Consider the following 72,089-nt stretch of genomic DNA (forward strand, 5'->3'; position numbering starts at 1 on the left):
AAGTGATGAGTGACATTAACCCATCCTAACGCATGTGACTGTCCCTTGGAGGGCATCTCAATACATCCTGAATCCCAGCAGGCGTTGGCCTTATCAGAAATGTCTAACCCTGCAAAGACATAATTGGCAAATTATACCCTCCCTTGAGCCAGAACTAAGTATGGCATGAATTTCAACGGCTACCAGCTGAACTTATAGGCAGAAACTACAATTAGCCTCATTGTCCCTGGGGCAAAAAAGAGAAACATAGGGCAGGCTCTTAATTCCTGATTTCTGCAACCTATGCTGAAAGGTCCATGCATGCGAGTGGGGACAGCCATAATATCAGCTTCAGATGTGATTCCCTGTTTGTAATCTTCCTGCAGACACAGGAAGAACAATCATTTTGGTGAGATAAGGCTATCAGAACCGTACCGAGCAGAAGTTAACAATTTCAGAAAGAAAAAGAAAAAATTGAAGGGGAATAGCAATGAACCCATGTTTTCAGTTATGTCAGCTATAATTACTTTGAGAAAATCTATCCAGTGTGATTTCTCTGCTGACAGAGCAAACTGGATGGAAAAAAAATCTCAACCATTTTCAATGGTTTTAAATTTACAAACAAGACTTCAGAAGCTGTCAGTGGTGTCACAAATTCCCCAAAAATGTATATAAAATAATCCGTGGTAATGAAATACTTTGCTTATGGCATGCTATTAATTCTGGATGGTTTTACTGACAATTTCACCAATAAAATGAATTGCAATTCTAAGGTCACAAAAACAAGGCTTGGAGCATTTTTTTCCAGAAAATGCTGTTGTCATGATTCATATTAAAGGATGTACGTCTACTTTATCTTGATTTAAATTCACACCTTTGCTAATTGCTGTTGTTCACTCTGTTAAGTTTTGTTGAATGCCTGTCCTCAAAAACAGAGACAGAACTAATCTAGTTTTATGGGGCTGGGGTCGTGTTGGCAGTGACAAATCCTCCATGGATGTTGAAAGACCATTCAGTTGTAACGTGCATTGAAGCTGAGCCAATGTTATCCCACTTGTTGGGGAGTTGGTGTTTGCCACAGATGGAAAATCCCACCAGAATGCAGGAACAAGAATCTTGCCAGCGGTATTCTATTCTTGGATATTCCCCTTCCCTTAACAGTGACATAATAGCACATCTTGGGCGGGCACCTTCTTTAAATACATTTAAATACATTCCCTGCCATAGGCTTCCCCTCCCCGCCTCCACCCCAACCTCCGCGGCATAGGGAACATCCCCCCTCGCCAACATGATGTCATGCTGGCATGGTTTACGACAAACTTGAAGCAGTCAAGGGGAACCCACTGGGGGCTCATAGGTATAGCCCGCAGGGGGAAAGGGTCATACCCAGGCAGTGCCCCAGTATTTCCACCAGTACTCTGGTTCCCTGTATTTGTCCAGGACTATGCCAAGAGTGGGCCCTCTGAGGAACCCTATTGGGGCCTTATGTATGTAGGGACAGTTGCCTTGATACTTGTGTGGGGGTGGACGTCGGTGCCCCAACGCTTGTACGTGGGAGTGGGGTAGGGATGCTTAAAAGCTTGTGTGCAGGGGTGAGGGCACTGTGATGCTTACATGGAGGGGGGGTCCCAGTACTTGTATTGGTATGGGGAAGATGGTGATGTTTGTGTGGGGATGATGCCTGAAAGAGATTGCATCCGGGGATGGGGGTGGGGGGAGGTGGGGGGGTCATGGTAGAAGTAGGGGAGAGTACCTGATGCTTATATAGTGGGAGCGGAGGCGGGTGCAATTCTTGTGTGTGGGGTCAAGGTGCTCTGATGGGGCTCTAAAAAAGATAGCTGAGGAAATTGTGGAGGCATTGGTGGTGATCATTCAAGAATCACTGGAAGTAGGGAGGGTCCCAGAGGACTGGACAACAGCTAATGTAACAGCACCATTCAAGAAAGGAGGGAGGCAGCAGATGTGAAATTATAGGCCGGTTAGTCTGACTTTGGTCATTGGCAAGATTTTAAAGTCTATTATTAAAGATGAGATTGTGGGGTACTTGGAAGTGCCTGACAAAATAGGAGTGAGTTAGCACAGCTTCATTAAGGGGGGGTCATGAGTGGCAAATCTGTTAGAGTTCTTTGAAGAAGTAACAAGGAGGTTAGGTAAAGGAGAACTAGTGGACGTGAGTTATTTAGATTTCCAGAAGGCCTTTGACAAGATGCCACAAAGGAGACTGTTAAATAAGTTAAGAACATAAGAACATAAGAACATAAGAAATAGGAGCAGGAGTAGGCCATCTGGCCCTTCGAGCCTGCCCCGCCATTCAATAAGATCATGGCTGATCTGTCGTGGCTCAGTTCCACTTTCCCGCCCTCTCCCCATAACCCTTAATCCCTTCTCTTATCAAAAACCCATCAACCCGCTTCTTAAAAATATTTAGCGAGGCAGCCTCCACCACTTCAACGGGCAGAGAATTCCAGAGATTCACCACCCTTTGAGTGAAGAAGTTCCTCCTCAACTCCGTTCTGAACCGCCCCCCCTTTATCTTGAGGCTGTGCCCCCTAGTCCTACTGTCTTTTTTGAGCGGGAAGAGTCTTTCCACCTCTATCCTATCCATCCCATTCATCATCTTATACGTCTCAATGAGATCTCCCCTCATTCTTCTAAACTCTAACGAGTACAAGCCTAGTTTATTCAGCCTCTCCTCATAGCTCAACCCCCTCAACTCCGGTATCAGCCTAGTAAACCTCCTCTGCACTCCCTCCAAGGCCAAAATATCCTTGCGCAGGTGCGGCGCCCAAAACTGCACACAGTACTCCAGCTGCGGCCTCACCAATGCCCTATACAGCTGCAGCAAGACCTCCCTACTTTTATATTCAATCCCCCTCGCTATGAAGGCCAGCATCCCATTCGCCTTCCTGACCACCTGCTGCACCTGCAGGCTGGGTTTTTGCGACTCATGCACAAGGACCCCGAGGTCCCTCTGCACCGTCGCCTGCTGCAGTTTTTCGCCACGTAAGTAATAGTCCTTCCTACCATTCTTCCTACCAAAGTGAGCCCATGGTGTTAAGGGTAAGATCCTGGCATGGATAAAGGATTGGTTGACTAGCAGAAGGCAGAGAGTGGGGATAAAGGGGTCTTTTTCAATGTGGCAGCTGGTGACTAGTGGTGTGGCTCAGGGATCAGTGCTGGGATCACAACTTTTCATAATTTACATTAACAATTTGGGAGAAGGAACTGAAGGCACTGTTGCTAAGTTTGCAGATGATACAATGATATGCAGAGGGACAGCTGGTATTGAGGAAGCGGGGGGGCTGCAGAAGGACTTGGACAAGTTAAGAGAGTGGCAAAGAAGTGGCAGATGGAATATAATATGGAAAAGTGTGAGTTTATGCACTTTGGAAGGAGGAACGGAGGCATAGACAATTTTCTAAATGGGGAAATGCTTAGGAAATCAGATACACAAAGGGACTTGGGTGTCATTGTTCAAGATTCTCTTCAGGTGCAGGTTCAGTCGGCAGTTAAGAAGACAAATGCAATGTTAGCATTCATGTCGAGAGGGCTAGAATACAAGAGCGGGGATGTACTTCTGAGGCTGTGTATGGATCTGGTCAGACCCCATTTGGAGTATTGTGAGCAGTTTTGGGCCCCATATCTAAGGAAGGTTGTGCTGGCCTTGGAAAGGGCCCAGAGGAGATTCACAAGAATGATCCTTGGAATGAAGAGAGCTTGTCGTATGAGGAATGGTTGAGGACTCTGAGTCTGTACTCATTGGAGTTTAGAAGGCTGAGGAAGGATCTTATTGAAACTTACAAGCTACTGCAAGGCCTGGATAGAGTGGACGTGGAGAGGATATTTCCACTCGTAGGAAAAACTAGAGCCAGAGGGCACAACCTCAGGCTAAAGGGACGATCCTTTAAAACGGAGATGAGGAGGAATTTCTTCAGGTGGAAAATGGTGAATTTGTGGAACTCTTTGCTGCAGAATGCTGTGGAGGCTAGGTCATTGAGGTTGAGTCTTTATGACAGAGATAGATAATTCTTGATTAATAAGGGGATCAGAGGTTATGGGGAGAAGGCAGGAAAATGAGGTTGAGAATATTTTCAGCCATGATTGAATGGCAGAACTCGATGAGCCGAGTGGCCTAATTCTGTTCTTATGTCTTATGCTGTTATGATGCTCATGTAGCGAAGGTGGTTGTGTAGCTACCCCATGCTTGTGGGGGAGGACACCGTGCCCATGGGGCTGGTGGGGGGAGAGTTCTTCTTAATGCTGATTGGGGCACTGATCTCTGTGGAACTACGTGGCTGGCTCTATCAGACCTCACCCCTCCACAGACAGTGAAAACCACACTCCCAGAAATTTTTGCACAGAATGCACAAAAATCTGCAGGGAAAACTCAGCTTTGAAACTGCAGAGCTGCACACCAGTTTTCCCACTTTGTCTTGCACTCTAGGCACTGAGGGGAAGGTTCTGCCCATTATCCGCACATACCAATCTCCAGTGTGGCTGATGGTGGCAGCTGGAAGCAGAAGTCATACCTGATTTTTTTAAAGTTCCCATCTCAATGCATCACATCTCACAATGCAAACTTGGTGACTATTATCCACTCACTGAACAAGTTTGAAAGCAGAATTGTGATGTGGAGAGTCATCCATTGAGATTGAGACTGTCAAAACTAATCTCAGTAAGGCTTCTTCAGAGCTATTGTAAAGACATCTATCCAGTAACTCATATTGTTCTGCCTTTTTCACCATGGTATGTTGACACAGGAAGGAAATGATTCCAAAGAAAATCTGCATTATAATACCCAGAGCCACCATTATGATAATACACTTAAACAAATATTAGACTAAAGAGTGAGTCACTGTAACAGTTATATTCCACACGAATTTACATTGGCTTTATAGTCTTGCCTTAAGCATCATGCATCAACATGCTGTGCAGAACTTGAAGATGACTGCAAGAGAGCAAATAACAACCTGACATTCGGCTCAGGATTAAATAGAAACCTCACTATGTGTCATCTTCCATTTCTAGGACTACCAAAGACTACAAAATAGGGACTGCATTAGGAACTTAACCTTACCTTTATTGCTCTATTTTCTACCTAAAGGAAACTCAATTCCAAGTTTTAATACCATCTGTGCAGAGAGGCCACAAGTAGCTGATCCCAGTGCACAGAATATGCTGCATTGTCATATTAAATATTAATCAGATACATTAGTACTTGACATATTTAAACATGCATTGTCCCCTTGGCTACAGTTATTTGATTTCAAAATTCTGTTATCGCTTGTTAACAGCAAATGTATAAGTTGGGCACAAACCCCTGTGGTGTGCTGAGAGTGAAAACAGTAATATGCTAATAAAATGGCTTTGCACTTCCAGTACTGAGTGTAGATGAGACTTGTTGATATGCCTGATATGAGGAGAAGGAGAGGCTCTCCTGCTCAAATGTTCTTTTGTTCACATCAATGTGTAAGATGAAAAATAATTACTGCCTCTCCAGACTCCACAAAATTCAATGTGAGACTGAGGAAGTAAGAGATAACACAAATATTGGAAGGTGTTGTGAAGAAGTTTTTTCTGCCAAATAATCATCTTCAAACCAGCAGCAGAAATCTGAATTGAACTTTTAAAAACAGACTGTCTAAAAGCAGGATTTGAACTCACAGCCCAACATGGCTAATCCAAATTGCATTTCTATATATTCCACATTCCAATTCATTGGAGAAACTGCAAAACTCATTGTTATGTATTTATATTGAGTCTTAGTAGTTGCAGTAAGCACTCTATATGCATGTCAGCATCAGCAAGGATGTCACCCCTGGCTAGAGCGGGGCACAGCCTGAGTGAAGGAGTAGCCATGTAATGAACACAACTTGTAAATAAAACTCTGTTAGCTTCGAGCCCTTTGTGTGTCCTACTGTTAATACCAGCAAGTACAACACACAAGCTAGTGACGAAGACTTCAAACTGCACTTGTTAGCCATTCAGAAAGTCGAAAGAGAAGAATTAGAAGAAAATCTCCTGCATGTGCTCTGGATATGATAAGCAAGATGGATATGAGCGAATCACAATGCCCTGCAGAGGAATTATAAAGCTGCGGGGGTTTAAAAAAGAGGATGGACCTTGGCTTGTTGCCTTCTTTAAACAGGAAAAATAAGATAGCTGCTGAAAACACATTGCAAAGTGTACATGCAGGTAACCTACATTAGGAAGAAAATGGGAGTTTTGAGCATTGTGGGACCCTTTGACTAAATTGTAGAGTAATGGGGCCCTATGCTAATAGCTTTGACTATTTTGCACCTGGAAACAAAATAGTAGAAGACATTATGGTGTCTTCATTCCTGAGCATGATGGGGGGAAAGACATCCAATCTCCTCAGAATTCAGTGCAAATGGAGAAGACATATGAACAAATCAGAAAAATTCTGCAAGCATACAATTCACGGAACCATCTGGTGATTGCAGAACATTTCAGATTCCAGAAGAGACATCAAAAAGAAGGGAAATCAACTGATCAATTTGTGGCTATATTAAAAAGATTTGCGAGTTCGGTGATGTGCTGAAGTATTGTGAGCTCGGTGATGTGCTGAATGAAACAATTTGGAACAGATTGGTCTGTGGTCTGTGAGGCAATACAGTAATGGTTGCTAACTGATAGTAACCTTACTCTGAAAAAAGTCATGGAAATTACCATTTGAATGAAGCTGGCTGCAAAAGGAGCTCAGCAACTGAGTTTAAATACAACAGAATGTCGACTGAATTGACACCTAGGAGTTTCAAAACTCCTTTATGTCACCATTGCACGAAGCTAGGGCATTCAGCTGTGGAATGTGGAATTTAATAAGCAGAAGCTGTGGACAAACAGATCATATAGAGCAGGCTTGCAGGAAGAAAAAGCAAGCGACAAGCAAAAATAGTATGAAATGAGAACAAACTAAAAAAAATGTAATCAGAATTAAAGATGTAGTTTTAGTGCTGTGCAAAAGGATCGAGAGAAATGAAGTGGCTCACTGTCTGATGAATTATCACTGAATATGCTCGCCATTGTTGGTGTATGACTAGATACTGGGTCACTCCACTGTTGGATAGATAGCCAGTGCAGATGGAAGTTGACACTGGGGCAACATTCTTGCTGGTGCCAGATGCTATACACAAGGAAAGCTTCAAGAATAATGTTGAAGACATACACAGGTGAAGACATACACCTGAAGTATCTATGCAAGTTAACAGGAAAACAGAAGATTTGTCTCTACATGTAGTAAAGGGCAATTATCCATTATTGATGGGTCAAACACGGTGAGAGGGGATTTGATTGGTCTGGGCCAAAATCAACCTGATCACTCATGGAGAATCAGGCTTTACAAAAATTCTAAAGAAACACACAGTTGCATTTGATGGAGAACTGGGGAGTATGAAAGACATGACAGTTAAATTGAAGATTAAAGAAGGAAACCAAGCCAAATGCTTGAAGACAAGGTCACCCTATGCTATCAGGCCGACAGTGGAGGCTGACTTGGAATGGTGAAGACAGGAGTTTTGGAACATGTCAGTACTGGTGAATGGACCACACCAATAATACCAGTCATCAAGAAGGATGGATACATAAGGATTTGCAGAGACTTCAAAGTCACCCTTAATCCAGTGCTGTGTGTGTATCAATACCCTCTACTCCACATTGAAAACCTGTTTACAAGATGGGCAGGTTGCCAATATTTTAGCAAAACCTGAATCGATATGGTCATAGATGAATGTTGACCAGTGGTCACAGGAATTTCTGACAATCATCCCACATAAAGATTTGTTTCAATACCAAAGACTGCTCCAGCATTGTTTTGAAGAGCAATGATTTTTTTTTAAGTTTAATGTACAGGAGAACTATCCTGAAAGGATATGGGGGGGAATGTGGAGGCAGGATATTAAGTTGGATGATCAGCCATAATCATAATGAATGGCAGAGAAAGCCCGGAGGGCCAAATGGTCTCCTCCTGCTCTTATTTTCTATGTTTCCATGACTGAGCAGAGTCCAGTGCTATTTGGATAACATCCTAGTCATTGGAAGAGATAAAGAGGAATACCTTCAGAATCTGGATGCCATCCTTCAGAGTTTGGAAGAGTCCACAAGGACAAGTGTGAGTTCTTCTAGTTCTCCACTGAGTATTTGGGACATGGGGTTGATGCCACTGGCCTTCGCAAATCTCCTTCAAAGGTCAAGTCTATCACAGAGGCACCCGCACCGCACAATATTAATCAGTTGCAATCCTTCCCAGGATGATTTGTTTAAAATTTGGCAATCATTTTAAATCCATTGCAAAACCTGTTGTGCCAAAACGAGAAATAAGAACATAAGAACATAAGAAATAGGAGCAGGAGTAGGCCATCTGGCCCCTCGAGCCTGCCCCGCCATTCAATAAGATCATGGCTGATCTGTTGTGGCTCAGCTCCACATTCCCGCCCTCTCCCCATAACCCTTAATCCCCTCGCTTATCAAAAACCCATCAACCCGTGTCTTAAAAATATTTAGCGAGGTAGCCTCCACCACTTCAACGGGCAGAGAATTCCAGAGATTCACCACCCTTTGAGTGAAGAAGTTCCTCCTCAACTCCGTTCTAAACTGCCCCCCCCTTTATCTTGAGGCTGTGCCCCCTAGTCCTACTGTCCTTTCTGAGCGGGAAGAGTCTCTCCACCTCTATCCTATCCATCCCATTCATCATCTTATACGTCTCAATGAGATCTCCCCTCATTCTTCTAAACTCTAACGAGTACAAGCCTAGTTTATTCAGCCTCTCCTCATAGCTCAACCCCCTCAACTCCGGCATCAGCCTAGTAAACCTCCTCTGCATTCCCTCCAAGGCCAAAATATCCTTGCGTAAGTACGGTGCCCAAAACTGCACACAGTACTCCAGCTGCGGCCTTACCAATGCCCTATATAGCCGCAGCAAGACCTCCCTACTTTTATATTCAATTCCCCTCGCTATGAAGGCCAGCATCCCATTCGCCTTCCTGACCACCTGCTGCACCTGCAAGCTGGGTTTTTGCGACTCATGCACAAGGACCCCGAGGTCCCTCTGCACTGTCGCCTGCTGCAGTTTTTCTCCACGTAAGTAATAATCCTTCCTAATTCGGATTGGCGGTTGGTGACTAGTGGAGTGCCTCAGGGGTCGGTGCTGGGGCCTCAGCTATTTATCATTTATATAGATGATCTGGAGGAGGGAACTGAGTGTATGGTGTCAAAATTTGCTGATGACACCAAGATTGGTGGAAAGGCAAATTGTGCGGAGGGTGTGGAGAGTCTGCAGAAGGATCTAGATAGGCTGGGCGATTGGGCCAGGAACTGGCAAATGGAATTTAATGTTGGCAAGTGTGAACTGTGCAAACCAAAGAAGCATCGCTTAAATCTAAGTTTTCATGCATTTCGATCCTCCCTGACCTCTATAGCTGGCATGTGATGTATCTCCATATGGTGTTAAAGTGATGGTATCCTATATCATGCAATCAGGTGAAGAAAGGCTCATTGCCTTTGACACTGAGTGATGTTGAAAGTAGTGATGCATAAATCGAAAGGGAAGCTTTAGGGATTATCTTTGGGATAAAGAAGTTCAGCAATTCCTGTATGGAAGAAAGTTCACACCACTGATGGAGCATTGTCCATTAACAACACATTTTGGACCACACAAAGAAATCTGTCACTGGCACCAAGTAGAATGCAGAGAGGGGCATCATTATTGTCTGCACATCCTTAATCCATCAAGTATTGACAATCAATTCTCCATTGCAATGCAACTAGACTTTCTCGATTACCACTCTGAAGGAATTTGTCAAACTACTATCTTCCATTTTGAACAGGTGTCAATTTAGGACAAGCGAAGAAGTACACTTGGTGCGATCTGATTCTCTCTGAAGTGGTTGACATGGTACTATGAGGAAAGGCCTCAAAACCAAAACCTGACTTGAATCCTAGAAGATTGGAGCTGTTAGTATAGTCAGCCTGTCTTCTTAGGGGGCTCAGTGATCATTCTGCCACCATTGAGAAGACGAGCGTTAGGCATATTGCATGAGAGCCATTGCAGAATTGTACGCATGAAAGAAATAGCAAGGAATTATTTCTGGTAGCCTGAATGGAAGGCGGAGATTGAAGAGAAAGCTGAAATGTGCTCTTCATTTCAGAAAGTATGAAACATGCCACCTTTAGCACTGCTGCATCCTTGGGAATGGCCAGAAGAATCTTGGCAATGGGTGCATGTCAACTTTGCAGGACCTTTTGAAGGACATATGTCCTTGACAATGGTCAATGCTCATTTTAAGTGACCAGAAGTTTCCTACAACATGATGCCATTGAGTGAAGAAGGACCTATTGCCCTTTGTGCCTCCAACATTGAGCGAAGCTAAAAATCATTATGCAATGAGACCCTGGCTAGGTTAGTTCTAGACATGAGCTAATCAAGTCACCTTTGGAATACATGGACGAAATACTCCCGTGGCTGTTGAAGACAAGAGACTACATGATAATCAGCCCTTTGTCTGTTTTAAAGCATGTTTTCTCAGCAGAATTGAGAACATGCAGCTTAGGGAGAAGACCTAAATGGGCTCCCTCCTGCCTTTGTTTTACGCCATTCTACCCAGTAAGCTTCATGCCCTGTTTTTCTGACTGCTTTAATCAAGGGACATCTAGCTGCAAACAATTTTTATAAAAGAACTCAACCCAGCACTACCATCTTCCAAAGAACGACCAACTCAGTTGTCTATATGTTCAAAGATCATTAGAAGTATCAAAGTTGTTGAATGTGTGTGTGTGTGTGTGTGTGTGTGTGTGTGTGTGTGCGCGCACGCGCAATGGATTTAAAATGATCAATTTAAATTTAATAAGGCTAACCTCTTTATGTGTTCAACTGAAGAAAACCTGTCCTATCGGTTCTTTGACAATCACAGTGTGCAAACAGTGAAGTATTCACTTAATTGGTAAATATACCCTATTCTGCTACGGTCAAAGGAAGAGATGGAAATGGCAGAGCCATTTGCCCTTCCTCGCCTTGGAATCAGGCTGATTTTTCAGCTATCAAAATACCTTAAATTGTGAAACAAATGAAGGAAGGAAATCCAAGAATATGAATGGATTGAAAAAGGGTTTTCTTTTGATGATCTAATACTTGTTAAAAAAAAGTAGGTGCGCATTAATAGATGTTACTGATTATTGTTTGGCCATGTTCAACAGTGCTCTGAGAGTATACAAATAAAAGAAAATCAGAAACAGGAAACAAAAGTTTTTACTTGCTTAATCCTCATTAAAAGTTAATTCCTTGTTGGATATAAATCTTGAAGAACTCTATATTGAGTTGTGTATGAGGTGTGGGACAATGTAAAATAATCTATTGCTCAATGGATATGTTCCGCCTGGTATTGATTAGTAATAAAGTGTTTTTTTACAAGACGCTTTTGCACGGCAGGAACTGAATCATTGAGAAAGCCATCACATTTTTGTGAATGTTAGTTTGCCCAGGGGGATATTGATTGAATGCATGTGGTATTACATGCCTCAAATATACATTTCCATAGTTATATGAACTATAAAAACTTCTATTCCCTTAAAATACATCTTGTACAATAAATTCACAAAACCATTTTATTGAACCATTGAATGAAGTCAAATCAACAAGACTGTCTCATGAACCTCGACATTTAATGTTGATTACCACTTTGAATCTTTGTTATATAGAACATAGAACAGTGCAGCACAGTACAGGTCTTTCGGCCCTCGATGTTGTGCCGAGCTTTGTCCGAAACCAAGATCAAGCTATCCCACTCCCTATCATTCTGGTGTGCTCCACGTGCCTATCCAATAACCGCTTGAAAGTTCCTAAAGTGTCCGACTCCACTATCACAGCAGGCAGTCCATTCCACACCCCAACCACTCTCTGAGTAAACAACCGACATCTCTCCTATATCTCCCACCATGAATCTTATAATTATGTCCCCTTGTAACAGTTACATCCATCCAAGAAAATAGTCTCTGAATGCCCACTCGATCTATCCCCCTCATCATCTTATAAACCTCTATTAAGTCACCTCTCATCCTCCCCAGCTGCAAAGAGAAAAGCTCCAGCTCCCTCAACCTTTCCTCATAAGACCTACCCTCCAAACCAGGCAGCAACCTGGTAAATCTCCTCTGTACTCTCTCCAATTCTTCCACATCCTTCTTATAGTGAGGTGACCAGAACTGCACACAATACTCCAAATGTGATCTCACCAAGGTCCTGTACAATTGTAGCACAACCCCACAGCTCTTACACTCAAATCCCATGTTAATAAACACTGACACACAATAGACCTTCTTCACTTGAGTTCACTTCAGAGATCTGTGAATATGAACCCCAAGATCTCTCTGTTCCTCCACATTCCTCAGAACCCTGTTGTTGACCCTGTAATCCGCATTCAAATTTGTCCTACCAAAATGAATCACCTTGTACTTATCAGGGTTAAACTCCATCTGCCACTTTTCGGCCCAGCTCTGCATCCTATCAATGTCTCTTTGCAGTCTACAACAGCCCTCCACCTCATCCACTACTCCACTAATCTTGGTGTCATCAGCAAATTTACTGACCCACCCTTCAGCCCCTTCCTCCAAGTCATTGATAAGAATCACAAATAGCAGAGGACCCAGCACTGATCCCTGTGGTACACGGCTGGTAACTGGTCTCCAGTCTGAAAATTTTCCATCCGCCACCACCCTCTGTCTTCTATGAGATAGCCAGTTATTTGGCCAAATTTCCCTCTATCCCACACCTCCTTGCTTTCTTCATGAGCCGACCATGGGGAACCTTATCAAATGCCTTAATAATATAGACCAGTAGTTTCTAATTTTTCTTCCCATTTGGTTTCCCCTTGGATAGGCGAGTATCATGTGCAGGACACTAACAGGAAACCTAACCATACTATAGTTTGCCTTCCTAATTTCATTACACTTTTATCATGCTGCATTCATGACATGTTAACCTAAATGCAAATGACTATAGCTGAAAAATGACTAACCACCTTTACAGCAGGCATGATCAAATTGGCTAATCTGGCCTTTATTAGTGCTGATAAATTGGAGTTGAAAGATGACTCATTCAGCAAAGCGGTATGGAAATAACAGTGAAGTTATGAAGAATGGAGGATTACAACTAACTCTTGTTTAACACACACACACAAGAACAGAATAAATTAAAACCTGTAAGGGGTTTAGATGTTTCAGTAAGATCAGGAAAGGTGGTAAAAGAGGGGGAGGTGTGGCATTGTTAGTCAGTGACAGTATTATGGTGGCAGAAAGGACGATTGATGAGGACTCGTCTACGGAGGTAGTGTGGGCTGATGTTAGAAATAGGAAAGGAGAGGTCACCCTGTTGGGAATTTCCTACAGTTCTCCGAAAAGTTCCAGAGTTGTAGAGAAAAGGATTACAAAGATGATTCTGGAGAGGAGCGAAAGTAACGGAATAGTTGTTATGGGGGATTTTAACTTTACAAATATTGACTGGAAAAGATATAATTTGAGTACTTTAGATGGGTCAGTTTTTGTCTAGTGTGCGCAGGAGGGTTTCCTGACACAGGAAACCTATGTAGATAGGTCAACAAGAGGCAAAGCCACATTGGATTTGGTACTGGGTAGTGAAGCAGGCCAGGTGTTAGATTTGGAAGTAGGTAAACACTTTGGTGATAGTGACCACAATTCAGTTACGTTTACGTTAGTGATGAAAAGGGATAGGTATATACCACAGGGCAAGAGCTATAGCTGGGAGAAAGGAAATTATGATGCAATTAGGTGAGATTTAGAATGCATAGGATGTGGAAGAAAACTGCAGGGGATGGGCACAATGGAAATGTGGGACTTGTTCAAGGAACAGGTGCTGCATTTCCTTGATAAGTATGTACCTGTCAGGCAGGGAGGAAGTGGTCGAGTGAGGGAACAATGGTTTACTAAAGAAGTTGAATCTCTTATGAAGAGGAAGAAGGAGACTTATGTCAAGATGAGACGTGAAGGCTCAATTAGGGCGCTTGAGAGTTACAAGTTAGCCAGGAAGGACTTAAAGAGAGAGCTTTAAATTTGCGGATGACACTAAAGTCAGTGGAGTTGTGGACAGTGCGGAAGGATGTTGCAGGTTACAGTGGGGCATAGATAAGCTGCAGAGCTGGACTGAGGGGTGGCAAATGGAGTTTAATGTGGAAAAGTGTGAGGTGATCCACTTTGGAAGGAGTAACAGGAGTACAGGGTACTGGGCTAATGCTAAGATACTTGGTAGTTATGGATGAGCAGAGAAATCTCAGTATCCATGTGCATAGATCCCTGAAAGTTGGTAGCCCGGTTGTTAGGGTTGATAAGAAGGAGTATGGTGTGTTAGCTTTTATTGGTAGAAGGGTTGAGTTTAGGATCCATGCCGTCATGTTGCAGCTGTACAAAACTCTAGTGCGGCTGCACTTAGAGTATTGCGTACAGTTCTGGTCACCACATTATAGGGAGGATGTGGAAGCATTGGAAAGGATGCAGAGGAGATTTATCAGGATGTTGCCTGGTATGGTGAGAAGGTCTTATGAGGAAAGGCTGAGGGACTTGAGGCTTTTTTTTAGAGAGAAGGTTAAGCAATGATTTAATGCAGGCATACAAGATGATCAGAGGATTAGATTGGGTGGACAGTGTGAACCTTTTTCCTCAGATGGAGATAGCTAGCATGAGGAGACATAGCTTTAAATTGAGGGGTGATAGATATAGGACAGACATCAGAGGTAGATTCTTTACTCAGAGAGTAGTAAGAGCGTGGGATGTCCTGCCTGTAACAGTAGTGATTTGGCAACATTAAGGGCATTTAAATGGTCATTGGATAAACATGTGGATGATATTGGAATAGTGTAGGTTAAATGGGCTTTAGATTGATTTCACAGGGCGTTGCAACATCAAGGGCCGAAGGGCCTGAACTGCGCTGTAATGTTCTATGTTCTATGTAAGTTGTTGCTGTTACAAAACAGGGTGATTGAATACAATAGTTATCTCTGACATCCTGTACAGTGTCACAGAGAAAGAAAAACCCAGAGAGTTGGAATGACCCTTCAATGAAAGGCAAAAGCTCCATTCTGAAGACAGGCAACAGTCCTCATTGCTGAATGCATAATTCAAGTACATGATCTAAATAAAAGTTTGTTCATTTTGGGGGCACTTCCCATGAAGGACACACTGTGAAGAAGACTGTTATAGTGCACTTAAAGAAAATGCTGGTCTATATGAAACATTTTCCATTCCAAGAATCAGATATATTTCACGTTCTATGAGCTTCAACTTCATAGTCATAGGAAGGGGCTTTTCAGCTGAGCCATAACTTTAATTTGGGTCAAGTTGTTATTTAAAGAGGGCATTGCTTGCCCCGTAAGATAATGGAACAAGCGATTTTGGAAACAATTTAGAGCTGTTTGACTTCAAACCACTATTTGTAGCTGTTCAGTCTCCAACAGAGTGTGAATATGCTGGGAAATGAGATTCTGAACAACATTATATGTGAAGAGTTAGATGAAGACTGCACAGTTTAAGGACAGCAACTGCTGCCTTATTGAAAAAATTCTAATACCGTGACTACCCCTCTCAGTAAGTTAGAGATACTATACCAGCCCTACTGCTTGATCAGACCAGTATTGTAAATGTGAACTGATACTGAAAACGCTCCTTCATCAGACAAGCTATTGACAAGACAATTACTGTGAAGAATGTGCATATTCTGAAAAAAGCATCTGAGATTTTCTTCTTTCATCTTTAAAAACCTTAGACGTTTAGAATCATAGTTATACACCATGGAATCAGGCCCTTTGGCCCAACTTGTCCATGCTGACCAGGTTTCCTAAACTAAACTAATCCCATTACCCTGCATTTGTTTGTATGTATCAGGATAAAAGATGTCAGTGCTGGGAACTAGGAACGCTTTCTTTATTTTCTACTTTGCCATATATTAAGTAGTCCAAGGGGCAGCATGGTGGGGCAGAATAGTGGCACAGTGATCAGTACTGCTGCCTCACAGTGCCAGGGACCCCACGTTCAATTCTGGCCTTGGGTGACTATCTGTGTGGAGTTTGCACATTCTCCCTGTATCTGTGTGGGTTTCCTCTGGGTGCTCCGGTTTCCTCCCAAAGTTCCAAAGATGTGCTGGTTAGATGCATTGGCCATGCTAAATTCTCCTTCAGGTGTACCCAAATAGTGTGGCAACTAAGGGATTTTCACAGTAACTTCATTGCAGTGTTAATGTAAGCCTACTTATGACTAATAGATAAACTTTAAGTTCAGGCATAGCACATGCGAGTGTAAAATTAAACTCTGCGTACTATGCCCCAAAAATGTGCATCAACACCAGTCTCAGCAACATGATGGTCTCTGAGATTGTGATCACTCGGTCCTGATTTTGTTTCTTCATTTCAATCATTCTATGTATAATCTGTGCTAACAAATGAAATAAAATTGATGACCAAATACTTTACAAAATTCTTCCTTGATGTTTCAAAGACTTTCAACAGTTTATCACAAGTTGAAAACATTGAAGAACACCCAGAAGCTCCTTATATTGTTATGTTGAGGATGAGATAAAATGGCAGAGCTGTTAACTCAAGCTGGCTGTGACTGGATTTTTACTGGTCCCCAGGTTGTTCAAACCACTACCAGTTAACAGTTTTAGTCAGTGTTGAGTTGCAAGCTGAAGCCTTCACCATGCCAGATTAAGAAAAATAGCAACTATGTTACCAGTTAAAACTATTGAGCAGTAACGAATTCAAAAGCCAACCGAGACTGTAAAACTTCATCAAGCTTGCTTTACTTGCGAAAGAAGTACATAATATATAATTTCATTCTCTGGTGTAAAATCAGCACCAACAGTTAATAATTATGTTCATGAAGTAAATACATAGTTTTTCTAAATGACCTACCATCTAATAGGAAATGAAGTCCTAACAGCAAAAGTAACTAAAATCATAGAACCCATATGATCTGGAGGAGGGGGCTGAGTGTAGGGTGTCGAAATTTGTTGATGACACGAAGATAAGTGGAAAGGTAAATTGCGCGGAGGGTGTGGAAAGTCTGCAGAGGGATCTAGATAAGCTGAGCGAGTGGGCGAGGACCTGGCAGATGAAGTACAATGTTAGCAAGTGTGAGGTTATCTACTTTGGCAGGAATAATAGTAGGAGGGATTACTATTTAAAGGGCGAAAAGCTGCAGCATGCTACGGTGCAGAGGGACCTGGGAGTCCTTGTGCATGAGTCACAAAAACCCAGTCTGCAGGTGCAGCAGCTGATCAAGAAGGCGAATGGGATGCTGGCCTTTATAGCAAATGGGATAGAATATAAAAGCAGGGAGGTCTTGCTACGACTGTACAGGGCACTGGTGAGGCCGCAGCTGGAGTACTGTGTGCAGTTTTGGTCGCTGTACTTGCGCAAGGTAATTTTGGCCTTGGAGGGAGTGCAGAGGAGGTTCACTAGGCTGATACTGGAGATGAGGGGGTTGGACTATGAAGAGAGGCTGAATAGACTGAGTCTGTACTCATTGGAGTTTAGAAGGATGAGGGGGGATCTTATAGAAACATATAAGATAATGAAGGGGATGGATAGGGTAGAGGTAGAGAGATTCTTCCCGCTCAGAAAGGACAGCAGGACTAGAGGACACAGCCTCAAGATAAGGGGGGAGCAGTTTAGAACGGAGTTGAGGAGGAACTTCTTCACTCAAAGGGTGGTGAATCTCTGGAATTCTCTGCCCGTTGAAGTGGTGGAGGCTACCTCGCTAAATATATTTAAGACACGGGTAGATAGGTTTTTGGTAGGCAAGGGAATTAAGGGTTATGGGGAGAAAGCAGGAAAGTGGAAATGAGCCACTTCAGGTCAGCCATGATCTTATTGACTGGCGGGGCAGGCTCGAAGGGCTAGGTGGCCTAATCCTGCTCCTATTTCTTATGTTCTTACAATGCAGAAGGAGGCCATTTGGCCCATCGAGCCTGCACCAACAACAATCCCACCCAGGTCCTATCCCCATGACCCATGTATTAACTCTGCTAACCCCTCTGAAACTAAGGGGCAATTCAGAATGGCCTATCCTGCAGATCTTTGGATTGTGGGAGGAAATCAGAGCACCCAGAGGAAACCCACACAGACACAAAGAGAACATACAGACTCTACACGGACAGTCATCTGAGGCCAGAATTGAACCTGGGTCCCTGATGCTGTAAGGCAGCAGCACTAACCACTGTGCCACCATGTCACCCATACTTTTCAATACTTATGTAGCAGGAAATAAATTGTAAATATGGAATGTAGCAAATAGCCAGTATATGAGAAATTCTGGGTGAAGGGTATGCTCATATATCAGTTATTGTGAAAGCAATGTATTTATCATTAATATATTATGGATAAAGTCGAGGAAAATTACGATCGTTATCTGCCATCTGTGATGTTAAATCTATCACAGCCCCAATACAAAGTTACAAAAACTAATTCACCATGGTATATTGCAAGTGCATTCAAGCTAGCTTCAGCTGAGCAAGTAGCTGTTAATCCCCTTAGCACATGGGACGAGGCCACCAGCAGCCCTAATTGATTTAAAACAGACTGTGGCTGAGTGTATAGGAAATTAGAAAGTTCAGATTCCCATGTGGACCTCAATAAAAGAGTCAGGATGTAAGCCTGGTGCTAGAATGGATTTCAGAATGAAAATCTGATAAGCTGCTTAAAATTGTAGTTAAGTCAGAAAATGATATTAATGCCATTGCTGCCGGTACATCATGCATTGTCACCTAGTTAATTAACTCTGGAGCAAAAGCTGGGGTGGCCTTTCATGCCTGATCTCATCACGTATTTATTAAATCCTTTCTGGCAGAAAGAAAGGGCTTACATCTGGGTGTCCACTGTGCAGGCACTCCTGACAGCTTCAGTGCATTACAGAAAAGGAAAATTCTAAGCTGGCGATCAGCTATTGGTGGGCTTACTGCCAACTGGCTGATTAGAAGTCTCAACAAACAGCATACTGCCACCAGCTCACTGCAAACTTGTATGCGTGGTGTGAGCTTTCAATGTAATACCTAGTGAGGAACAAACTACAAAATAGGAATCAATTCTAATCATCCGTACTGTGCCCAGGAGCTAGGAATATGTTTCGAAACCATATGAACTACAGGCACCTTCTTGTTTGCAAAACTAATACCCTCTGTTAAATAGAAATTATCTCCTTGAATAAGCTATTGTCATTATTCTTCCCTTGGGGAAAAAAATGAGAAGGCGATGAGCTGTACACCGTATGACATTTGAATTTTTTTCCTTTTTTTGTGTTGTTTTTAATATTTAAAGTTTAAACTTTATTTATTCTGTCACAAGTAGGCTTGCATTAACACTGCAGTAAGAGTTTAATAAGAGTTTAGGAAGATAGGAATAGGCTATCTATCCCATGCTTCACCATTCAGTGAGATTGTGGTTGATCTGTCCTTCAACTCCATTCATTCACCTTTGTTCCCTATCCCTTGATATCCTTACTAAACAAGAATCTATCACCCACTTGAACATTTCGATTGACACAACATCCTCAGCCATTTGAGTGAAAGTTTCCAATTTCCACTATAATTTGTGTGAGAAATGTTTCTTTAATTCACTTACAATGGGTTAACTGATATTATGATATCACCATTTTGTTCTGGATTTCCCCAGCAATTACTCAATCAAATCCCTCAAGTAGGTTGTTCTTCGATCTTCCAAATTTAAGGAAATACGAGTCAAATTTTTCTAACCTGTCCTCATAATTTAACCTTCTGAGACCTTGCATCATTTGTTTTTTAAAGTTCCGTGCAAAAATAAAATGTGCTGGATGGGGTACATTTGGCCAATATGGTAGCATAACTAACTCCTATTAGTATTCCAGTCCTCATATTGGATATGTAACATGAATACCTGGTGGTTTCGTGAGGTTTCAACATCAACTCAGACATATATATCTGTGAATCCAACAAAGGGACTGGAATAGTAATCCTCAACAAGCGTGACAATACCAACAAAATACCTGTCATTCTTAATGATGTGTCCAAATTTGTATCCACTGGATTTACCACTAAGCACGACTGGACAGCCTTGCTCAAAAGAAAGTTACAAAAAAAGATTGTTAGACTTTGTGCAAGAGTAACCAACCAGCTGCCAAGCAGTATATATGATAGGATTTGCCCTTATAGTTCAATCAGTCCATAAATGTATGAACTACCCAAGCCACACAAAACCAATGTCCCAATGTCCCTTTACATTCTGTCTTGTCTGTGACTGGTTTTGAACAACATGAATTGGCCAAATGGTCAGTAGAGTTGCTACAACCAATTCTATGTAAGTTTTCCACATAAACAGTGAAGGATTCCTTTACCTTTACAAAGACCATAAAGGACTTGTGAACCAATAGCAATGCCATGTCCACACGCTCGTTCGATCTTGCTAGTCTATCTACCAATGTACCACTCAAGGAAGCTGTGGGCATTTGTACCGTGTCACCATAACATGTGATCTGTTGAATCACCAATGTATGAGTCAGTGTGCATTCAACTTAGGAAGTCAATAACTCATACTGCTGAGCTCAATTGTAATGACACAAGGTTTCCCCAAATAGACGGTGAGTGGGTTTTTCTGCACTCTCCCCTGCAATCCGCTCCCCCCGGCCCCCCACAGTGTTGCATTGTTGGTATCTTGAAGAATGGGGGGACAATGCAGCAGGAGAATTGGTTTTCTGCTAGTGTAAAATGACAATGGAATCTTCCATTCCCAGCTGACATGTTGTGTTGCAATTCTTACCAGAGGCCAATGTGAAACTGATTTGCATCACACTAATAAGATACAGATGAAGGCCCAACCAGAATCACAGCCAACCTCCTGCTCACTGTGCCTGATCATCCATGATGTCAACAGGGAATTACATTAGTCCAGAACATGTCTGGACCAACATGGCACGTACATTTCAGCACTTACCTCAGGAAGGCCTGGGCGGCACGGTGGCACAGTGGTCAGCAATGGTGCCTCACAACACCAGGGCCCCAGTTCGATTCTCGGCTTGGGTCATTGTCTGTGTGCAGTTTGCACATTCTCCCTGTGCCTGTGTGGGTTAGGTGAATTGACTATGCTAAATTGCCTCTTAGCGTCAGGGGGATTAGCTAGGGTAAAGGCATGGGGCTAGAGGAAAAGGGGGACTGGTGGGATTGTGGTCAATGTGGCTTGATGAGCTGAATGGCCTCCTTCTGCACTGTAGAGATCTATGATTCAATGATTCTACATCTGGCAGAGTTGAGGAGAAGATGAAGGTCTGCAGTGACCCTAGAGCAGCATGTGCAGCTCTGCATGAGTAGAGTTTCAACAATGTAGATCTTTCAGAAGGATTCAGGAGGTGGTTGTTCTCAATGCAGTAACTCCCCAGAAATCCAATCATCAACCAGGCACCTTCCTCAGGAATCAGGGTGGGCATGTCTATAGTTATGGCAGTGAATTTTTCGAGAAGAAGGAGGTCCTCTACATTTACCTCAATACAGCAGATAGTCCTATGGGGGATGAGGGAGGGTTGAACAGTGACAGTGGAGAGTTGAAAGTGATTCCTGGAGGGTGGGGTGCATTGTTATGGGGGGGGGAGGGGGCAGGGGAGGAAAAGATGTTAGACTATACCTCAGAAGTTTCTACTACCATGGCTGGTCGTAATTATGTTTATTTCCTTCCACAGTAGCTGCCTGACCTATTCAGCTTTTCCAGCTTTTTTGGCTCTGATTTTGCAATTCCACTGAAATTGGTTGGTTACTTTAACTTTTCACAATAAAGTGCATTTTTATATTAATGTAAAATTGCAGAAAATAGCACAAAATGGATATCAATTAATCAAATGTTCATTGTTGGTTACGTATTTAAATTGCTTTTATATCAGTTTTCAGTATTCAGCACCAATTGCAGAAGGCCTATTTCAGCTTTTTGATTTGATTTGATTTATTATTGTCATATGTATCAGCATATAGTGAAAAGTATTGTTTCTTGTGCACTAAACGGACAAAACATACTGTCCATAGGGAAGGAAAGAGTGCAGAATATAGTGTTACAGTCAGAACCTGGGACTTTTACCTTGTGAAACTTCTCTGATATAGAAGGCAATCCTTCCAGACCGCTGCACTATTTATGCAGCACAGAGGACCAGGAGACTGAAGCAGAGGCCATTTTGCGGGCTCCTCCCTCTGGGCGTCTGGCCTCCGCAAGTCTCTGGCAGTCAGATTTCTGGCGCCGTCAGCTCCAAACCAGAAACTGTATAAATTATTCTCATACGTATTATAGTATAACTTGAATCCCATTAGTAGGCCCAGAACTGAAATCTCTGGGTCTGACAGAGTCTCCGCCCCCACCAGGAATGTTTCACTCCAGTGGGGTTTACAATAGCTCCCTACTTGGTACGTCTGGGGCCTGACTGGCAGACCCTGGTGAAGAGGTTGGGAGGAGCTGGGATCATCATAAAGGTTATTTATAAAGGTCCGCCTTCTCAACCTTGTCCCTCGCCTGAGGTGTGGTAATTCTCAGGTTAAATCATCACCAGTCAGTTCTCCCCTTTGAGGGGGAGAGCAGCCTATACTCACCTGATGAAGGGGCAAAGCCCCAAAAGCTAGTGGCGTTTGCTACCAAATAAACCTGTTGGACTTTAACCTGGTGTTGTGAGACTTCTTACTGTATTTATCCCTGTCCAACGCCAGATCTCCACATCTGGGACAATGGCAACTTTACCTTACCTTACATTAAAGTACATCATAAAATGAATAGAGTTTCTTGTCAGGTGTAAAATACAGGTACTGTGCTTGTTTTGTAAACCACAAGGGTTAAATCAAAATCATCTATCTTCTTTTATATGTTAAGGAAACCAACAGGGTTCATCCAGTTTGAGACATGATGACAGCAGCACACCAGAAACGAGCTGCTATCATTATTTTCAGGGTCACAAAGGTGCAGTATTCAATCATAAGAAGGTCGGCAAGTCAACCTATTATTCATGCCATAAGTTGGGAAAGTGTCTTATATCTTGTGTTTTTATTCTCACATAGGTATATAGAAGATATCTGGAACAGTTCCTACAGAATGAAGGGTAACTAATGTAACTGTGTTACTTAAAAAGGGCGGTAGAGAGAAAACAGGAATTCTCCAGTCTCATTTGCCCAGCTACCGCTGCCAGTGAGAATGGAGAATTTGGCACTCAGTCAAACCTCCCTTCACTGCAGTGGGATTGGAGTATCCCAGCTGTAGGTGAGGTCAGAAAATTACAACCAGGGAACTATAAACAAGTCAGACTGACATTTGTGGTGGGAGAAATTCTACAGCGGAATTCTTCCCCCCCCCCGCCATCTCCACGGGAATTGCAGCGAGCGAATGGGGGACAATTAGAAGGTCCATTGACCTCAGGAGGATTTCCAGTTCACGGGTCAAGCAAGACCATAAAATCCCATCCATAGGGTCCATTATCAGGGATTTTATAACAGAGCACTTGGAAAACTGATAGAATCGACAGAGACAGCATGGTCTTAACAAATCTACTGGAATTCTTCAAGGATGGAACTAGAAGAGTTGATTAGGGAGAGCCAAAGTTTGTGGTTTATTTGGACTTTCAGAAGGTTTTCAGCAAAATCACACATTAGCAATTACCATGTCAAATTGAAGTGCATGGGATTGGGGATAATGTACTGAGATGTGTAGAAAATTGGTTGACAGACAGAAAAGAGTAGGAATAAACATATTTTTGCTATATATAAATGACTTTGTTCTTGGAATACATGGTAACATTTCAAAATTTGCCAATGTTGATGGGGTACCCAAGGTGAACAGTATTATGAAGAAAACTAAGGCAATACAAGACTCACAGAGTCAGTGTTTTCTGTATAAAGACATAAACTAGCAGCTGCCAGAAGATTATCAAAAAAATGTTCTGACGTAGACCATCAAAACCTCCTCGGTATTTCTGACAATACAATCAAAAAACAGATCAATTGTACATTTCTCTTATCAATCATTCCCACCTTACAATAACTTTAAATCAATCATTCTTAAGATACACAAATCAACAATAATACCGGTCAAATACTCTGGCCAATTGCATTCCACTTCTCAACATAACTGTATTTTATTACTCAATGAAATCCAGAAGCTAACTCCTATTTTGGTTGATCCTTACAATCCGGTTGCCTAGAAACCTAAGACGCTCAGCCCAGCATTCAAAATAGCATTGTCACAGAATCTCATAAAGTTCATTGTCCAACCAGACAAACTCGTGATACCACATCTGGGCACCAGTCCATCTTGTCTGGACCGTGAATTAGTCCTATTCATCAAATGTGATTAAGTGTTCTAACTATTCTCCCAAGGTTAAAATATTCTCCGAAATATACTTTTGCCCTCATGACTTTTACCATGATGTTTTGTGGTAAAATGTTGTTGACCAAAGAGAACAATATTCCTTAAAATCAGTAATAACATATTTAAAAATTAGCATTCATATTTTATGATCATAATCACTCACTTGAATCAATCACTGCATCTCATGTGTAAATTGCTTCTTGTTAGCTTATTTTAAAGTTACTTTACTGAATACTGCTAGTTTTGTCAGTCCCTTAATGTGCACTGATTAAAAAAAATCTCACTAATCTTATTACCCCACTTCAGTCAATAATACTAAACTTGGAAGAATGGCAAACAGTGAGGATTCTACAAATTGTCTGCAACAGTTCTGATAGCCTAGCAGAGTAGACGGATGGAATTTAATATAGAGAAGTCTGAGGTGATGCATTTTGGCAGCAAGAAGAGGCAATTTAGACTGAATGGTAAAATTCTAAAAAATGCGCAGGAACACAGGGCCCTGGGTTGTATGTGCATCATTGTTTCATAGTGGCAGGGCAAATTAAGAAAGTGGTTAGCAGATTGTAACTTTTCCTGTTATTATCATCAATGGAGGATTCAATTGTAACATTATTGGGCTATTCTCTGCATTAAATATGATTCATAATTCATTACTGAACATATCAATGGTGATGAAAAGATATTATTGCAAATATCACAACAATAATGTTTTAATCAATTTCAGTCGCCTAAATTTCCTGTTAAATTCAAGCAGCATAAAATTTCATAAAATTATGAGTTGTCAGGAACTGATTTCATTTGTAGCAGCTTTATTTTTCACATTAATGATCAAATCCCTTTAAGTGTGGTAAGGTCATTTCCAGTCCTTGGTATTGGACATTACTATTGCAATAGTTGGCAGATAGTAGAACTGAAGCACACAGATATCCAAAGATATCAGGACTGTGGAAAGCACAATGTTAATTTACAATAAGGACTTATTTAAAGACAGCGTCTTGAATGATATTAGTTTCTCAGCAGCAAGAAACATAGAAACGTTGAAGATAGGAGCAGAAGGAAGCCACTTGCTCCTTTGAGCCTTCTCTGCCATTCATTTCGACCATGGCTGATCATCCAACTCAATTGCCTAATCCTGCTTTTTCCCCCTAACCTTCGATCCCATTTGTCCCAAGTGTTATATCCAGCTGCCTCTTTCATACATTCAGTGTTTTGGCATCAAGTACTCCCTGTGGTAATGAATTCAACAGGCTCATCTCCCTTTGGGTGAAGAAATGTCTCCTCACCTCCATCCTAAATGGTCTACCCTGAATTCTCAGACTGTGATCCCTGGTTCTGGACTCCCCCACCACTGGGAACATCCTCACTGCATCTAACCTGTCTAGACCTTTTAGAATTTTATAAGTGTCTATGAGATCCCCTCTCATTTGTCTGAACTCCTTCGAAAACAATCATAACCTAGTCAATCTCTCCTCATACATCATTCCCGCCATCCCTGGAATCAGCCTGGTAAACAAGAGGTTATTGCAGAAGGTCAGGGGGCATAGAGTTGGGGGTAGGGTGTTAGCGTGGATAGAGGATTGGTTATCAAATAGGAGACAGAGAGTGGGGGTTAATGGGTGCTATTCGGATTGGCGGTTGGTGACTAGTGGAGTGCCCCAGGGGTCGGTGCTGGGGCCTCAGCTATTTACCATTTATACAGATGATCTGGAGGAGGGAACCGAGTGTATGGTGTTGAAATTTGCTGATGACACCAAGATTGGTGGAACAGCAAATTGCGCGGAGGGTGTGGAGAGTCAGCAGAAGGATCTAGATAGGCTGGGCGAATGGGCCAGGAAATGGCAAATGGAATTTAATGTTGGCAAGTGCAAGGTGGTCCACTTTGGCAGGAATAATGGTAGGAAGGACTATTACTTACGTGGCGAAAAACTGCAGCAGGCGACGGTGCAGAGGGACCTCGGGGTCCTTGTGCATGAGTCGCAAAAACCCAGCCTGCAGGTGCAGCAGGTGGTCAGGAAGGCTAATGGGATGCTGGCCTTCATAGCGAGGGGGATTGAATATAAAAGTAGGGAGGTCTTGCTGCAGCTGTATAGGGCATTGGTGAGGCCGCAGTTGGAGTACTGTGTGCAGTTTTGGTCGCCGTACTTACGCAAGGATATTTTGGCCTTGGAGGGAGTGCAGAGGAGGTTTACTAGGCTGATACCGGAGTTGAGGGGGTTGAGCTATGAGGAGAGGCTGAATAAACTAGGCTTGTACTCGTTAGAGTTTAGAAGAATGAGGGGAGATCTCATTGAGACGTATAAGATGATGAATGGGATGGATAGGATAGAGGTGGAGAGGCTCTTCCCGCTCAGAAAGGACAGTAGGACTAGGGGGCACAGCCTCAAGATAAAGGGGGGGGGTGGTTTAGAACGGAGTTGAGGAGGAACTTCTTCACTCAAAGGGTGGTGAATCTCTGGAATTCTCTGCCCGTTGAGGTGGTGGAGGCTGCCTCGCTAAATATTTTTAAGACACGGGTTGATGAGTTTTTGATAAGCGAGGGGATTAAGGGTTATGGGGAGCGGGCGGGAATGTGGAACTGAGCCACGACAGATCAGCCATGATCTTATTGAATGGCGGGGCAGGCTCGAAGGGCTGGATGGCCTACTCCTGCTCCTATTTCTTATGATCTTATGAAACCTCCACTGCATTCATAAGAACATAAGAACATAAGAAATAGGAGCAGGAATAGGCCATCCAGCCCTTCGAGCCTGCCCCGCCATTCAATAAGATCATGGCTGATCTGTCGTGGCTCAGTTCCACTTTCCCGCCCTCTCCCCATAACCCTTAATCCCCTCTCCTATCAAAAACCCATCAACCCGCGTCTTAAAAATATTCCCTTGAGAGCAAGAAATATCTTCCTCAGAAAAGGAGACCAAAACTGCACGTAATACTTTAGGCGTGGCCTCACCAAGGCCCTGTATGGTTGCAACAACACATCCCTGCTCCTGTACTCGAAACCTCTCTCGATGAAGGCCAACGTGCCATTTGTCTTCTTTACTGCCTGCTGCACCTGCATGCTTATCTTCAGTCTCTGGTGCACAAGGACACCAGGTCCCGCTGTACTCTCCTGTCTCCCAATTTACAGCAGTTCAGGTAATAACCTGCCTTCTTGCTTTTGCTTCCAAAGTGAATAATCTCACATTTATCCAAACTATACTGCATCTGCCAACGATTAACCGATTCACCCAACCAGTCCAAATCATTCTGAAGGATTTCTGCATCCTCGTCACAGTTCACCTTCCCGCCCACCTTGGCATCATCTGCAAACTTTGAGATGTTACATTTCATTCCCTCATCCAAATCATTAATATACATTGTGAATAGCAGGGATCCCAGCACCTGTGGCAGACCATTAGTCACTGACCGTCAATTTTAAAAGCACCCATTAATTCCTACTTCTGTTTCCTTTCTACCAACTGGTTTTCTATCCATCTCAATACACTTCATCCAATCCCACGCATTTCATTCTTGCATGATAGTCTCTTGTGTGGGACTTTGTCAAATGCTTTTGGTAAGCCCAAGTATACCACACCGACTGGTTCCTCCTTATCAACTCTACTAGTTACATCTTCAAAGAATTCCAACAGATTTGTCAAGTATGATTTCCTCTTCATAAATCCATGCTGACTATCTGATCCTGCCACTGCTTTCCAAATGCTCTGCTATAAAGTCCTTGATAATGGATTCGAGAATTTTCCCCACTACCAATGTTAAGCTTGCTGGTCTATAATTCCCTGTTTTCTCTTTACCTCCCTTTTTGAATATTGAAGTGACATTCACTACCCTTCAATCTGCAGAGACAATTCCATAGTCTATAGAATCCTGGAAGAAAAATTTGGCATTGGTGAATTGTACTGAAAGATTTGCTCCTGCCTCAAAAAAGTTTGTGACATTTGATTTGATTTGATTTATTGTGGTCACATGTATTAACATACAGTGAAAAGTATTGTTCCTTGTGCACTATACAGACAAAGCATGCCGTGCATAGAGAAGGAAACAAAAGAGTGCAGAATGTACTGTTACAGTCATAGCTAGGGTGTAGTGAAAGATCAACTTAATGCAAGGTAAGGCAATTAAAAAATTCTGACCGCAGCAGGGAAGAAGCTGTTCTTGAATCGGTTGGTACATGACCTCAGACTTTTGAATCTTTTTCCACCACCGAGGCAGTGGGAAATATAGATAGAGTCAATGGATGGCAGGCTGGTTTGCATGGTGGATTGGGCTACATTCACAACCTTTCGTAGTTCCTTGCAGTCTTGGGCAGAGCAGGAGTCATACCAAGCTGCGATACAACCAGAAAGAATGCTTTCTATGGTGTAACTGTAAAAGTTGGTGAGAGTCATAGTTGACATGCCAAATTTCCTTAGTCTTTTGAGAAAGTAGAGGTGTTTGTTGTCTTTCTTAACTATAATGTCAGCATGGGGTAGGGGATGCAGGACATGTTGTTGGTGACCTAGACACCTAAAATCTTGAAGCTCTAGACCTTTTCTACTTCATCCCCATTGATATAAACAGGGGCATGTTCTCCTTTACGCTTCCTGAAGTCGATAACAATCCCCTTCATTTTGTTGATATTGAGGGAGAGATTATTGTTGCTGCACCAGTTCACTAGATTCTCTATCTCATTCCTTTAGATCACGGTTCCTTAAATGGAGATGCAACACTTGAAATAAACTTATCTTTGCTCTGGACAGTAATCAGTTGAATACAATGTAATTTAGGTTTTTGGTTTCTACACATTTCCTGAGCTGGTGACTGACCTGCAACTTCAAGCTCTATAGTTTGCCTCCTTGTAACCTCTCTTGGACATCATCTTTGCTGAGATTATGAACTACCTCCTTAAATGTTTGCTACTACTTGCCTACTGTCCTACTTTTAACCTATTTTCCCAATTCCTTAGCCAATTCTTTCTTCATGCTTGTGTAATTACCTTTTAAGTTTAAGACAACAGTCTTAGACCCATGCTTCTCATCCTCAAACTGAATATAAAATTCTATCATGTTTTAATCACTGTTGCCTAGAGATTTGCTTACACTGGTGATGCAACTGGAGCATCTCAAACAAGCTGAAACTCTTTGAGGGCAACTGTTCCCTTTATTCAAGTCCTGTTTTACACATCTGCAAGCATCAACATCACCTTCAAAAGCCCACGTTTTACCATTTCATCTTCCACCTTCTCTTCTTTTATTTTCACACCTCAATGAAGCATGCTATCGCATTGAATTTGCTTTATAAGTGCAAGGCATTTTCACAGAATCGCAGGAAGAGTTAACCCAGAATCCAAACAGAAAGCCGGATGTAGAGAAAAGTAGCGACAGAACAACAGGCACATTGGCTTCTTTCTGTGCGGTATTTTTCAAAAAGATTTTGTTGCAGTTGTAAATTAACCAAGCCATGATGTCAAGGAATAAGTTAATATCTTTTCCTTTGTTCAACCCAGACACATGGCATATTTTATTGTAAAATTGCTACCTTTATAAATAGTTCCTGGTATTCAAAGCTCTTGAGATATTTACTTAAAAGTGCTCATGGAAAAAATATAACAACAGCATCAAGCATTCTATTTCGTTTCAGTAGTGTCAGTAAGAAGCTAAGGCAGTATTAAGGAAGCAATGAATTTTAGTGCTTTGTTTAGTCTTGGTGACAGTGCTCGTCCAATCAAATAGGAGGTTGTTGACAGGTTTGCAACAGTACCACTCTGCAGACTACCCCTTTCAAACAGCTTTCAGGAATTGTGTTCTGAAATTATTGGAAAGAAAGCCAGTTTAATGGTCTAATCAGCATTCCCTTGTCTGCTTGCTGTTCTTAATGGATTGCTCTTTGAGATTTAATGGGGAATTGTTGCCTCGTAAAGTGCCAAGTGAGGAAAGCAAACAGAAAAGTGCGCAGTAATTAAAGGTGACATACATAGCACTGATTTCCTTCTCCCCAAGGCTCTTAATTTCAATTGTTTCACTTTACAATAAAGCAATTTTATGCTGCATTAGAAATAAATCTAGCAGCTAAATTCTGAAAATATGAACCTTACCCCCGAAAACCATTGTGGGTGAATAGACTTCATTATTGAATTCATGGCTCTTCCAGCTATTTAGCTTTTGGTGGTAATAGGGTCAACCTTCCTATTTTGACCAAAAGATTGAAAAAATGCTTAATTTTTTTAATCCAAATGAATTATTTACTAAGGCAATCACAGAAACACACATTTGAAAATGTGTTTTCAATGTGTGGTAATGAGAAAATATCAGCTCATTGTCAATCACCTGCCAGTAACATTTCTTAAACATTTAGTGAGCTATTTAATCAGCAAACCATTACAATGTTTGTCAATCTGCTTGTGCAGTACCCAATTATAATCAGAAATGGCCACATAATAGCCAGTCTCAATTTATCAATGCTTGTTTGTCTCTTTTGGGCCTCCTCTGCAGTTTGCTTTTACTGTACATCTCTAAGATCCAAAGATGTGCAGATTAGGTTGATTGGCCATGCTAAAATGACCCTGAATGTCAGGGAATGAGCAGGGTAAATATGTGAGGTTACTGGGATAGGGCCTGAGTGGGATTGTTGTTGGTGCAGGCTCAATGGGTTGAAAGGCCTCCTTCCGTACTGTTGAGATTCTATTTTAAAGTTTAAAGTTTATTTATTAGTGTCATAAGTAGGCTTACATTAACACTACAATGAAATTACTGTGAAAATCTCCTAATCGTCACACTCTGGCATTTGTTCGCGTATAGTGGGGGAGAATTTAGCATGGCCAATGCATCTAACCAGCACGTATTATAGAATCATAGAATCCTATAGTGCAGAAGGAGGTCATTCGATCCAATTTGTCTGCACTGACACAATCCCACCCAGGCCCTATCCCCATAATCTCATCCTAGCTAGTCCCCCTGACACTATGGGGCAATTTAGCATGGCCAATACACCTAACCTGCACATTTTTCTGACTGTGGGAAGAAACACGAAGGGAACCCACACAGACACGGGAAGAACGTACAGACTCCACACAGACAGTGACCCAAGCTGGAATCAAACTTGCATGCCTGTGGCTGTGAGGCAGCAGTGCTATCCAGCGTGCCACCCTGTTGCCTCCTTTTATGATTCTATGTACTTTGAATGCAATGAAGCTCAGGTTTCCACTGTTATATGTGGGATGTTCCAGCCCCATCTGCCATCGGATTCGTCCAGTTCCCTCAAAATTCAATGGACTTTTGATCGAGCCACTAAATCTCTTGCAGCGAGTGGATCCAGCCACAACGGGGCTGGAAAATTGTGGCTGGTGAATCGACTATGGTCTCTACAATTTTTAACATCTCTGACTTCAGTGCTTGGCTCACCTGCTTTTATCAACTTGAAACTTCTCTTTGTAGTGTATATAAATGATTTGGAAGAGGGAGTAGGTGGTGTGATCAGCAAATTTGCTGATGACACCAAGATGGCTGAATTGGCGGGCAGTGAGGAGCAGTGTCTGGCAATACAGCGGGATATTGATAGGCTGGTATATTGGGCAGATACATGGCAAATGGAGTTTAATCCGAATAAATGTAAGGTGATGCATTTTGGCCAGAATAATGTAGGGGGGAGTTATATGATAAAGGGTAAGCCCATAAGGAGTATAGAATCGCAGCGAGACCTGGGGGTGCAAGTGCACAAGTCTTTGAAGGTGGCAGTGCAAGTGGAGAATGTAGTGAAGAAAGCCTATGGTATGTTAGCCTTTATAGGAAGGGGTATAGAATATAAGAGCTGGAGTCTAATGTTGTAGTTGTACAGATCATTAGTTAGGCCGCATTTAGAATACTGTGTCCAGTTCTGGTCGCCTTACTACCAGAAGGACGTGGAGACTCTGGAGATAGTGCAGAGGAGGTTTACCAGGATGTTGCCTGGTATGGAAGGACTGGGGTATGAGTAAATTGTGGATCTTTCCCCTTAAAAGATGGCGACTGAGGGGGGATCTAATAGAGGTATATAAGAGTAGGACTAGGGGGCACAGCCTCAAGATAAAGGGGAGGCGGTTTAGAACGGAGTTGAGGAGGAACTTCTTCACTCAAAGGGTGGTGAATCTCTGGAATTCTCTGCCCATTGAAGTGGTGGAGGCTGCCTCGCTAAATATTTTTAAGAAGCGGGTTGATGGGTTCTTGATAAGAGAGGGGATTAAGGGTTATGGGGAGAGGGTGGGAAAGTGGAACTGAGCCACAACAGATCAGCCATGATCTTATTGAATGGCGGGGCAGGCTCGAAGGGCTAGATGGCCTACTCCTGCTCCTATTTCTTATGTTCTTATGTTCTTATTATTGAAGGGTATAGATAAACAGAGATAAGCTATTTCCTATGATAGAGACACACAGGACAAGGGGCCATGGGCTTGAGGTGAGGGGGGAGAGGTATAACACAGATGTCAGAGGGAGGTTTTTCACACAGAGGGTAGTGGGGGTATGGAATGCTCTGCCAAGTAAGGTGGTGGAGGCAAACACGCTAGAGTTGTTTAAGAGTAACTTAGACAGGCACATGACTGGGTTGGAGATGGGTGGATATAGGAGATTGTTTTAAATAAGGGTCATTAGCATTGGGGCGTCCCTGGTAATGTAAATAGGTATGGTATGATAATAATGTTTTTTCTCTTTTCATTCACAGGTTTTAAGTCGGTCCACCTCGTGTCCAACGAGGGGCATACATGCGATGGGTCGTACTTGGGCTGCTCTTGGTTGTTCAAGATTGGCCTAGTGCTTCACGTCGTTAGTGTGTGCCTAAACTGGACCAGATACTGGGCAAGACGACAGCTCAGTGACTATCACAGATTGCTGTGCAGACACATGGATTTGGGCCGGTGTCTGTGGGAGTTTGCGCATTCTCCCCGTGCTTGCATGGGTTTTCTCCGGGTGCTCTGGTTTCCTCCCACACCCCAAAGATGTGCTATTAGGCTGATTGGCAGTAATAAATTGTCCCTAAATTAGTTTCCCTCAATGTGGATGGTCATAAAACATTAGATAAGGGTCATGGGTGGAGAGGGGGACTGGTGGTGTTGAGATGGCAGCGCGGGCTCGTTGGGCCGAAGGGCCTGTTTCCCGGGCTGATTTTGTTCTTTGTTCTTAATTATCTACCCACCAGAGCTGAAAATTTTATTTTGATTCATCACAATGTTCATCTGACTCTGTGAATATACCAGTTCAGTAAGCAAAACCAAAATACGCTGGTGCGTATTTCATTGAAGTTAACACTTCTCTCACTAGAGATTGGATCAGGCAGGTGTTTGAATTTATACTGAAAAATAAACTCTGGGAGTTAATTGCAATCTTTTCTGCGATCAAAAATGACCTGATAATGCAGAAGTGGCTTTAAAAGTAATATTACTATAACATAAAAAGTATAACTGAAACAGAGTTAGATCCATTAATGAGATTTAAATGTGCAATGTATTTACATAAAATCACTGGTAATATAGTACATGAAATGTACTGCACAGGAACAGGTCATTTAAATTAACTAGTGCATGTACCACCTCCCACTTCTCTTCATCAAATACTATCACAGATCCTTCCATTCCTTTCTCCTTCATCTGTTTATTGTGAATTCTCTAAAATGCTTCTACCTCTATTTAGGTCCTGATCAGTTCAACATCCAAACTTTCTAAGAGGACTTTCAACTCTCTCTAATTTTGCTCATGAGCTCTAACTCCCAATAGTTGAATTCATTCCTGCTAGCTGATTGCAAGTCAAACTGAATGAAGAGTTGTCTGTTTACTTAACAACTTATACATTAGTGTCTTCATATCTGATTTCCTCTCTGTACCTAGAATCGTACAGTCATAGAGGTTTATAGCATGGAAACAAGCTCTTTGGCAAACTTGTCCATGCCATCCTTTTTTTAACCACTAAGCTAGTCCCAATTATCCTGTTTGGCCCATTTTCCTCTGTACCCATCTTGCTGTGAATGTCATGCTCCTCTCTCTCTCACTCCTGCTTCTCTTCAGTCACTGTCTCTATGTCTCATTTCTCTTTTCCCTTTTCTAGCTCTTCAATTCCATCACTCCAGCTATTTCCTTCTTTCTCTCTGCTCTTGCCCTTTTCCCCCCTGTATTCCATTCTTTCCTCAATTCTGTTCATCTTACTCTCTAGCGTCCTTTTCTTCCATCTTCCTCCTGCTTTTGCAACTGTCTCTCTTATTCATTCTCCATTTGACTGGAATCTTGTCTAACTCTTTTCCATTTTCTCCCTTTCTGCCTTCCCTTTCCTCTTTGCCTTCTGTTTCAGTCTCATCCTTCTCCGTCTCCCTTTCCTTGTTTCACTTCCCTTCTGTTTCTTAACAACCCTCCCCCACTTCTGTTTTCTTTCTGTTAAGTTGTCTCTATCCCCTCTTAGCTTTCTCTGACTTCCTTTGTCTCTCTTTTTCATTTACAGTTTGCAGTCTGTTTCAGTCATGTTTCTTTCTTCCCTGATGTTTTTCTTTCATTCTCTACCCTTTATCATCCCTTTGTTTGATACATCTCCCTCTTGCTTGTTTGCTTCTTCATGCAGAGATGACAAATTAGGAATAAAATGAGCCATTCTGACAATACAGGAAATTGTTAAAAGGAGGCTGAGACTTCTATATAACAGGAAACAAAATGAGAGGGGTTTGGCCAAAGGCTGCAGTAACATGACCACACCCCCAGATAATCTCTGCAAAATTATTTGGGAACTCAAAAAGTCAAAAATCATGGGGGTGATTCTGATCCACGGTCTGGTGATATCAGAGGGGGACACCAGATTCACAGCCAATGTCCAGCCAATCGTGACTCTCCCAGGCCATTTTTTTCACATCATTAGCCTCATGCTGGAAATCAAGCTGATTAACATATGGAAATCTGAATTTCCATATTATTAGCAAGCCCCAGACAGTATTTTCCTGGCTTGCTAATGAGTCCCATTCCATCAGGAGAGGTTCCTACCAGTGGATATAAAAGTTATCACTCTGCAGGTGGAGATGGAGGCCATAGAGCCCACCCAAGAGGTCAAGGGCAGAAAGTGCCCCATGGACAGTGCCATACTGGCACTTCCAGCCTGACACCCTGGCACTGCTTACTAGGCACCTGGCAGTTTCCACTGGGCAATGGGCAGAGTGAAAGGGATGGGCCTGAGCCAACGTGCTCCACTGGGTGTAGGGCAAATTGGTGGTGAGGGCAGACCAGCTGTGCACCCTGCATTAGGGATCAGTGAGGTTGGGAGGGAGGGGTGGTCAGGCCAATTGGGGCAAGACATTGGGGAGGGGTTGGGCTGGCCATGAGGGTGCGGAGTCATGGAGGCTGGCAAACAGCGGGCAGTTTACAGAGGCCGCCGATCAGTGGGGGATCTGGGGAAGCAATCGGAAGGCCAACTATTGGGACGCCAGTGACTGGGGGTGGGGTGGGGTGGGGTGGGGTGGGGTGGGGGGGGTGGTGGTGGGGGTTGGGCAGGGTCAGTGCGCAGCTTAAAGAACAATCACCAAACCAAGGATATGCATTTTAAAGCTCTAAATTTGTCATAAGTGCATGATTGAATATTCATACTTATTGCATTCTTCCACCCATCCCACACACACTCCAGGATCAGGGAAGATTGCCCCACCCAGCCAGGCTTGTGTTGGAAGAACTGTATGAAAGTAGCTGCTTGCATGGGTCAGTTACATTTGCAATGACAAAATAAAACAAATTAATCAGAACCCTCAGGGAGGATGGAACTCCCTTTCAACTGGCAACTTTCCTATTTCTACTTATGAACCGAAATAACATTGTACTTTTACAACACTGCTTCAGTGATGCAGCAATATTATCCCTAGCTCACACAGACACAGACAGCCCTCAGCAATATGTTACCACATCATCATTCCTCTAGCCTAATGGGCACTTTTCAGAAGAAGCTGAGTAGCTGTTGAATAAATTCTGTCATAAAATACTTCTATGGGTTTGCCCTTTGACTCACGTGGGAAATGAGATTATATCCATTACCTTAGAAAAGGAAGTCCTATTTAGATGTTAATCCTTGTGGAATATGATAACGAGCGAAGTTTCAGATCTTTGTGCTGTGGTTAGAAGCCTCTTGGGCTTAGATTTAAACTTTTAGAACTCATATTAGTCCTGATTCCCTTTTCAGGTGTTCCCAGGGATGAAAAAGGCTTACATGGAATAATGTTCAGGAAATTGAAGACCCACAGTGTTTTTTTTTATTTCTGTTTACAAATAGAAATGGATGGATAATCAAAGGCTTTGGAACTGTGATCCCCTAACAAATATTGTCTACATGCAATCTCATTACACCCCACTACATAGGAAAAACAAGCCTGGACACTTGGGCAAATTGAAATGAAGATTTTCCTGCCCTCAAGCAATCAATTTGAGGAGAATAGAATCAGATAACTTCAGATAACTCGTGCCATCAGATTTTACATGGCTCCTTCTGTACCCACAGGAGAAGAATGCCCATAATCGCTGGGAGAAGGTGAAGACAGTGAGTAGTGGGCACTGGAGCTTGTGAGAGAGGAGGGGATGTGGACCCATTAGCACAGCATGGCCGGACTGGAGCAGAGAAGTGAGCACCTGCCAATCCTCCACTTATTGGAAATATCTCAAATAAGTTGCCAGCAGCCCAAATTCCTTTCCCTCCCTTGCACTTAACCTTGTGTCCGGTGTCGCTGGGAGAGCCTCTTATGTGCCTCCGGTGGCTGTGTCCCTCTCCTCCTGCGAGCGGTAAGGCCTGGGCCTCCTCTGTCCCCAGTTCATCCTCCTGCTCCTCCTCCTCAGCTCCAGCGGCAACCAAAGGAACTGCAACATCAATGGGTGCATTGCAAAAGCCATCTCATCACTCTGAAGGTGGGGGGTGGGGGGGGTATGGCGCGGCAGGGGGCGCAATTTGGGAAAGGGTAGAGACAGATGGAGAGAATAAAGAATTCTGCTCACTCCCAGCCCAGCAATACACACTCCCCATACCCCCCCCCCCACCCCCCAACAACCCCCAGCACCACACATTCCCCATTCCCCCCCACAGACCCCCGGCAACATGCAGTCTCCATACGCCCCCACAGAGCCCCAGCAACACATACTCCCCATACCACCCCCCCCACCCCCCACAGACCCCCAGCAACACAGGCACCCTCTACCACCCTTCCTCATAGACCTCCAGCAACATGCACCCTACAGTTCCCCAGCATCACACATTCCCTGTACCCCCCCCACAAACCCCCAGCAACAGAGACACCCCTATCCCCCACAGACCCTCAGCAACACAAACTCCCCATATCCCCCATGGGCCCCAGCAACATACACTGCCCACAGCTCCCCACAAACCCTCAGCAACACATACCCCCCATTTCCCCCTCCCCACAGGCCCCAAGCAACATAGACACCTCCTATTACCCCACAGACCCACAAAAGCCCACACTGTCCATGTCCCCCACCACCCACAGATCCCAGAATGGCAACACAACACCTCCTTTCCCCCCCTCCCTCCCACTCACAAACACACCCAGATGCACGCAGTAGTGGCCACAGACAGTGCTACTTGACAAGTCCTGAGGCTGCAATAGTGCTTCCAGCTGCTACCACTAGGACCCAGAGTCAGCACTCTAAGCTGGGTCAGTCCTGACAGGCCGAAGTCGGACCCTGTGAACAACACCCTACCCCCATTCCCTCCACCACCCCACATACTTATAGCACCCCCCCACCACATTAACCCAAAAAGCAACAAGGCCACCATGAAACAACCCCCTCAAGAAGCAAGGAGCAGTGTGAAATCAGAGACTTAACTCCTTACTCACCCTCTCTGCTTAAGCGCGTGAATGCAGCTTGAGGTGTTTTCTTGACTGATCTGAATGCAGCAAACAAAATCTTTAAGGCAGGTGAGCTGGGACGATTGGGGATGAAATTCACTAATTAAATTGTGATGAATGCAAATAAATGCAAATTGACATTTCACCCATTTTGGGCGGGGTTCAGATCACTTCAATTTTTTTCCTTAGTAAAATGGGAATGGGCATGAAAACGGACACCTTTCCCATTAGTCGCATCACACACAATTTTACAACATTTTCCCACCGCAAAATGGGTGTGATGAGTTCGTGAAGTTCCACCCAATATCTACAACTATGCAATAAGATTCAAGTAATGACTTCATCATCTTAGCTTGCAGTTACTGTTGTCACAAAATGGGTTAAAACCAACCCATAAACTGAATATGAGTCAACAAATACTAACAATCACTCAGGGTGAATTCAAAGTGGTAATCTAACCTTGGAATTCAATTGCGATGAACGAACAGCTCAGACTTTACCTTGGGTTAATGATGTTGGTTATCAATCATTTAATCTGTTTATTTCTTGTGTTTTGTAATTACTCCCCATTGTTCAATTATATTCTCATTCAATAGTCGTGGGTGATCTTCTGCTTTTATGTTCCCAGCATAGAACAGTGCATGCCAGAACCACTTATCAGAATACTATATACATGTACGTAAATATTATTAACATATATCATTTCATATATTCATATATTCTTAACATATCATTTTATAGTCCATTTCTGAACTGACATGATTTTGCTATTTAAAGCAGAGCTTTGATAGACAAGTTCTAATCCCATATAGTGAGGTGAATGGGATCAAAGATTATGGGGAGAAAGCAAGAATAGACCATTGAGTTGAATGATCAGCCATGACGTAATGAATGGCAGAGCAGCTCAAATGGCCAAATGGCCAAATGGCCTCCTCCTGTTTCTATGTTTCTATGTGGTGTGTTTCAGCCAATTGACTTTAAATTATGTACTTACTTTAATATGTTGCAAAATGATAAGATCCATTTCTATAGTATTTTGAGATATTTCTATTATGATTTTCATAGAATATAGAATCCCTACAGTGCAGAACAGGCCATTCTTCCCATCAAGTCTACACTGACTGTCTAACAGAGTATTTTACACAGGCCCTCCCCCTGGCCCTATCCCTGCAGCCCACTAATCCACCTAACACACACATCTTGGGACACTAAGGAGCAATTTATCATGGTCATTCCACTTAACTTGCACATCTTCCAAGTGTGGGAGGAAACCGGAGCACCTGGAGGAAACCCATGCAGACATAGGGAGAACATGCAAACTCCACACAAAAAGTTACCCAAGACAGGAATTGAACCTGGGTCCCTAGAGTGCTAACCACTGTGCAACCATGCCACCTTCTTTAGCTATCCCTCTTTAAAAGACAAGCCATAAAATATTCTCTTCTTGAGTTCCTAGTCCCAAGGCAGATCCTTGGAAATTATTTGCCTAATCATGGTAAAAGGCTTAATTTTTTACTGCAGGTAAACCTTATTTGGAATGAAAATTGAATCCATGCTGTTGATTCACTTGTTAACCATTTAAGTATACCACATACTATAATTCAGAAATTTTGAAGTAATTCCTTCCTTGAGAGGAGAATGACAAGCAAATGGACCTGACTTCCATTTCAACTCACAGGAAAATGAGAGTGACATAATGCATAAAACAAGAGGTCAGAGAATGTCCTAGTGATCAGATAAATTTTCCTTATCTCTGAAATCTTTTAGCTAATGAGTGTTGGAGCTGAATGCTACTTACCCCATTCTCTCCAGGCAAGAGTTCTGCTGAGGCCCTATCAGGGTGGATAGGACAGAAATTCAAGGGTGAATGGAGCAACAGCATTGCATTAAAAGCTTTATAATCTAGGGGGCTGTCAAACTCAAGTTCACATCCCAGCATGAGAATTTGAATTCACTTTTTTGTTAAAAAGCTGGTATCAATAAAATACAATAATTGGGAAAAAATGATCACTTTGTTGTAAGAATCCAATTGATTCACTAATCCCACTCAGGGAAGCAAACTTGTAATCTTTACCTGGATTAACATACAGGGGGCTCCTAACTGGCCTCTGAAGTAGTCTAGCATGCCACTTGGTTTTATCAGACATTTGAAAAGAATAAAGGAACTGAACAAAATTAACAGTATTGTGGTAGCATCTTCACCACAATGTCTGACAGCAGTTTAAAAAGACAGCCCTCCTCCAACACCTGAAGATAACTAATGGACACTTACTGATCATTTTATCATACAATCATAGAAACACTACAATCCTACCCAGGATTTATCCCCGAAACCCCACGTATTTATCTTGCAAATCCCTTTAACAGACACATCCTGCGACACTAAGGGGTGAGTTAGTATGGCCAATCAGCCTAACCTACACATCTTTGGACTGTGGAAGGAAACCGAAGCACCCAGAAGAAACCCACGCAGACGCAAGGAGAATGTGCAAACTCCAGACAGACAGTGACCCAAGCCAGGAATCAAACCCAGGCCCCTAGAGCTGTGAGGCAGCAGTGCTAACTACTGTGCCACTGTGGCAGCCAATTTTTTTCTGAAAATCAAGATCAAGTGAGCTTTTGCCCTTCTGCTCCATGGGAAATTTGTGTTTACTTTGCCAGAATTGCTCAAATCTCAAAAAAACCCTCTGAAACATTCCTTGATATGGGACAGGAAACCGACGGAAGAAAGAAACATACATTTTTCGTAACTTCAGAATATCCCAATATGTTTTACAATCAAAAATGTACCTTATGAAGTGTTACTTCTTTAATGTACGAAACACAATCTAACTGCAACCAGATAATCTGTTTTCATGTAGCTCGTTGAGGAATAAATATTGCCCAGGACAATACAATTGTTATTTACTTAGCAGGAGGCACCTCCTCTGAGAGGAAAGAGAGAGCCTGAAGAGAGAGGAGGCCAGGCAGACAGGCCCACAGAAAGTGGCACTACCCAGCTGCCAGTGGTTACTGGCAATGACCCAACTACCTAGCTAAAATTCCCCAACATTTTTTTCAATAAAACCAAGGGATCTCTTACCAAAGGAAGCTTGGTTTTGATGGAATAAAAACTGGAAATGTAGGGAAAACCCACAGATGTGGCAGGGCCTGTGGAAAGAGAAACGGAGTTAATGGGCCAGCATTTGGTGCCCATTCCCAATTGCCCTTGGCTTGAAAAGTTTTCTTGGCCATTTCAGAAGGCATTTAAGAGTCAACCACATTGTTGTGGCTCTGGAGTCACTTGTAGGCCACATTAGCTAAGGACAGCAGATTTTCTTCCCTAAAGGACATTAGTGAACCAGATGGGTTTTTATGACAATCAACAATAGTTTCATGATTACCATTGGACTATTAATTACAGATTCACATTGTATTGAAATTTCAACATTTGATGGGATTTGAACACAGGTTCCCAGGACATTGCCCTCGGTCTCTGGACTATTTGTCCAGTGATAATATCACTATGCCTTTGCCTCAGCGTTACCTTATTGTACCTTATTAAATTATCCTGCTTGGCAGCTGTATCAATGTCTGTCTGAGCTAGAACAGTGCATATTAGCCAGTTGCCAATATTTAAGGAGATGTTAACATCTGGTAATGGTTATGTACGTGCCTTTTATAAATTTTGTATCATTATTTTGGTGCAGGAGACGATTTTCCAAGTTAATCTTGGAGAAGTTAACGTGGACTTTCTGTTGCATTAGCTCAGACTGGTGCATAATATATGTCCTTGGTACAGTTTTTATCCTTGGGGAATAAATGAAAATGTTCAGTGCTATGTATCTGGTTTTCATTAAAATTATGACATCAGTTAGCGAGAATGTCACTCCCCCATTGGCAGCCATCATTCCAGTGGTGGAGATGAATCAATTAGTAAACCAGTGATGACAGTATCTACTTAGAGTGGCAGTAAATATTTCGATATATTGGCAATGTGAAAAGGAATTCAATACTCCACGGATTGAAAACTGGAAATAGTATTAAAATAGTAGCATGCCTTAGTAGTATTACTGTGATAAATAGCAGCCAATATTGTTCTTGGCAAATTTTGCAAGACTGCACTGAAAAATAATTGAAATGTGGTATTATTTTTAAAAAGAGGAGAAAGAAATCCAAGTGTATTAATCAATGCTGTTATTCTGCTTCTTAATCGTGTGCTGGCCGCTGCATGTTCACAATTAGGAAGCAGTCAATTATTTTTTCCTCCCAGAGCATTTTGTTCGACGGAGTAGCTTTATGGAAAGTGAAATAATACCGCTGTCTGAAACAGAAATCAAACAAAACTGTACACTGAAAGATAGCTGGCTAAACAGTTTTCGCATTATTAAAAGCACGGAGCGATTGCATGTTGGAGCACATAAGTGAACATTTGTTTCATTGCTGTCATTCTCAGCCAGAAGAACAAATTGGCAGTATCGCCGGTGACCCCAGGACAAGGCAGCACCTCCCAGCAACTTCCAAACTTCTCATTAATATTTGCGCTAACAGTGCAGCTGCACACATGCTTGCTGTTGAATCTAGGGAGGTAGTGAGGCTTGTATACAGGTGAGGTGGATCAAGCAGTGGGAGAGAAGTAGAAACTTGCTGCGCGGTTGAGAATGTGATTGCCATCAAAGGCCCCCTGTATTTTGATAAGTGTAGTACTGATGTGACAGTTGACAATTGTGCCTTGCCCCTCCTCCTATTCAATGAGGGGGAAAAAAAAATCAATGCTCTGATTGACTTAGCAGCTAGTCGTTGGAAAATGTGTATGCAACATATTTGGTGATATGGAAGTTGATCCATAATCTTCTTGGAAGAAGGTGGAAAGAGAAATGTTGATGTAGGTGATGTTATAAAGGTGACAGGTAATGTTGTCTTTATGTAAGACTTAGCTCAGGTCTGTAACTGCTGTCCTTTTGTTCTGGAACCTACAGAACCAGTTGGTTTCTGTATTGTGTGAGTGCCATGATCTTCAGATACGATGGTGGCATAATTGTGGGTACACACAGTCTGTTTTTAGTGTCTGTTGATACGCCACTTTGACAGAAGCTTTAACTTTTTGATGAACCAAAGCATTGTATGGTCTTATCCCATCCTAAGCAGTTGAAAAGATCGTGCTGCATTTGATCTGAATACTCATGTCATTAAATGAAAATGTCAGCCATGATGCAACTTCAGAGATGCCTTTGCTACTTTTCACTGGTATTAATTGCTCACCTAAGAGGAATTCATAACTTTCATGTTGGAGTAGTCTCACACTCCCCAATATCTGCTTTAAATTTATCTAATCAAAGATGTGACCATAGTACTCCTTTGTGATGTGAACTAGATTTTTGTGTCCTTCACATGTGCTTTTCCTAACATTGGAAAGGTGAATCAAGAAAATAGCTGATTAGATAAAACCAATTAAAATCAATTAATTTGCATTATTGCTAGACAAGTGAATGAATGAAGCAACTGCAATGGTCAAAATTCCTATTTCAATTAGTACAACTTATTTACATATGTATAAAAATAATGAAAATCTATATGCTACCAGTGTAATTTTAAAGTTAATAGCTCGGTTGACTGGGCAACTGATTAGTGATGCAAAGGGATGTCAACAACACAGGTTCAATTCCTGTACTGGCTAAGGTTATTTGTGTGGGGAAGGGCAACACTGCGAGGTTTGAGGATGCTCCAGCTACACTTTAAATATGGCAGCCAGACATGACAGTAAGGCAATTGATTTCTTACCCAGCGTACCACAAAATTCAACAGGAACCTTAGAGCTGAACATTGTATGACTCAGTTTGTTTAGCTGCATTGGGAGTTCACCCCTGCCATGAGACTTTAGTCCACAAGCAGAAAATTCCACTCTCTCCAGGCAAATCAATATCAAGTTCTAACTAATCATAAGAGAGATTTGTCTTTACTTTAAAAAATAACTCATGTGAATATAGTTGGAGTAAAGACAAACATTTAAAAGTAACTGTTCTTGCAAATCCTTTCTGTGGGATAACACTCAAGAAATACCAGTGTAAATGCCCAATGGTTATCTGCAAGAACGTGGTTGGTGCAAAGGTGGTGAAGAACCATCTATGTAAATCAGAAACTGATTTCACAACCCCATACAGTCACTAATCCTGGACTATGGTCATGGTGATGAACAAAAGGGCATTAACAATGAGGAGAGGTGGGAGAAACTTGATTTGTTCTCACTGGAACGACAAAGATTGAGGGGCGACCTGATAGGAGTCTACAAGATTATGAAGGGCATGGACAGTGTGGATAGTCAGAAGCTTTTTCCCAGGATGGAAGAATCAATTACTGGGGGGCAAAGGTTTAAGGTGTGAGGGGCAAGGTTTAAAGGAGATTTACAAGGTACATTTTTTACACAGAGTCTGGTGGGTGCCTGAAGCTCGCTGCAGGGGGAGGTAGTGGAAGTAGATAATGACTTTTAAGGGGTGTCTTGACAAATATATGAATGGGATGGGAATGGAGGGATATGGTCCCCGGAAGGGTATAGGAGTTTTAGTTCAGATGGGCAGCATGGTTGATGCAGGCTTGGAGGGGCAAAGGACCTGTTCCTGTGCTATAATTTTCTTGTTCTTTCTAAATCTATCCGTACTTGCACAGAGTTTCACATTTCTCAGTTCTTTACTTCAGGTGGATAGGGGAGGGTGGTGGGGGATGGGAAGGGGGGAAGTGGTGGGGGGAGTGTTGGAGATGGTGGTTGGGAGCACCACCATGCATCTGTCATGTCAACTGCAGCTGAACATCATTGTTGTTGTCCCGAGGATATGACAATCTTAGATTTATTCTCACTCAGCAGCAAACTGTGAAGTACATTTTGCTTCAGATGACGAGCACCTGAATGAATGTAAAAGCGGTATTTTTGATCAAACCAGACAACTTTAAAGCTAACCTAAGAACAGCATCAAGTAAATGGCAAAGGTCAGAAAGACTTTGAGCTTCAGGTTGGACTTTTATAAATATTTGCACAGCTTCCTCATGTAACTAGCCGAGCCACTAAGTTACATACACTTATCCGTAGTCTTAAGCCATTTCTGGATCAATGATCAGGACACAAGTTTTAGGTTAGAGGCAATAGCATTGTGCCTGGCCTTTGCATGACTTGCCTGTGAATGTGAATGGTGCAGTCATTTCTGGACGCCAAAATGCCTTATGGGTTTTATCAATTATCACAGAAGACTGGAAATCTCAAATTAAATCTCTTTATGTTGAACATAGATCTGAAGTATTCAAGGCAGATACTTACCATACATTTGATGGATTCAGCCAGTTCTTGGCAGCAGAAAGCTCACTTTACAGAAAATGTCATTAGGCTGATTTAAACTAGCTCCAGACTTCATCATGGCACATGAGATTTCATGAGCTACTTCCTTTTCTATCATCAGATTTTTTTTTAATCTCATGATTGTTTCAACAAGAGACATCTGGCTGGAACTCATGCTCATCTTTGTTTGATTCGTGGGTTTGGCACGTGCCGGTGTGGGTTACAGTGTTTCCAGTGATGCACAGTATTGTTCCACTGCAAGACTAATGTGCTTAAGCTTTCACATCAATCATAAATTCAGCATAACAATGAGGGCTATCAGCATAACATTTCATAGGTAGGGTCTGGGTGGTATTTCTGTACTGGAATTTAGTATTTCATAGGTCTGTAATGAGTCACACTTCACAAAATTAGTGACTAGAAGAGTATAAACAATTGATTCAGAAAAGGAAATATGATGTGAAACTTTTAACCACAAGTTGGCATGTACAATTATAAAAGCACAAGTTAGATGTCTTAATTACCCTTTCTGAGAATATCCTCAAGAGTCATTTCTGTTTTCTTTATGCTAATTTTTGGTGTTCTATCATTGACATTCTCAGCATCCCTTTCCCTGGAACTACGTTAGAAGAGTGCAGTCCATCTGCTGTGCCAAGCTACTGTGCACACAAATTATTATTCTGGGGCTTACACTGTGTATCAAGGTGGGGAGTGGGAAGGTCATAGGGAGATGGCCATTGTCAGAAACAGAAGCATAGCTGCAGGTGACCTTCCAGCTAAGCTGCGAATGTGGTTGTATAGCAGCCTGGAAGGTACCACAGGCCCTATTCCACATAAAGCATCTTGCCTGCACCTAGCTGCCATGCTAAAATGTTTCAAGTACCACACTTTGAAAAAGCTGGCCAACCACAACAACTAAATGTCACAGGGAGTATTGGTTCTCAGGCTGAGACTGATCATTGGCTTCAAGGACTTCTAGCCACTGCTATAGGACTGTAGCCACAAAGCTTCCAGATCCACAGATCTAATGGGAGCTTGCAAACGAATGTTGCTTTGCTGCCTGGCCCACTCAGACTTTTTGACTGAAGATGGGGAGTTGTGGTGGTCCCAGGCATCTTGTTGATCACCAGTCTTTTAAAGTGACTCTGTAAGTGTACAAACCCTGCTAGGTTACCGCTCCCCCCCACCACCCCACCACCACCCCACCACCACCACCACCCTCCCCCCCCCCAACCATCCCCTCCCACACAAACACACACACACAAACACACAAACACAGACACGCACACTACTGCACTTAGATGAATAAAGTGGAAGTTGAAACAGCCACAGGCATGCCATTGTCCATCTCATTACCACAGTTTTCATTATGCCTAATGTTTATTGGGGGAAAGTTACAAAAAATTCCAAGGTGGTGTTCAAGGAGTGCATTTCCAGTGCACCGAATTGCCACCTCCTCTTCCTGAGCTTTGTGAGTGGAGAATAATCATTTCCTCGTAAAAACCAACCACGTTGCCTGAAATATCTAAAGCTTTCACATTAAGTTGAAAAAAATCCAAATACCTGAAATGTATGGTATTAACATGGCAGAAACCAAGCAGCTTGGTTCTTTCAAACTATGGATAAACTTACATAATTGGATGAGGATAGAATTCAGTTGTCTATTCATGCCAATGGTCACTTCGGTAAAAGGTGCCTGTCCCCAGGGCAATATATCACAGTATGAATTGCTGCCTGGAAAAGAGGTCGGCATGGTAGCACAGTGGTTATAGAGTCATAAATCATAGAGGTTTACAGCATGTAAACAGGCCCTTCAGCCCAACTTGTCCATGCCTCCCTTTTTTTTAAACCACTAAGCTAGTCCTGATTGCCTGCATTTGGCCCATATCCCTCTATACCCATCTTAGCCATGTAACTTCTAATTGCTTTTTAAAAGACAAAATTGTACCCACCTCTGGTAGCTTGTTCCAGACACTCCCCCCTCTGTGTGAAAAAATTGCCCCTCTAGACTCTTTTGTATCTCTCCCTTTAAACCCGTGCCCTCGGTTAACACTGCTACTTCACAGCGCAAGCGACCCAGGTACAGTTCCTGGCTTGGGTTACTGTCTATGCTGAGTTTGCACATGCCTGTGTGGGTTTACTGTGAAAGACATGCTGGATACGTGCATTGGCCATGCTAAATTCTCCCTTAGTGTACCAGAACAGGTGCCGGAGTGTGGTGACTAGGGGGTTTTCACAGTAACTTCATTGCAGTGTTAATGTAAACCTACTTGTGACACTAATAAATAGACTTTAAAAGTTTAGGTGGAAATAAGAGGAGAAATTCTGAAGGAAAATCAGACAAGTCAGATTTATTGTGGATTGACAATGAGACGACATAGAGCATAAAGAGCACATAGGTGGGATTTTATGGCCTTGCTCGAGCGAGACCAGAAAATCCTGCCCTCGGTCAACAGACTTTTCCATTGTCTGCTCTGGTTCCATGAAGGGCTGAGGGGTTGAATTCCAGTGCACATCTTTTCAAGACAACAAGAAAAGTCTTGTGGTTGTTGCTATGGCTATAATTTTGGAGAATATTTAAATTTGGTCACGAAAATAAAAACAAAGTACTGCAGATACTGGACTCGAAACAAATCAGTTTCATTCTCCACAGACGCTGCCAGACCTGCTGAGTTTTTCCAGCATTTTCTGTTTAAATTTGTTCCTTTAGTTTTGTGTTCAGTGATGACAGTGTGATTTCCAAAAGCATGCCTGGTTTCCAGACAGTAATATTTTGTAGCTCATGATTGAAAGGACCCAGCTGTTTGTTTTGAAAAGTGAATTGACCTATTGTGACAGTACATAAAGTGAAATAGGCTTGTAAAGAATATATCTCATGAAGGTCATTTCCTGGACTAAGCAATGCAGCCTATGATGTACAGTAGTATTGGGAGCTACAGAGCAGAAATTGAACAATAAATGATGACTAACTCCTGGATCAGTATGTTAAATTTAGCTACTTCCAGCTACAATTGATTTCCTGAGCAATACAACAGGATATGCAAGACTGTCATTTGGAACATCCAAGTATAATCATTCAATTCTGTAAAAATATAAACAAATTTAATCTGAGACATATTAAACTGAATTTGCACTTATTATTAATAATAATTTTAGTCAAATAAATATTCAATTGACCAGATTGGAATAACAAGAATATTAAATAATCTTGCAGGGAAGATGAGTGGCAGAGCTCCAGTATAATTTCTCATAACCTGAACGATTAATGGGACACATCCCATATCCTGAAAATCCCTGCCAAGCATCTTTATTTAAACATGGTTATTGGATTTTCTTCAGGAGGGTTCATAGTAGACTCTGTTCCGTTTGTCAAGTAATTCATCTTTAGTCTATAATCTTCAGTCTGGGGAAGTGATATAGAACCATGGTCTTGTAAACAGGGTAATAACACAATCAGTGGATTCAGATGAAATTGTAAACTTCATGAGTGACACTCAAGTAGTTTATCCATATTCCCTTGACCTGAAGCTTGTGTCATTATCTTGATTTCCTCCTATCTACCATTTTTAAACTGTTGTCAAATCCATGCACAATACTTTTAATGTGTGATGGTGTAAAATGGGTTATACAGAGTCAGCAACTTGATCTATATCTTTCCTGATTTTTTACCTCCATTTACTATGTAAATTGAGCTTACCTATTCTCATCTATTTTGCACAATCATAAAGTCAGAATTACACAAGTGGTCTCGATAGAATCATGCTTTTGGTGATGTCTTAACAAATGCAAATTCTCAATGCTGCTCATTAACTAGATCTGCTGCATACAGCTGTGTTGACCAACGTACATAGAAATACATTTTTTGTCCACGGGATTTGCAAGTTCTTATTAGCATGCTGCACTGCCTCTGACCATTGTAGCATGACTTCAAACAGCATATAATGCAAACTTCTGTAACATAAGAAAATGCATACAGTATTTGGCTAGCAAAAGGTTGTCACAAGGTCTTTTTAGCAGCAATGTCAGTAACAAACTGCACTATATTGTACAACGTTTGAACGCATGATATATTAGCCCTTGGTAGCCAAGCAGAACTGCATCTGCCATCACTGAGACTGAAGCATTTACCAAAAACACTTCGATTCAATTTCAAAGAAATATTTTTGGAATTCTTAAATTGCAAGAGAAAGTGGCCTCATTTCTTGAAAGCAGAGTTGAAACATGAAAAGGAGAAAAGAGCTTTGAAGTCTTGAATCAGATGTGTGAACTCTGTAGATTCTTGTGTGTTTTATGAATATCCAAGGAGACTGTTATCTGTTTGTAAAATCTTCATGCTTTTAAATGTTGAGAGTTGTTTTATTATTTATTTGATCTTTGACATTTTCATGCTTTTAATGTCCACAAAATGCTAACCCTCTGTCTGTATTCTCTGGATACTTATACCACGAGAGGCTTAATCTTCCTGTAATTGTGAATTGTCACATTCTGGATTTTATAAACGTTCATTTGCCCAGAATAAAATGGTAAAAAAATCAGAAAGCAGTGCTACTCTTTCACAGAGTGCAGCATGTTTTGAGTGCACTAATCTGTCATTACCAGGTGGGAATGGTCTCTTCACAGTAACAGTATGATTGGTTCCATTTTAGAAGGACCTACTTTCAAGTACCCACATGTTTTTGATTTTGATTTTTTGATTTGATTTATTATTGTCACATGTATTAATATATAGTGAAAAGTATTGTTTCTTGCACGCTATATAGACAAAACATACCGTTCATAGAGAAGGAAACAAGGGAGTGCAGAATGTAGCGTTATAGTCATAGCTAGGGTGTAGAGAAAGATCAACTTAATGCAAGGTAAGTCCATTCAAAAATCTGACGGCAGCAGGGAAAAACTGTTTTTGAGTCTGTTGGTATAAGACCTCAGACTTTTGTATCTTTTTCCCAATGGAAGAAGGTGGAAGAGAGAATTTTGGGGGTGTGTAGGATCCTTAATTATGCTGGCTGCTTTGCCAAGGCAGCGGGAAGCGCAGACAGAGTCAATGGATGGAAGGCTCATTTGTGTGATGGATTGGGTTACATTCACGACCTTTTGTAGTTCCTTGCAGTCTTGGGCAGAGCAGGACCCATATCAAGCTGTGATACAACCAGGAAGAATGTTTTCCATGGCGCATCTGTAAAAGTTGGTGAAAGTCGTAGCTGACATGCCAAATTTCCTCAGTCTTCTGAGAAAGCAGAGGCATTGGTGGGCTATAGTGTCAGCATGGGAGACCAGGACAGGTCATTGGTGATCTGGACACCTAAAAACTTGAAGCTCTAAACCCTTTCTACTTTGCCCCCATTGATGTAGTCAAGGGCATGTTTTCCTTTACACTTTCTGAAGTCAATGACAATCTCCTTCGTTTTGTTGTCATTGAGGGAGAGATTATGTTCCTCATTCCAAGCTCCATTGAGTATAAAAATTGGGGTCCATTCGAATTGAGAGTCTAGGTAGGAACTGGTGTTTGTTTTCAAAGCTTCTCACAAAGTACAAAACAAACAGATCATGCAAGTTGCTGTTTCTTGAAGGATCCATAGCTGGTAACAACTCTGAGAAAAATTAGGCAATGTCTGACAGTTTTACAAAACATCATACTCAGTTTGTACCAATACAGCCTAAACCACCTGCAGTGGGGAGCTAGTGGCAGCGTGGAATTATCACTGGTTCAGCAATTTAGGGTAATGCTCTGGTGCCCCGGGTTTGAATCCCACCATGGCAGATGGTGAAATTTAAATTCAACAAAAATTTGCAATTAATGATGACCATAAAACCATTGTTGATGTTGTGAAAGCCCATCTGGTTCACAAATGTCCTTTAGGGAAGGAAATCTGCTGTCCTTGCCTGGTCTGGCCCACATGTGACTCCACAACCACAGCAACGTGGTTGACTCTCAATGCCCTCAAAAATGGAGGACAGTAAGGGATGGGTAATAAACACTGTCCAGGCCAGTGAAGCCCACATCCCATTAAAAATGATTTTAAAAAACAACTTCTTTTAATTTCATCTAAGGTCTTCAACTCAAGTTCTGGGTAACTGATGTATTCATAGACCAATTGAGTTATCTGATCAACCTTTTTAACTTTGATTTTCCTGGCTAGAGTTGAACAAAACCACACCAACATTTGCAATGCAGTCAATGGCCTGAGGAAGCGCTCCAAAAGCTCATGATACTAAATAAATCTGTTGGACTTTAACCTGGCGTTGAGAGACTTCTTACTAAACTTTATCGTAAAAGGTTTACTAGTGACAGTAAATATAAATCTGACATATTTCTTCTGGTGTTGTTAATCAGAAAAATAAACTTCATTTACACTGTTTTTTAAGAATAGCCATTATCTCCTTTGGACTGACCTTCCCCCACTCTTCCTCCCCTGGACCCATTCACTGCCCCCTGACCTCTGTCCCCAACTCCAAATGCACCACTAATGAACCAAGGACAACTTATCTTACTGGCAGTAGATCAGGCATGATTTTCAGTTTTCAATCTGGTGAGTTACCTTTTTTGGCATTCAGCTGTTGCTTGTGTTATGGACAGAAGAGAAAAGCAAACTGAACTTCATTCGTCTCACCAGCTGTCCAAAAGCAGAAGGTGTTTTGAAATATTTTTCAAATAGTTTGTGGCATGTTTTCCCAAATCCTCAGTTTGTGTGATCTAATGTATTAATAACTCACAGCAAACTCATGTTGTGATTAACGTTCACTCACATTCAAACCTGGGGGAGAAGTGTTTGCAATGTTCATTACACACACACACACACACACACACACACACACACACACACACACACACACACACACACACACACACACACACACACACACACAGAAAGGAGGTTAGTAAAAAAGGGAAGTTTTGTAACTATGGATAGTGACAGTAGAAGAACCACGGAAATGAATATTAGTTCAGGTGATTATCAGAGTCCAAAGTTAGTTTCCAATGAGGAATTGTTTCATGTAGAAGCATGAATTCAGCTGGCTGAAGACTGCAGTTGTGGAGTTCTCTTTACAGTTGGTGCTGATACTGCAAACCAAAGTTGTTCCACAGAGACTGGGTCAGTTCTAAAGTTCTGATGGTAGGAAATCTTCGAGCAAAGACGAGCTTCAAAGAACAGCCTATTGTCCAGCCTGGAATTCTGCTGCTTGGTAATTCACTGGCTGGATGTTATACTGCAGATTGAGTATTTCCCAGTCTCAAAGGAATATAGAGATTCAAAACTGTCACTTGAAGCATGTGAACTTCTTTTTCCACAATGATTTCAAAAGCGATATTTATCTAGTGTCTGGAATTGGCCTTGATTACAGGACTGATATTGTCTTAGCTGTTAGGCTTTTGAAAGAGTTACCATGTATATTGAGGGTCTTGTCTCAGAAAGCCATTGTCTAGGAAGACCCTCTGGTTCCACTAGAGGGGTAAGCTTATCAAGAATCAAATGGCATCCATTGTTCCCTGAGTGTTTTCCTTTCAAAATGGACCTGGACAACCCTGTGTGCAAGATAAGTCAATTAACAACTCTGCAGGCACATTAAGTGTTGATCAGTGAGTCCCTTGGCTTCATAGTTATATCGACCTTAGAATTGGGTGCAAGATTCAGCAATGATAAGAGAAGGGTCATTTTGTTGTTCTAATTCCTGTTGGTAGCTTCCGGAACAAAGCACCAATTCTGTAGTAATCTGACTAGCTGCAGCCATCATTGTTGGTTCAGTACAAGGTCCATTTTAAAAAAGAGCAAAAATAAATGTTTTGATATATTGGGTGGGATTTTATGGCCTTGCTCCCAAAACCATTAAATCCCACCTAAACTCAATGAACCTGACCGTGGTCCGCCACTCACTTCCTCCGATTTCCATGGCGGGCAGGACTGTAAAATTCTGGTCATACAGTTCTCAATTTATTTCCATATTTTATTGACCTGACACTTGTCATTGAACTCAGGATAAGTCCATGGAACTGTTTCCTGGCGACCTCTGATGCTGGCTCCAATAATGTGTGCAATGTCATTGAATCCCCACAGTGTAGAAAGTGGTCCATCGAGTCTGCATGGACCACAATCCCATCCAGACCCTATTTCCGTAACCCCTCATATTTACCCTGCTAATCCCCCGATACAAAGATTAATTTAGAATGGCCAATCAACCTAATCTCAGCTCTTTGGATTGTGGGAAAGAAATGGAGCATGCAGAGGAAATCCATGCAGACACGGGGAGAACGTGCAAGCTCCACACAGACAATGACCTGAAGCCAGAATTGAACCCAGGTGAAGCACCAGTGTTAACCACTGTGCCACCATGATGTCATGCAAGTCTATATAGTCCCAATGGACACCTGCACCTCCAGCAACACATCTCAGGGGCAAAACCTCCAGAAGAGGTGAAAATTGCAGCTGAGGGTGTAGGTTGCAGAGAGGACCCAGGAGACTTCTATCCTCTAAAATAACATACTGACATGCCAAAGAAAGCAACAACAATCTTTGCGCTGAGGTCAACAGGTGGCTCCACTTCAATATAGCAGGTAGGCCATACAAAATACTTGGAAGGTCTTCAGTTTCTTTTGGCCCCACTAGTGTTTACATAGAATGTACTTGAATAAGATGTTACAACATACACCACCTAAATGAAATGTTGCACATGGTATTTTTCACAGTCCAGCTATGTTCATCACTCTTCACCTGGTGAGCAGGGCAGCAGGTAAGTAGACTGTCTGGTGAGTCTGCTGCTGGGCTTGGCAAAATCTGCTGTGCACATGTCAAGGATACGTAAGTTAACTAGAGCAAACATCTCTGAGTGCTTGCCAATATATCAGCTTTTGTGTTCACAGAATGCAATCAGGCATTTCACTAGAGGTTTCCGCACCTTATAAGAATGAGGACAAACATATTATTGCTTGAATTCATGGTATTAAGGTTTGATTTGAATATATTTTTTAATTTGAGCAGCTTGTCTATTTTTATTAGTCATGTCCCTTCTCTTTGAATGTGCCTGCAGATGACCTGAAGACATTAGTTTTAACCAATGTCATCCTATTGATCTCTAGGAGACCTGTTATACTTATTATTTTTGGAATTTAAAAACATCATTCCATTTCTAGCAGGATTTTAGTCATCACGGTTCGATTTTTTCCTATTCCAGATCACAAATGTCTCCAAAACTGGCCAGTAAAATAATAGAAAATCCAGCCTAACAAGTACTGGAATGTCTCTCCATTTTAGTGGCAGTTTAAAATAAACAGGTTAGCATTTCTCCTAACATTGCAGTGAGAGTTATTTCCGATAAAATCCTTAAGCATTCCCAGCTAGTTTCCTGTGCCATGGGGACCATGTATAGATTTGAATCTTCCTGTAGCTCAACACATTTAAATTTAGCCAACACAACAGAAAAACGCACAACAGAATGTGCCTGCAGCAATCAATTCTTTCATTGAAACATAGGAAATAATCTGAGAATATTTCATGAGTTTTATCCTGTATTGCTTCATCTTTAGTGTTGGTACACCTAGGCCATCCATACGAAACAGGCAGATAAATGGCTTGTGATCTATCTCTGTGTAGAACTGGATACCACTGAGATAGTCCTTGAACTCCTCACAAGCCTGAAAACCCTCAGGCTTTCTTTTCCATTTGTATGTAACACAGCTTAATGCCAGATAAAGCTGCTGATGTATATGCCGTCAGTTTCCAGACACCACAGCATTCTTTACAGCCGTGTGATTCCTGTTCCAAGCAAAAGAGCATCTGCTAATATATTTGTCCCCTTATTAAGATGTTATAAGTAAGTACGCTAGCACTGGAGTGAGTGTTTGTAACTTTGAAGGTTATACTTTCATGGTGTTAGACAAAATCATGAATGAAGGTTTGCCAGCGCAATTGTCAGCAAGTGAAATCAGTATGTTCACTCCCACAAGGATGCTGCTTACATATATTGTGTCTATTCCAGTAGGGGCTGCAGGGAAATGCCTTCATTGGTTACTGTCCCTAGAGTTAGAAGTGGAGCTCTGCTATCAACTTTAAGGAAATCCACAGCCAACACACACCAAATATACTCAAGATTTTCTTTCCCTTGAGTACTACTGTCACTTCCTTAATTCAGTAAATCTTCAGTCGCAACAAAGTTTGCTAATTCATTGAAAAACCCTCTGAATCTCTGTCAAGGTTTTTGATATTTTCAGTTTCTGAGCTGTTCTGACGAAAGGTCATCCAGACATGAAATGTTGGCTCTATTCTCTCTCCACAGATGCTGTCAGACCTGCTGAGATTTTCCAGCATTTTCTGCTTTTCTTCCTATTATCTCCTGCCTAGCCCTCCGGGTTATCAGTTACCTGTGGGACTAACTCTCTTGGTTATAGCTTTCTCTGTTCTTTCATTAAATGTTATGACATTTTACTGAGATATTGGGTACCTTAAGATATTCACTCTGTCTGCTTATTTGTGATAAGAGAACGTGTGATGTTAAGCTCTAATAGTTAACGTTTTGTCTCATCATTCCGAATGTCTAATTGATGCATATGTACCCTGTAGAATTCTCATTAGTGCATGGCACCGTCAATATGTTTTGGTTACAATAACAGCTTCACTATTAAACATTTTTGTGGTATCTGCATTGCTTGATATAAGTTAATTAAAAATAGTTAAATTGCATGAGTGATCCATTACCTTAAACTAATACAGAAATTATAAAGTTACAGAAATTAATGTATTTTTAAAATACATATAAAATCAGTGCAGATAGCTAATTGGTGTTAAAGTTGAAGTAAAATACAGCATGACACATTCAACCAATACAGATTCCTAAGAGCTAAAAGTCAAGAGAACTACATTATTACAAACATTGATTACAGAATTTAAATCTAAGCTTACAGAACCAAAGATGGTTATGGCTTTGTGAAGGAAAGCTTCCCTTTCAAAACATTACAAGTTAAAATTACACTAATTTAAGACATAAGGCTGAATGCTCAACATTTCATAGCTGTTTTCTTTTCACAATAGGCCTTTCTAATTCCCCTCTGAGTCACAGGTACGAGTACCACTGATAAGCTTTAATTGCCAGGGAGTACGATGGTCCCAGTCTTGGACTGCTCAACCTTGGCGGTTTTGCAGCATTTGTTCAGTAATTAGACTATGAAAGTATAACTTTACATGACTTAGGGCCATGTGGTGTTTCTCTCTTGTCAAGTGCGGATGCGACTATTAACAAAGAGCTGGTCATGTGATGTACTTGAATGCTGCATTGACCACAATCATGCAGAATATCATATTAGGTTAACTGATGAATATACTTTGATTATTTGATCATTACATGTAATTGAACTACAAACTAGTCGTAAATAATTATTAAGCATAAATAGTCCTACAGATCTGGTGACAGACTTCTACATCATGAGTATAGACTCTCTCTCACATTACAAGGATTTCACTGAAATGCAATGGTGGCCATATTAAACTCTTCTGGCATGACCTTTGGGAAAATATCCAATGAGAGGTTTGGTGCTACCAGAATTGGCTATACCTGGAAATATACTTAAATGTTTATTTACAGGTTATGTCCCTGTTAGTGGTAGTGATGATAGTAAGCATAGTATCATATATGTGTAATAGACAATATTAAGATTACAAATCAGAATGTACATCTAGACATTACCTTAATACCCTTTGCATACTTCATTTATTTTTACCAGATTTAATTGGTTCTCTGTCTCCTAGTGAATTCACATCAGAACCTTTGTCCTTATTTTTGGTCAGAATTTTCTGACCTTGTGTCATGCATTGATTAGAATGCAGAATATCATATTGGCTGGGATTCTCTGGTCCCTCTGCAGTGAATGGAGTTTTGGCTAAGTGCCAAATTCTGCGTTCTTGCTGGAAGTGGTGCTGGGGCGAACGGGATTGGAGAATCCAGGGCCCCACATCATTGCTTCATCATCCTTGAATAATTTTCTTCAGTCGCTGATCCATTGATACAGTCCTTGCCAATTAACCGCTCAGCTCCACTTTGCCCGCTCCACTATATATGATCAATATTTCAATCGCTCCTCTTTGTTATTCTGCCCAAATCTCTTTGGTTTGCTGCCTCTCAAAGAGTTTTCAGAATTCTCCAAATACTCATTCTTTTTAACCAGCGCTTTGACTCTAGAACTCTTTTATCCTCTATTCTGCTTGATGTCTTCCTTTCTCCCTATGACATGGTTTATACTGGAATAATTGATTTCAGTCACAACATTGAAGGAGGGACCACAGTTGACCTAAGTGTCCATGGATCATGTTGGAGAAAATTATGTCTGTTCCTATCATCCAGTAAACATTGCTGCTAGTGCGTATTATAAATATCAGGAAAGGACAATATTAGATCTGGTATGATCCTCATATGGCTGGTCCACACTTAAGACTGACACATGATTAGTGGCATTACAGGAGTAATGGTATTACAGAAATGTACCCCAGCAAAGAGTTAATATTTTCAGAAGAAGGATGTAGAAGAATATGCTGAGTACATCTGGTGATAGGGCTGGTGTTTGAAATTTCAGATCTGACTTGTCCTGCTGATTCTCAATCCTCGTTTGCTGAATTTCTTTTTGAAGCAGACAAAATTGTCAATTCCTGGGGTCCCCTTGAGCATTGTTCCTAAAAGTGGCTCATTGCTTTCAATCACTTCCAGCTGTCCGACCATATCAGATATCTTTTCTAACACACTTCTTAAAGAAGTATATTGACCTGATATACCTCACACTATTAGGACATTGTTTTGAATGAGTCATGCAAACTGTTGCGTAATTAAACTATAAATAAATTGTACATCCAGATTTATAGAATTCCTGTACAAATCCTCCTAAATTTGCAGGAAAAGTTGTCCATGTTAATTCTGAATTTTTTTTTCTTCATTAACAATACCAACAAAGTTATGATACAAAAAGTCAACTGTATCAGGGAATGCCTGGTGTTATGGGTTAGTACACTTACTTTCACTTGTGTCTCCTGGGTTAAATCCAGCCCCTACTGACAAGATTGAAATTTCTCTCTGCAGGCTGTAAGGGGCATACATCAAGTGAGTTTGGGTCACACCAATTATATAGATTGCAGACAATCTTCACACAACTGACCACAGGTTAACACTAACTTGACATCCTTGCTCTTGTGAGACCTCAAGAACCACACAAACACAAACTGCACACAGACCATTGGAAGGATTTTGAAAAGTTACATGGCTTGTTCTTGTTTTTTATTTTATTCTGGCTTTAGAGATGGTTAGCATTAGAATTAGAAATCTCACAAGACTGCAGTGAAATTTGTTCTTCAGAAGCTGAGGTAAAATGCATTGAATGAAGTGAGATATTATAGTGTTTGACTAGTGATATATTTGAATTAGGTGAAAAATACAGTAAAATGTGTCATGATAAAACATAGCAAATATTGAGGTTCTGTGATTGGGGACCAGTCTACCAGCATAGTCCCCATCCAGTAGTCAGTGAGGGCATCGACTATGTCTTGTACTTGGAGTTATTTGCATGACTAAGTTAAGTGTTGCAGTGGAATTTCAGGGGCACCCTCTGTCTGTTGCCTGACAATTGTTGGATCAACATCCAAAAGAAGGATCCAAGAACCAGGAAGGTCAGAAAGAAAGAAAACAATCAGGTGTGAGATCTTCTGAGGTCTTATAAGGATGGAATGGGTGGACTTTCCTCAGCAAGAACTGGAATTTCCTTTGCCATACTCCCTCTTGAATTAAGAGAAGCAAGTAGCAATCACTCCATCGTTCCTCTATTGCAAGTTAAAGAGGAATTATAAATTGGCCAGAAACATAGTACAAAGTAGTTGCATTCTAAATTCTTGACCCCTTTGAATGCTTTTTTGGATCCTTGTAAATTTGAGGCATGACTATCTAAGAAATGCTGAGGTATAGGTTTCTAATTTTATGAATAGAACCCAATATTGTACAAGCCAGCAGAAACTGCAATGTAAATCATGAATATTATTCTCAGGAATCAAATACCTCACTGAAGTGACAATCCTTGAAACTACTGCTTTTCAACTTTGTCGCCAGATACATGTGCAAGAAAGATTTATTGAAGAAGTAAACAGGTTACTGAATTTTCAATGATAGGCTTTAAACATGAAAACTTTTGGGCATGAACACAAAGTTGTTTTGTATTATATTGTAGAGACTCCTCATATATTTTCAATATTTGCTGGTGCTGCTGATGATTTTTTTTCTCCAAAATCTTGACGTCGGTTCAGTAAGAAGTCGCACAACACAGGTAAAAGTCCAACAGGTTTATTTGGTAGCACAAGCTTTCAGAGTGCTGCCCCTCCATCAGGTGAGTTGAGAGTTGGGTTCACAAGCAGGGCATACACAGACACAAACTCAATTACAAGGTAATGGCTGGAATGCGAGTCTTTACAGGTAATCAAGTGTTTACAGGTGCAGACAATATGCATGGAGAGAGGGTTAAGCACAAATTAAAGAGGTGTGAATTGCCTCAGGCCAGAACAGTTAGTGAAATTTTGGAAGCCCAGGCCAAATGGTTACAGGTGGTGTGACATGAACCCAAGATCCCGGTTGAGGAACTTGGCTATCAGTTTCTGCCCATCAATTCTGTATTGTTATGTGTCTTAAAGGCCGCCTTAGAGAATGCTTACCCGAAGATCAGAAGCTGAATGGTCTTGACTGCTGAAGCGTTCCCCATCAGGAAGGGAACACTCCTGCCTGGTGATTGTCGAGTGGTGTCCATTCATCCGTTGTCATAATCTGCATGGTCTCACCAATGTGTCATGCCTCAGGACACCCTTTCCTATAGTGCATCAAGTAGACAATGTTGGCCAAATCGCAAGAGTATGTACTGTGTACCTAGTGGATGGTGCTGTCACATGAGATGATGGCATTCATGTCAATGATCCAGCATGTCTTGCAGAGGTTGCTGTGACAGGGTTGTGAGGTGTCATGGTCGCTGTTCTCCTGAAGGCTGGGTAGTTTGCTGTGGACAATGGTTTGTTTGAGGTTGCACAGCTATTTGAAGGCAGTAGTGAGGGTGTGGGGTTAGCCTTGGTGAGATGTTCGTCTTCATCGATGACATGCTGAAGGCTCTGAAGAAGATGTCACAGCGTCTCCGCTCCAGGGAAGCACTGGATGATGAAGGGTACTCTTTCATGTCCCACGTTTGTCTTCGGAGGAGGTTGGTGCGGTTTTTCACCGTGGTGTGTCGGACCTGTCAATCGATCAGTTGAGGGCCATATTCTATTCATACGAGGGCGCCTTTCAATATCTGCAGTTGTCTGTTGCATTCCTTCTCATCTGAGCAGATCCTGTGCGTATGGAGGGCTTGTCTGTAGGGGCTTTTTTAATGTGTTTAGGGTGGAAGCTGGAGAAGTGGAGCATCGTGAGGTTATCCGTGGGCTTGCGGTACAGTAGAGTGCTGAGGTGACCATCCTTGATAGAGATGCATGTGTCCATTTGATGTCAGTTATGTTTGAATGGGGAAACAGCAGCACAAACAGATTCAAGAAGGGCTGTGGTATTATGGAAGGACTGAAGTTAGCAATAGAACGGTTCCATTGAAAAATACTACAGTCTGGTCTGTTTAAAGTCCTCTTTTTAATTCTCATTCTGAGTGAAAGTAGAAATTGATTGTCAATGTAATCCAGGAATGCATAGCACAGAAGTTAAGAGTTTCAGATATTCTTTTTGAGCTTACTGTCTGATACTAACAGCTGCTTGAAACAAAGGGTTCTGTGCTGAAATCTTCAATGTTCGAAAGCTATTCATGAATATTTCCCTTGAAGATTTGTAAGCCACATGTCAGTTTTCTGGTAGATTATTCTGTATTGAAATCTATCGGAAAATCTGTTGTTTAGTCTGATAGCAACAAATTAAACAGAAAATGAATAATCCAATAATCAATGAATGAATAGCTTTGACTAATCAGGCCAGTTAAACAAATAGGCTTGCTTCAATATTAATTTAAAATGATCTTCCCCTGACCTGAAAAACCCTCTACTGATTACTGATGACTGCAAGTCTATGCAAAGGACAAAGCAAGAATGGTGAAATGGTATCAAGTGCCCGAAACATCAGCTGGTCTGAAAACCATAAGCAATAAATCAGAAAAGGCCAATGAATTGGCAGCAGAAGAAATGAGGAGCAGTCTGGCACAGCGGCAGAGCACAGGACCGTATGCCCATTGCATGTGAAAAAGAAATAATCAAAACGCCAGCTGCATATGACAGGTAAATTGAGATCAATTTTCACATGAGATAGCTTTTCAGTTTTCTCATAGAAATTTTGCCTGATGCTCACTTCACAATTTCTGATTTGTTTTCTCTTTTGACAGTTGAAGACAGAATGCAGTTGGAAAAGGAGCCCAAGTTATGACTGGTTTGGCCTTGCGTTTCTGCTCAGGAAATGTGGAGTCTCTGCCAGCTAACTAGCTGTCATTCAGCAGCATAAATCTCTTCATTTTGGAGACAGGTCCACCCTGGGGAATCATACACAACCTTTCTGCTGGCCAGCCTCTGGTGTCTCCCACTGTCTATGAATTTTGTTGAATTGCTAGCACAAGAACTAGTGTTTTCTTTTTGTTATTTCTTTAAAAAGATAATACAATTTTAATATTTCTCATGATCATTTGGCTTTCAGAACATTCAGTGGGCTGCCCAGGGATCTCCTGCAGCAGGTTGCCTCAGGCAATCAGGTCTATGAGTTAGTTGGCTGGGCCACTGGTCACCAAACTGCATCCAAATCTCACCTGTGCCTCACTGGAATTGTCAGGGCAAGGCAGTGGCCTCACCTCGACATCAAGGCATCAAAGAGCCGCAGCAAAACTGGAATCAACGGGAAGTAGGAGGAAAGAATTCTATCAGCTGGAATCATACATAGCAAAAAGGAAGGTGATCGTAGCACTTGGAGTCAATCATCTCAGTTCCAACATCATTACAGGAGTTCCTCAGGGTAGTATCATAGGCCCACCATTTTCAGTTGCTTCATCAATCACCTTGCTTCTCAGATAAGATCAGAATTAGCATTGTTTCCTGATGGCTGCATGATGTTCAGCACTAATTGCAACTCCTCAGATACTGAAGCAGTCCTTGTCCAAATGCAACAAGATCTGGACAAAGCTTGGACTGCCAAATGGCAAGTAACATTTGTACCATACAAGTGCCATCTCCAACATTAAAGAATCTAAACATCGCAGTTGATATTCAATGGCAATTTTGGAACCCCCGCTATCAACTTCCTGGGGTTACCATTGACCAGAAACCAAACTGGACTAGCCATATAAATACTGTGGTTACGAGAGCAGGTAAGGTACTAGGAATGCTGTGACAGGTAAGTGACCTCCTGACTGCACTAACCCTGTCAACAATCTGCTGAGCACAGGTCAGGTTGTGATGGAACACTCTCCACTTACCTGGATGAGTGCAGCTCAACAACACTCAAGAAGCTTGATACCATCCAGCAACTGTTTTGATTAGCACCCCATTCACTCCTCCACCATCAATGCACAATAGCAGCCATGTGTAGCCATCTACAAAATGCACTGTAAGTACACACCAATCCTCCCTAGACAGCACCTTACAAATCTATGACAGCTACCATCAAGGACAAGGTCAGCAGCTACAAGGGAATACCACCATCTGGAAGTTTTCCTCCAAGTCACTCCCATCCTGATTTGGAAATATATCACCATCACTTTTGCTGGGTCAAAATTCTGGAACTCCCTCCTTAACTGTATTGTGGGTGTACCTATACCATATGGACTGCAATGGTTCAAGAAGGCAGCTCACTACCATCTTCTCAAGAGCAATTAGGGATGGGCAATAAATGCTGACCTAGCCAGCATTGCTCACATCCAAAAATGAATTTAAAAAAGCAATGGACACTACTTTAGCTGGCAGGGTTAAACCATCTGAGGGAAGAACTGCAGCATCATGTCTTGGATCTTCTAGTCAGTGAACCAAAGGCATTCCTGCTGCCTGGAATCTCACCAGAAACCAGTATAACCTCCAACACAAGAAGGTCAGAGGGAGCAGATTAGTGACACTCCATCGTATTGCTCTCCAGCCTCTAAGAGAGAATGCAACCCTCTGTATTCTGTTCTTTCTGTCAATGATTCACCAGACTTGACATATAGCATCAGATAACAAATAGCATTTCATTAAGAACTTTGTGAGATCCAAAACTTGAATAAACTAATTATTTTCTTTCTATGAAATGCAACAGGGAATCAGAGAAAGAAAATGTTTTTTTCCCCTCTTTTTCTCTTTCTTTTCTAAAGGTGTTGTCTCATGCTGGATTACTGATCCTTGGATGTTTGTTGCCCTTCTGAACCTCACATATTTATTTTTGAGTCTAGATAATGAGCATAACAGTGGGAAACTTCACAACCAAATCCAGTGATGCCCTTGCCAACAAATACACTTTCCAGTAGAGGACATGAGTAGCAGCTAGGAGTGTGACTGTTAACTGATTATTCCCCTCTGTTGTCCAATGTAGTGCTCCTAGGGATTGAACATAGAACTTTCTGCCTGTCAGTTTGCACTCTATTGAACAGTACTTACATTAAATAAGCCACTTGAGACTTTTAACATCCACCCACATAGTGAGTGGCACAGTGACTAGCACTGCTGTCTCACAGTGCCAGGGACCCAGCCTCGGGTGACTGTGTGAAGTCTGCATACTCTCCCCGTGTCTGCATACGTTTCGTCCGGGTGCTCTGGTTTCCTCCCACAGTTAAAAGAAATGCAGGTTAGGTTGATTGGCCATGCTAAATTGCCCCTTAGTGTCCCAAGATGTACAGGTGAGAGGGGTTAGCAGAGTAAAGGATTCTATGATTCTGAATTGGAAACTGAATGTCTATTTCTGATAAAATTATCAAATTGAACTAGTGAAATGTTATGACATCAGTTATTTTTTACATTTTAAAACCAATGTGAGAAACAAAGTGCATAACGAGTAAAACCTAAATTCCAAATTGTTCACATTATTCAAATGTTTAATTACAAGAATCCATGGATTCATTAAAATGAAGCTTTTTATACAATAACGTTCAGGTCATAATATCGCCTGCTTTAGAATAGAGTCATAGAGGTTTACAGCATGGAAACAGGCCCTTCGGCCCAATTTGTCCATGCTGCCCTTTTATTTTAAAACCCCTAAGCTCATCCCAATTTGGCCCATATCCTTCTATACCCATCTTACCCATGTAACTATCTAAATGCTTTTTAAAAGACAAAATTGTACATGCCTCTACTATTACCTTGGGCAGCTTGTTCCAGATGCTCACCACCCTCTGTGTGAAAAAAATTGCCTCTCTGGATACTGCTGTATCTCTCCACTCTCACCTTAAACCTATGCCCTCTAGTTTTAGATTCCCCTACCTTTGGGAAAAAATATTGACTACTTAGCTGATCTATGCTCTTCATTATTTTATAAACATCTATAAGATCACCCCTTAGCCTCCTACGCTCCGGAGATTAAGTCCCAGACTATCTAGCCTCCCCTCATAACTCAATCCATCAAGTCCCAGTAGCATTCTAGTAAATCTTTTCTGCACTCTTTCCAGTTTAATAATATCCTTTCTATAATAAAGGTGACCAGAATCGCACTCAGTATTCCAAGTGTGGCCTTACCAATGTCTTATACAACTTCAGTAAGACATCCCAACTCCTGTATTCAACATTCTGACCGATAAAACCAAGCATGCCGAATGCCTTCTTCACCACTCTGCCTACCTATGACTCCACTTTCAAGGTTAGATCAGCCTTTAGCCCAAGATTTAAACTTATCTATACTTTTTTGCCTTCCTACTTCTATGCCCACTTTCAACAGTTTCCTCAGTATGCTGCCGTTCAACTTCAACTACTTTCCCATATCCTTCACATAGAGTGTGTAATTGCCTTTGTGATAAGCTGTATCAAAATAACTTGAAAAATTAAACTTATCCTGATATTTAAACTAAGTCATGCACAAAACAATTGCACTCACAATAAGTTTTCCACATTATTATCTTGGTCATCACTATAGAGAGTGGTAAACCTATTCTGCAGAAGGTTTCCAGAACTCGAAGTTGCTTTCTTTCCATTATCAGCAGACCCAAATCCTCTTTGCTCGACATCCCTGCCACCACCTCCCCACGTTGATGGTCTGTAGAAACTTGATGGCTGGATGTAACTAGATTGATGTTTTTGGAACTGATTTACCCAGGTCCACCTATTAGCTGTGTTAGTCTTAGAAAAAGACAAGGAACAATCAAGTGTGACAATATTTAAAACAAAGAGGCTGGAATTCTCCAGTCTCATATGCCTCACCATCACTGCCAGTGAGAATGGAGAATTGGACATTCAGCCAAAACTCCATTCATTGCAGCAGGACTGGAGAACCCCAAGGTGGGGAAGGTCAGAAAATTCCTACTGAAGTTTTAACTTCGGTGAGTAAAAACAGCTGGTCCAGATTAATTGGAATCAAAAATTGGTAGGTGTAACAGCAATTAAACAATACAAGGTCTTCAAAGGGGAGATGGTTCAGGTACAAGGTAGAGATATTCCTGTGAACGAAATGATGGAGGAGTCCAGAACATCAGTGCAAAAGATAAAGCTAAAGCATGCACAACAATCTTTAGCTGGAAGTTCTGAGTGGATGATCTACCTTGGTCTCCACCAGAGATCCTCAGCATCACAGATGTCAGTCTTCTTCCACTTTGATTCACTCCACATGATATCAAGAAATGGCTGAAGGCACTGGATACTGCAAAGGCGATGAGCCCTGACGGTATTCCAGCAATAGAACTAAAGATTTGTGCTCCAGAACTTGCTGCAACCCTACCCAAGCTGTTTCAGTACAATTACAACATTGACATCTATCCAGTTATGTGGAAAATTGCCTAAGTACATCCTGTACACAAAAAGCAGAACAAATCCAATCCAGCCAATTATCACCCAATCAGTTGACTCTCAATCATCAGTAATGTGATGGGAGGGGTCAAAAACAACACTATCAAGCAACATTTGTTTAGCAACAACCTGTCCACCAACACTCATTTTGGATTCTGCCAGGGTCACTTAGCTGCTGATGTCATTACAACCTTGGTTCAAACACGGACGAAAGAGCTGAACTCCAAAGGTGAGGTTAGAATGACTGCCCTTGGCATCAAAGCAGCTTTCAATCAAGTGTGGCATCAAGGAGCCCTAGTGAAACTGGAGTCAATGAGAATCAGGAGGGAAATCCTCTGCTGGTTGGAGTCATACCTGGCACAAAGGAAAATGGTTGTGGTTGTTGAAAGTCAATCAGCTCAGCTCCGGGACTTCAGGTCTTGCAGCATCTGCGGAGAAAGAAACAGAGTTAACTTTGTAATGAGGCAATTTTAGACACTTCACTAGTGAACAAAAGTGATTTATTTAGTGATCTTTAGGATCAGCAGCATGTTTGCAGTGCTAAATTACCTCTGCCTAGGAGAACTTCTCTCCCTGGGGTAATTCCCACTCTGAGTCCCAATTGGTCACCCAAGCCAGGTGACCCTTACACTGCGGTGTTGCCCTTTAAAGGACAATCACCACAATGTCTCAAATCCAATATGACTCTTCTTCAGAGTTCCAGATGCTGCCAGATGTTACAAACCCTGGCTGATGTTATCTGTGAGGGTGTCCCAACTCGGAAACACCGATTGGTGGTAATGTATAGTTTTGTCGACAAGAATGGTATAAGAGGCCATATGTGGTATACAGTGAGAACCATAACCAGTCAAGTCATAGCAAAACACTTATTAAAGACTTTTTTACTGTAAAGAAAAGACACATATACACAAACAGGATTATAATGATTCAGGAAAGTTACACCCAAGAAAACTACTAAACACATCTACACAGTTTAAGTAGGAATTATCCTTCTGATCCAAAGCATACCTACAAGATCTGAACTCTTTCAGGACTTCCATTTCCCGAACAACATCCAATTCAATAGATCGACAAGTCTAGGCCAGCTTATGGTTACCACACTATATACAATTGTGGGGGATGTCTCTTCCTGGTTCAGCAGAGATATGGGCTTTAACTGCTTCCACAAAGATATTCTGCACTCTTGTTTATTGCCTGCTAACCAGCACCAGCTTACAGACTGTTGACTGGACTCTGTGCCTCAGGTTATTAGCCAGGTACTACTTCCTATTTCTATAAAAAGGTCGCCAATTATATCATTGTTTGCTTTTGAAGATTCTCTGCATATTTGGCTGTCTGTCCCCTCAGCTTCTGTTAGTCCTAACATTAGCATATGTATGTTTTCCCTGGATAGTGCAAACGTTTGCCTCCAAAGTGTTTCCTATAAGCGGGACGATGTATTTTCTTTTGGACTACATACAACTGCTTTCTCGTTTAGGAATTCACATCCTGTGGAAATACCTTTTGAAATGCTGGTGGCTTTGGATCTGCTGGCACATTCATGACATGGACCTGCTGCGTTTTTTACAGCACGTTTTGTTTTCCTTTAGTTGTCAGCCACATTGGGTTTTACTGGTGTTTGCAATGCCTTTTCTTTAACACAGTCAGACATGTGCTTGCATAATGGTTCACTTCAACTACTTTTCAAATTTCAACATCAATAAAAGTGATTAATCAGCACTGTAACTTAATCAATACATGCAGAACTCAAATAAATAGAAAACACAATTAGGCTTTCCGGATTAATTGTGACTGATTGATTTTACAGTGAAATAAAATAAACTGTTTGGCTAATGTGTAGTGTCATGCAATGAGGCTAAATTTAAGCATCCCAAATCTACCTAAAATCTAATATAGGGAATAAGAGAGACAAATCGGAAACTAACGAACATAAGAAAGTATCCTTAAGTTGTTATGCTAAACTTATTGTCTCGCATTTTAAGATGCATGGTTCATTTTTAGAAGTATTATTTTTAATGTCATGCATGGGGTCCTTAGGATGTTTCAGACATGGTAAAGTTTTTAAAAAGTGGCCTAGGAGTCAAATGGCACCAGAGTGCAATTAATGAACTGCACATTATAATTAGGTGTTAAATCAAACATGTGTCATTTCCTTATCATAGAATCATACAGTACAGAAGGAGACCAATCAGCCCATCAAGTCTGCACCGAACACTATCCCCCCTAGATCTGGGTCTAGTGGGGATAGTGTTCGGTGCAGACTTGATGGGCTGATTGGCCTTCTTCTGTACTGTATGATTCTATGATAAAGAAATGACATATGTTTGATTTAACCCCTCATATTTACCCTGCTTATTCCCCTGACACTAGTGTCAATTCAGCATGGCCGATCAACCTAACCTAGACATCTTTGGAGTGTGGGAGGAAACCGGAGCACCCAAAGGAAACCCACGCGGATACGGGGAGAATGTGCATACTCCACACAGACAGTAACCTGAGGCCAGAATTGAACCCCAGTCCTTGGCTTTGTGAGGCAGCAGTACTAACCACTGTGCCACCATTCCACCCCGTAATCCTTTTACTCTGAAAAACTAGTGCATCCAAAACTGAAGGGATGTTAGGGTGCTTTGTGGATAGAAAAGATAGAAACAGTGGAGATTTAAAGAAGCTAAGGGTTTCAAATGCCAAAATCAGGAAAAGGTCATGAACGGGTGCACAAGATAACCAAGAATACTAATGAAGTACTGGCCCTTATATCTAGAAAAATAGAGCTCAAGGGAGTAGAAGGCATGTCTCAGCTACAAAAACTGAAAGTGTTGGAAAAACTCAGTAGGTCTGGCAGCATCTGTAGAGGCAGAAAGCGAGTTAACATTTCAAATCCATATGATGCTTTATTCCCACAACATTTGCCCTGTTTCTCTGCATGAGTGGGATACAAATCATGCCAGCCACCTCAGGGTTTCCTGATCCACCATGGTGGGCACCAGTGGGAGAAACCGCAGGCAATTCCCGATTTTTGGACCTCCTGCTGAATTCTCTGCACTGCCCACCACCCACTCCCCCCTCCCCACCACACACACACACACACACACACACACACACACACACACCACCATCACCAACACCCACCATTGAATCTGCCACCAACAGCATGGGAGAATTCTGCCCTTTGTTAACAAGATACTGGAAGCAGTTTCAATAGTAACTTTCAAAAGAGAATTGGGTAAATTATCATTACATGGTTATGGAAAAAAGCAGGGGAGTGAGTTAATTAGATAAATCTGCCAAAGAAGTATAAAGGACATAAGAACATAAGAAATAGGAGCAGGAGTAGGCCATCTAGCCCTTCAAGCCTGCCCCGCCATTCAATAAGATCATGGCTGATCTGTCGCTGCTCAGTTCCACATTCCCGCCCTCTCCCCATAACCCTTAATCCCCTCTCTTATCAAGAACCCATCAACCCGCTTCTTAAAAATATTTAGCGAGGCAGCCTCCACCACTTCAACGGGCAGAGAATTCCAGAGATTCACCACCCTTTGAGTGAAGAAGTTCCTCCTCAACTCCGTTCTAAACCGTCCCCCTTTTACCTCGAGGCTGTGCCCCCTAGTCCTACTGTCCTTTCTGAGCGGGAAGAGTCTCTCCACCTCTATCCTATCCATCCCATTCATCATCTTATACATCTCAATGAGATCTCCCCTCATTCTTCTAAACTCTAACGAGTACAAGCCTAGTTTATTCAGCCTCTCCTCATAGCTCAACCCCCTCAACTCCGGTATCAGCCTAGTAAACCTCCTCTGCACTCCCTCCAAGGCCAAAATATCTTTGCGCAGGTGCGGCGCCCAAAACTGCACACAGTACTCCAGCTGCGGCCTCACCAATGCCCTATACAGCTGCAGCAAGACCTCCCTACTTTTATATTCAATCCCCCTCGCTATGAAGGCCAGCATCCCATTCGCCTTCCTGACCACCTGCTGCACCTACAGGCTGGGTTTTTGCGACTCATGCACAAGGACCCCGAGGTCCCTCTGCACCGTCGCCTGCTGCAGTTTTTCGCCCCATAAGTAATAGTCCTTCCTACCATTCTTCCTACCAAAGTGGACCACCTCACATTTGCCAACATTAAATTCCATTTGCCATTTCCTGGCCCATTCGCCCAGCCTATCTAGATCCTTCTGCAGACTCTCCACACCCTCCGCACAATTTGCCGTTCCCCCAATCTTGGTGTCATCAGCAAATTTCGACACCCTACACTCGGTTCCCTCCTCCAGATCATCTATATAAATGGTAAAAAGCTGAGGCCCCAGCACCGAGGACCAATTGGTCTTTTTTGTGATGTATCGTTCTATGATTCTATGGAGCATATGGTTGAAAATATATTTATGAAAAGGACCCAAGACTACTTACTCAGGTCTCAGAAATCTGTCCATGAACTGAAAGACTGCGGTGGTATCCATACACATAATAAGGGCTGAAAAGCCTGAAATGAGTATGTAATGATTCATTTTCAACTGCGTACCATTACTATATTTATGAGATTGTACATAAGGCATGATATTATAAGTTGGATCGGGTTTGCTAGTTTGATCTTATGGGTATACAAGGGTTAAGTGAATGGAAAATAGTCAACCAGGATCTTTCAGAAACAATGTCCAAGGCCTGAGGGCATTATCAAAGTGGGATCATCTGCACAATGCTATCTATAACAGTGCAATCACTGTGTATGGGAAGAGATCAGGCTTATTCACTGAAATGGGGCCAGTTGCTGCAACTAAGAGGAGGACTTCATGAACTTTCATGAATGATTTGGAGGAAGGAACTGAAGGCACTTTTGCTAAATTTGCAGATGATACAAAGATATGCAAAGAGACAGGTAGCATTGAGGAAGCAGGGAGGCTACAGAAGGACTTGCAACGTTAGGAGAGTGGGCAAAGAAGTGGCAGATGGAATACAATGTGGAAAAGTGTGAGGTTATGCACTTTGGAAGGAGGAATGAAGGCATAGACTATTTTCTAAATGGGGAAAAGCTTAGGAAGCCAGAAACACAAGGGAACTTGGGGGTCATTGTTCAAGATTCTCTTCACGTTAATGCGTAGGTTCAGTTGGCAGTTAGGAAGGCAAATGCAATGTTAGCATTCATGTGGAGAGGACTAGAATACAAGAGCAGGGATGTACTTTTGAGGCGGACCCCATTTGGAATATTGCGAGCAGTTTTGGACCCCATAACTAAGGAAGGATGTGCTGACCTTGGAAAGGATCCAGAAGAGATTCACAAGAATGATCCTGGAATGAAGAGCTTGTCGTATGAGGAACAATTGTGGACACTGGGTCTGTACTCATTGGAGTTTAGAAGAATGAGGGGGGATCTTATTGAAACTTACAAGATATTGCAAGGCGTGGATAAAAAGGACATGGAGAGCATGTTTTTATTAGTAGGAAAAGCTAGAACCAGAGGGCACAACTTCAGACTAAGGGGACAATCCTTTAAAACAGAGAAGCAGGGGAATTTCTTCAGCTAGAGAGTGGTGAATTCATGGAACTCTTTGCCGCAGAAGGCTATGGAGGCCAGGTCATTGAGTGTCTTTAAGACATAGATAGATTCTTGATTAATAAGGGGATCAGAGGTTATGGGGAAAAGGCAGGAGAATGGAGATGAGAAAAAAAAAATCAGCCATGACTGAACGACAGAGCAGATTTGATGGGCCGAGTCGCCTAATTCTGCTC

The sequence above is a fragment of the Carcharhinus amblyrhynchos genome, chromosome 7, assembly GCF_965287045.1.
Source record: "Carcharhinus amblyrhynchos chromosome 7, sCarAmb.v2.hapA, whole genome shotgun sequence".
Taxonomy (NCBI): domain Eukaryota; kingdom Metazoa; phylum Chordata; class Chondrichthyes; order Carcharhiniformes; family Carcharhinidae; genus Carcharhinus; species Carcharhinus amblyrhynchos.